This window comes from Bombina bombina, chromosome 2 (genome assembly GCF_027579735.1).
Source record: "Bombina bombina isolate aBomBom1 chromosome 2, aBomBom1.pri, whole genome shotgun sequence".
In the NCBI taxonomy this organism is placed as follows: Eukaryota; Metazoa; Chordata; class Amphibia; order Anura; family Bombinatoridae; genus Bombina; species Bombina bombina.
In genome coordinates this window covers 1,380,009,585-1,380,081,673 of record NC_069500.1, presented here as the reverse complement: position 1 = coordinate 1,380,081,673, position 72,089 = coordinate 1,380,009,585, and the positions used below count along the sequence as shown (strand labels likewise).

The window sequence follows — 72,089 nt, the reverse complement described above, 5'->3', positions numbered from 1 at the left end:
AAATTGAACTGCTACTGAGAGGCATTTGTCATGACAACCAGTAGGCAGACACAAGACCGCTGCTTTAAAATAAGGGGTCACAAGTTTATGCATTGTGGGGGCAACATAGGGCATACCCCACCCTTGCTCCATATACTTATGATGCTTTCATTCTTGAAAAAGCCCCAAGCGAGGGGCAAAACATGTCGAACTGAATTGCTGAAGTCTTTTATTTATTACTTACTACAAGTGAATTTCGGTGTGCAAACGAGCTGCTGTGAATCAAATACAGTGAACTCTACAAAGTTGCAAGACCGCCAACACGGATAAACTGAATCACTTAAGTCTTTTTATTACTCGCTACAAAGTGAATTTCGGTGTGCGAACGAGCTGCTGTGAATCAAATACAGCGAACTATACAAAGTTGCAAGACCGCTAATACGGATTAATTATACATAAAGACAAAGCCAATAAAGATCAGCTCCCCCTGGAGTCAGACACAACTCCGTTAATACCTGCTAAGCTGAGACGCAACCAGTAACCAGGCAACAAGGGCCGACTTGCACCGCCCACCAAAGTACCTGACGTCAAGACTTACGTCAACCGGATCAGACGGATCAAAGCTGTAACGCCGTAATCCACCGAAGGCGCAGCTGTTTTCAAGATCCAGACCGCACCAAAGAGTTAAGCATCTGCCGGAACAACTACTCACATCTCCAGAGTCATAAAGACCCATATGCCAGAAGACGACCTGGGCCCAGGAACAGCTTCTGAGACATTGCATCTGCAGATCTCCATTGCAACAACAGCGTGATATTCGAATCATTATTTAATGAGAACCGGATCCATTCGGACCTAAACTGTGGCATTAACCATCCTCTCTCTAGATGTAGAGAGAGGTGCAATTAACTATTAAGGTACCGCTACAACACTTTTTAATTGCGCAATATATAACTAATACTGCTTTCTTGCAGATATATGTATGTGACTTCTCACATCCTGGAAAGTTTCACTAATTGTTTTTTATAATTGGACGTCCAATTTTATGTTGCATTATATGTATTTTTAGAACCAGATTTATATCATTTAAAATTGTTTTTCATTGTTACCTTGCAAAATAAATATCATTTATATATCAGATTCTTTCTGTTTGTACATTTTTAGTAGATTGGTATACCTTAGGATAATCTTAATCCCTACACTTTTGCAACCTGCTTTATTTCGAGCTAGTCATAAGTAACAGGGAACCATATACTATTTAGGGCAATTGACTTATATTTTTATTATTGTATTTTATTAATTACATTTGAATTTTTAGTGTTTTTAATACATATTATATTTATCTCTGGATTATCAGCACTTTTATTTTAGACTATTTTACAACTGACTACTACAAGGGCTAAAATAGCCACTACCTATATAAGATTATTTGTTCTGTAAAATATTAATTTTTTTAGATCCTATACTCACATACCCTTAGGCTTCCTAGCGCCAGTACCACCTTGCCTATTTTTGTCCCCACTATCCTCTGGATCCATGTATGAGGGATCCATCTCATACTTTTTCTCCTACCTTTCCATATGCTTATGATGCTGACAGGTGGGGCCTCTCCTCTTGGGTCACTTATTGTGTATATTTTGGGGTGCTAATATTACTTTTTATATCACAGAGGGTTGTAAAAGGCACTTAGTATATAAGTGACTGCTATTTAACCTGTTATTTCAAGGGGACCCCTTCATTTGATTATGTGTATTGTATGCTGTCTTTTTGTATATGAGCTCCTTTGGGCTGCTACTCTCATACAGTAAATTAGGTAGGTGTTTAACAATTACCTTACTAATGATGAGTATGCGAGCCCTCACTGGAAAATGGAGATTATCTTACTCCTAGGGGTTTCATGTGGGGGTATGGCTCTAAAAGTGTCCCCACCCCATCCTCAAACACTGTACGGGTGTATACGTACCATGGTGATCACCTGAAAATTAGAGGGGGTTGTGAACCCTCATTTAAAAAAAGGGTAATTCCCACTTTCACATGAGGGCTCTCATATAATTCTAATTAAATCTAAGGGGATATAGGGGCTCTGTAGTATTTTAATGGTGACCCCTGCATTCTATGAGGGGGGAGGGTCTGCCCTTTCAAATAAGGTGTCACATGTTCCTCTTGTCTAAACTGAGGGAAATTGGGGCTTAATTAGAGCCTTTGCCCCTTCAGACTAAACAGCATTTTAAATGCTGCCACAGGTAATTGCTGTTTTTACGAATATCACCTGTGTCTTACAGGAACATATGACTCCTTGTTTGAAAGGGCAGATTTACCCCTTTAAATGAAAGGTCCCTGTAAGTGGTCTGAGGGCTGAAATACGGGATTGCAAACCTCCCCCCCCCCTTCAGCCCCCAAGCTTGTTGTGTCTGATCAGCAGTGAGTTCTGCCCCCTAGCGACATCATCAAGTGTGTCATGGTTTATGGACATTGTGATCGTGTTCCTGACATACCAAGAAGAAGAAAGCACAGATACAAGACTAAATTTTTTATTAATTTTAAATGAATTATAGCTATGGCTTTCAATCTGTGCTTTGTGGAAGCAGAGCTACTTTCTGTTCCAGGTCATTATTGTTTTTAATATTTTTTATAATAATAATGAAATGGTTATCACCCAGAGATGCACATTTGTACTGTTATACCCATTCCATAGTTCGGTTTGTGGAGATGTTGGTGAGGAATTTATGAACATAATAAACTACAAACTAGACATGGACATGTGGCAGCTTTGTACGCTGCCGAATGAAGTAAGCGTCCACTTGTGGGCTTCGGCTATTTTCGGTGCTGGGTTGATTCTTGTGAAAGATCACCACACTAAGATCTAGTTTTGCACAGATCTTAGTGTAGTGATCTTTTGCAAGAATCAATCCTGCACTGAAAATAGCCGAAGTTAACGAGCGGTCTCCTATTTCTGCATTCGGCACCTAACGAAGATGCTGTATGCCCATGCCTACTACAAACCTCAGTTGTTATTGTTTGATCTTTAGTGTTGCTCCTTGAGCCCAAGATATCGCTTAGGATACACTCCATCTAATTTCAATACTTCCATATATGGAATCAATCCTTCAAAGCCATACCACAGGGGGTTGTTTGGGGCATCATGCTCAACATTTAGAGACTGTTTCTTTGTTTATGTGGTAATAATTTTTATTTCAATGTGACATGGACAGTTATGCAAACCGTATACAAAACATAACATGTACGTAAATTGCAGGTACCATCTAACTCTTCTGGTGAAGAAATGGAAAAGTCAGAAGAATATGACGTTTTTACTGATAATCATAAAATTGGTGATCTTCACAAGAATAGATTAGTAGCAAGTTGTTAGGATTCTGTCCAATTTACTTCATGTACAACATACAAGAGTTTGTTGTGCTCAGGATTATAGAACAAACGTGGTTCTGTCAGATCTTATTGATTATTTGTGTAGAGTACAGGGAGTGCAGAATTATTAGGCAAGTTGTATTTTTGAGGATTAATTTTATTATTGAACAACAACCATGTTCTCAATGAACCCAAAAAACTCATTAATATAAAAGCTGAATAGTTTTGGAAGTAGTTTTTAGTTTGTTTTTAGTTATAGCTATTTTAGGGGGATATCTGTGTGTGCAGGTTACTATTACTGTGCATAATTATTAGGCAACTTAACAAAAAAACAAATATATACCCATTTCAATTATTTATTTTTACCAGTGAAACCAATATAACATCTCAACATTCACAAATATACATTTCTGACATTCAAAAACAAAACAAAAACAAATCAGTGACCAATATAGCCACCTTTCTTTGCAAGGACACTCAAAAGCCTGCCATCCATGGATTCTGTCAGTGTTTTGATCTGTTCACCATCAACATTGCGTGCAGCAGCAACCACAGCCTCCTAGACACTGTTCAGAGAGGTGTACTGTTTTCCCTCCTTGTAAATCTCACATTTGATGATGGACCACAGGTTCTCAATGGGGTTCAGATCAGGTGAACAAGGAGGCCATGTCATTAGATTTTCTTCTTTTATACCCTTTCTTGCCAGCCACGCTGTGGAGTACTTGGACGCGTGTGATGGAGCATTGTCCTGCATGAAAATCATGTTTTTCTTGAAGGATGCAGACTTCTTCCTGTACCACTGCTTGAAGAAGGTGTCTTCCAGAAACTGGCAGTAGGACTGGGAGTTGAGCTTGACTCCATCCTCAACCCGAAAAGGCCCCACAAGCTCATCTTTGATGATACCAGCCCAAACCAGTACTCCACCTCCAACTTGCTGGCGTCTGAGTCGGACTGGAGCTCTCTGCCCTTTACCAATCCAGCCACGGGCCCATCCATCTGGACCATCAAGACTCACTCTCATTTCATCAGTCCATAAAAACTTAGAAAAATCAGTCTTGAGATATTTCTTGGCCCAGTCTTGACGTTTCAGCTTGTGTGTCTTGTTCAGTGGTGGTCGTCTTTCAGCCTTTCTTACCTTGGCCATGTCTCTGAGCATTGCACACCTTGTGCTTTTGGGCACTCCAGTGATGTTGCAGCTCTGAAATATGGCCAAACTGGTGGCAAGTGGCATCTTGGCAGCTGCACGCTTGACTTTTCTCAGTTCATGGGCAGTTATTTTGCGCCTTGGTTTTTCCACACGCTTCTTGCGACCCTGTTGACTATTTTGAATGAAACGCTTGATTGTTCGATGATCACGCTTCAGAAGCTTTGCAATTCTAAGAGTGCTGCATCCCTCTGCAAGATATCTCACTATTTTTGACTTTTCTGAGCCTGTCAAGTCCTTCTTTTGACCCATTTTGCCAAAGGAAAGGAAGTTGCTTAATAATTATGCACACCTGATATAGGGTGTTGATGTCATTAGACCACACCCCTTCTAATTACAGAGATGCACATAACCTAATATGCTTAATTGGTAGTAGGCTTTCGAGCCTATACAGCTTGGAGTAAGACAACATGCATAAAGAGGATGATGTGGTCAAAATACTCATTTGCCTAATAATTCTGCACTCCCTGTATAACATTGTCACAAATAACATGTATTCAAGAGGAATGTTTCTTTGTTTAAAGAGACATTAAACACTAACTACATTTCTTTCCAATGGCAAGGAGAGTCCACAAATGCATTCATTACTGTTGGGAATACAACACCTGGCCACTAGGAGGAGGCGAAGACGCCCCAGCCAAAACTATAAGTATCCCTCCCACTTCCCCTAATCCCCCAGTCATTCCTTGCCTCTGTAACTTGGAGTACGGTTCATTCTACCCGTGCAGTGTCCTCTTCTTGGGATTTTAGGAATTAAGCTTCTATGGAGCAGATTTGTAGGACGGCTACCTGGTCCTCCTTACATACCTTTTCTAAATGTTTCTGGTTTGATGTTTCTTTCATGTAATTGGCAAGAGTCCATGAGCTAGTGACGTATGGGATATACAATCTTACCTACTAGGAGGGGCAAAGATTCCCAAACTTTAAAATGCCTATAAATACACCCCTCACCACACCCACAATTCAGTTTTACAAACTTTGCCTCCTATGGAGGTGGTGAAGTATGTTTGTGCTTGATTTTTATGATTTCTTCTGTGATAAGCGCTTCTAAGCATTCTGAAGCCCAATTCCTCTCAGAGTACAGTGTTTGTTAGAGGGATGTGAAGAGTATCGCCTGTTTGATTTTTTGGTTTTCCTTGCAGGAAATCTTTTCAAGAGTTCTCTGTTATCGGTCGTAGGGATTCATCTCCTACCTCCCTTTTCAGATCGACTATATACTCTCATATACCATTACCTGGTGAACTGCTGGTGCAATACCGCCCCCTGCAGATTTGTGGCCAATTGGCCGCTGCTTCAGTCGGAAGCAGAGAGGGTCGGAAGCAGCAACCTCTGCTTCATAAATAGACCCCGTGGACTTGACATGCCATTGGAAAGAAAGTAAAATGTATGCTCACCTGATAAATTATTCTTTCCTGGCAGGGAGAGTCCACAAACTCACCCTATTCAATTTATGTCTGGCGGCAGTTTTCCTTATTTTCTGGCACCTCTATTCCCCTAGTGTTTCTCCTGCTCTTCCTTATTTCCTCGGCTGAATGATTGCGGGGAGTAGGGGAAGTAGGAGGGATACTTATAGCTTTGGCTTGGGTGTCTTTGCCTCCTCCTGGTGGCCTCTTGTTGTATTCCCATCAGTAATGAATAAATTAGTACAATACATTATTATTATTTTTTTAATTCAATTTTCATAAGGATACAATTAAAAGAACATTCACAATTCAAAGATAACAGCTATATCCTCAAACAAATTAACCAAAACAAAATGGGGTATGGGGGGGGGAAGGAAGGCCCCTACCAAGAGTTTCTAACTCCATTCTCCAACTCGCCATACAGTGAGTATAATATATTAAGGGGATAGGAAGGAAGGGTTGTGATACATAGGTGCCATATATTATATATATATAAAAAAAATCCACAGATAATTAGGCAGAAGTGGATTTCAATTGTTCTCAATAAAATTCTATAGAGTGGAAAAAATCCAATTTCTGCTTTTTCTAAAACCCATATCCTTCTAAAGTAAATAACTCATCCGTTATGGATAACCACATCTGTCTTGTGGGGATACTAAAAACATTTCATAAGCATAGCGTTGAGGTTATTCCCCTGCCTCCCTCTATTCAAGGTTGCCACTATATAGCTTGCAGTGCATTCCAGTGCTGATTTGTATGTGTTCAGCAATGCTCCTTCAGATACCTGCAGTGTAACCTAAGTTCCAAAATGGCGGCACCAATGATTAGAGGCCAGTGCATGAATTGTATACTGCCTTTAAGTTTACATCCTCTGCATTTAGCATTCCTCGATTTCTTATTCATTGCATTTCAGATGTCAGAATGGCTGGATCTAATGTCCTTATAAAAGTTTGAAAATCTTCTTTATACTTGGGGTTCTGGACTCGAGTGCATATAGAAAGAGAAGCGCTCTATCAGGAACGAACAGCATTTCAGTAGCTTGTTCTATGGCAAGTTACCACCTAGGAGCAGCCACTTTTAGCCCAGTTGTGCTTTCCACAGAGGAGAACTTTTTGCAAGATTAGTCCAGCCTTGAAATAGCAGAAAATTCTCCTTTGAGCAACCCCAGATGATCGTTTTGGTCTTTTGTGGTACTCAACAGTGAGGTGCAGCCATATCCCTTTAAAGTGACATTAAACTGTGGGGTACAACTATTGTGGCAATGTTTCTACTCGCCATGCAGTTGTTTTTCCTCCTGTGCCTGCAGCTGTCTTTAAAGCTATTCTCTTATTTTAACCCATGCTGGTCAGAGAAGTTCTGCATCTTCACACTGGACGTTGCAATCTTGGAATTGAATTATTCTAGAACCATGAGACAGAAATGGTGCACATTCACAGATCAGTGATATTGTGCACAATACAGAGTGGGAGCTGTATATTTTTGCAAGTACTGCTTTTCTCTATATTATTCCTGAGAGTTTTTTTTATATTTATGTAACTTAAAACTGTGTAAAAAAAAAACCTGCAATCGTAATTATTCTGTTTTCTATTGTGCAAGCTAATCCAAATGCAAGTGGCAGCTGTCAAATAGCAATACATGTGTACAAAGATGCCGCTGCCCAGTATAAATATACATGGCTTTCACAAATGGCTTCTGTAATGGGTTAAAATAAGAGAAATACTTGATTAGCATAGTGGATAGTAACCCTGCTACTGGAGTTGTACTCAGCACTTGAATGTCCCTTTTTAATTCTAATATTTTTTCTTCTATCTTTGTTTTCTATATCATACATTTTTTTCTTATAGTTATTTTAGCATTGAATCCTGGAAAGATGACTTGTCCTTTAGTAATGTCACTCCATCCTACATTTTGTCTTTCCATTGTTCCAGATAATCTACTCTTTCAATTTCAGTAACTTCCTTTTCAAATTCTAAAACGTAATTTCTCATATATCCTTTTAATAAAGCAAAGTCCTCTATAGTAGATTATTTATTAAGATCTTCTTTTTGTTGTATTAAGTTCTGAATTCCTCCTTCTAATGCGTATTGTCTGCTGCGGCATAGTAGTAGTATATTATTTAAATTTCTTTTTTCTTGTCGCATTGTATAAAAAAAAAACGTTAAAGTTTTAATAGCGTTATCAGTTTTAAATATCTTTCTTAAAGTCATATTTATTTTACATTTATTTATTTGAATAAGGCAGAATAATGTTCACTGCCAAACTGTGATAATGTTATCATCTAACGTCTGATATTAAATGCTACTAACGTTAAAAAGAAGCAACTCACAGGAAGGTGTGAGAGATTATAAGTGCTCTTTTTCCATAAGATATGTTCATACAATCTTTAGTGTCACCATTGAGTCAAGTTATATATATAACTTGGCTGTAGCAAAAAATAAAAGATACAAATTCTTACTTCGCAGCCCCCCCCCCCCATTCCTCTGATTGGTTAAACACTTCTGCAGGACTATAAGCCAGCATGTCCTGGACTGCGTGAGTTATTTCGCTTGACCTCCACCAATCTGCAAACTGCCCCCTTATTTTAGTTCTTTTGCCAGGCATCCATTTTAGCCAATCCGAGCTGGCTCACTGGAACTCCACGTGAGTGAGCACAGTGTTATCTATAAGACACACATGAACTAATATCCTCTAGTGGTAGAAAACTGTCAAAATGCTCTGAGACAAAAGGCAGCCTTCAAGGGCTTAGAAATTAGCATATGAACCTCCTAGGTTTAGCTTTCAACTAAGAATACCAAGAGAACAAAGCAAAATTGGTGGATTGTTTAAAATTACATTCTCTATCTGAATCATGAAAGTTTATTTTGGACTAGACTGTCCCTTTAACTATGTTTTTTCTTGTTTTGTTTTATAATTCTGGTCGGAGAGTATATTCTGTGTATTTAAATGTAAAAATGTATTGTTTAATGGTTAAAGAGAATTACAATAATTACAGTAAATGTAAAAATTGCCCAGAAAAATAATCTAATACTGTAGGAGATTTTGAAAAACTAAAAAGTGAAACGCTTCAAAAGAGGAAAGGGGCCTAACTTTAAAAATATGAAATAAACAATGTGTAATTTGTTTGCATATATATACATAAGAGTATACCTCTCCAAATCCACGATTTTTTTTTTAAATTTCATTTTTATTATATTTCAACATGTTTATACATTTTTAAGCAGTTTTCAGGAAACAGAGAAGGTTACATAAACAATGAAAAAAAACAACCAAACAACCGTGAGGATTCAATAATTCTAACAATCATTCATCTCTAGAGTTTCCTATTGAATTATATTATTTCTATAATTCCTTAAACAAAAAACAATAACAAAGGAGAGGGGAAGGGGAAAAAAGAAAAAAAAAAAATTTAACAGGGAAAAACAGCACTATTTCCCTTATATACTTTATGCGTACAGTCAACAAATCAAACCAATCTATTGTTTATGCTTTTTATAACCAATAATACTCCTAAATTACCTTCAAGTTAATTAAGAATTAGTATGCTCAAGCTAATTTTTCTTAGTTGATCAACCTCAGTTCAATTTTATATTATTATTATTATTGCAGTCCAGACTCATATCTGTTACTTCTCAATACTTCCACCAAGAGAGAGAGAGAGGGAGAAAAAAAAAAAAAAAAAAAGGGGGGAGAAAAAAAAAGAGGGGGAGAGGGGGGAAAGGGAATTTCCACATTCGCTCCCCGCACCCAAAACCTTTGATTCCTATCCATTTACCATAACCCCAGTTGTACTAGCTCTGTGTTTTGGAAGGGAAATACAATATAGTCTATCTCTGTGGCCGGGAGGGATTTAATAAATGGTGGCCATTTACTAAAAAATTTTCTGATGTCAGAATCATTATTAATATCCGTGTCACGTTGTTCTAATATGCATTGTTTTTTGAGGAAATTTTTTATTTCCACCACACTAGGGATTTCTCTCGTCTTCCATTTTTTAAATATTAAGTACCTAGCTGCCATTATAGAGACACTTATTATTTTTTCATTTGATTGTTGTTCTATCTGATTATCACAGCAAAATATAATTAAGCTTGCCGATATCTCCAGAGGGGAGATCCTGAGAGTAGTATTGATCTAGAATTCTAGTTTTCGCCAAAATTGCCTAATCAGGGGACAGTTAACTATCATATGTAAGAGATCTGCCGCAATTAAGGAGCACTTAGGACATTTAAAAAAATTCATGTTCTGGAGCTTATAGCCTTTTTCCGGAGTATAGTGAAATTTATGTAATAACTTAAGATGAGCTTCTCTCCATGTTGCTGAAAGAGTAGCCATTGCCACTTTATGAATAGATTTTTGCATAAATTTATGGTCAATATAATCCTGGGCCAAAATTAGTCTCTAATCTTGAGCAATTTTCTCTAAAGTATGACTTGCTCTGTTTGCTCCTAAGAGGTAGTAGCAATAAGAGATGGACATACGTCCCTTCTTAACTAAAGTGAGCCAATCCTCTAGATCTCCCAAATCCCATTGCCACTCTCCCTCCCTCGTTAGCTCTAATGCATAGTGCCTTACTTGCAAAAATGCAAAAGAACTCCTTATTAGAGAGGTTGAAGCTATTTTTAATTTCTTCAAAAGTTCTAACACATTTTTTTTCCTTATCAATGAATTGGATCATTGTGTTCAGTCCCACCATTTGCCATTTCTTAAAAATTGCAGAATCCAGTCCTGCTTGAAATAATGGGTTACCCAGAACAGGGAGATATTTTGAAACCTTGCAGTTGATAGAAAGAAGCTTCCCTATCTTCCACCAGGCCTTTAGAGGATTAAAAATCATTTTGTTCTCCTTCATTTTAGATGGCAAACCTTTTAAGTCACAATGCAGCAGTGCACATGGAAGGTATGGGTCACAAACACTATCCTCCAATGCATTGTTTAAAACATAGTTATTACAGAAAATCCAATCTGCAGCAATTCGTGCTAAGAAAGCAAAATTGTAAAGCCGTATATCAGGTAATGCAAAACCAGCAAATATTTTAGCATGTGTTAGTTTGCTCAGGGCTATCCTGGGTTTTCTCTTCTGCCAGATGAAGCTTCTGAGCCAGCTGTTTAGCCCTCGAATATCCCTATCATAAAGTATTAATGCTGTGTTCTGTAATACATATAATAGTTTGGGGAGAAGAACCATTTTAAACAAGGCTATCCGTCCTGAAATAGAAAGAGTCTAAGTTTATTTTTAATTGTGGTCATAATTGGAGAAATATTAAAATTATATAGATCCCGTGGATTAGTAGGTATTACTATGCCTAAATACTTAAATGACTCATTAACTATTCTAAAAGGACTATTCCCCAAGGAGTCTTTATTTTTTCTAAGCCAGTACAGCTCTGATTTCATCACGTTTATTTTATAACCAGAGAATAGTCCAAATTGGTTAGTGATTCCCAGCAGCTTAGGTATATTAACCCTAGTGTTTGACAGATAGACAAGGATGTCATCTGCGTATAGGGCTAGTTTAATCTCCTGTCTACCTATCGCCACCCCTTCCAGCTGTGACCTAATCCTGATGGCTAATGGTTCAATACATAGGTTAAAAAGGAGAGGAGAGAGGGGGCAACCCTGCCTAGTTCCTCTGTTAAGCACAATTTGTAAAGAGACAGTGTTATTCACAATTAAGCTTGTTAAAGGAGAGTTATACAGATTCATAATGAATTTGAGGAAGTTTCCTCCAAACCCAAACCGTCCCAATGAAGTAAAAAGATGGTCATGTTGTATCGAATCGAATGCCTTCTCAGCATCGATTGACACAATGGCAAGGTCAGGAGTTTGTTCCGCTAATATTCGGTAATATCTTTTGTAGCCTTTTAGCCAAGATTGACATGAAAACCTTATAGTCGACGTTTAATAAGGCTATTGGTCTGTAAGATTCCCTTTGAACTGGATCCTTTCCACTTTTAGGAATAAGTGTTGTGAAGGAGGCAGAAAAAGCTTTCGGCACCAATTCTCCTTTAATATACATAGCATTATATACATTACTAAGATGAGGCGCGATTTCTGAGGAAAGGATCTTATAGAATTCGCTTGGTAACCCATCCGGGCCTGCAGCTTTATTGATAGCGGATTCAGAGATCACCTTCTCTATTTCTTCTACTCTTATCGGGGCATTAAGAGTCTCTATTAATTCTACAGATATCTTGGGACAACTAATTTTACTCCAGAACTCCTCTGCCTGTGTTAAATCATATATTTTAGAGGCATATATATCTTGATAATATTTAACCAGTTCCTTATGTATCTCTGTGTTCTCCGTAAGGAGCTTCCCATCTACAAGAAGTTTTTCAATAAGTGATGGCTTTTTCTCATTTTTGACCAAATTAGCAAGTAATTTACCAGATTTGTTTCCATATCTGTATAGTTTAGATTGTAATTTTAACTCTGACTGAGTTTCTCTATAGATAGAAAAAGTGTCTTTATCGTTTTTCACCCGAAGATAACTTGCCCAGTTAACCGAATTTCTTGTCAAGAGGAGATGATTATATGAGTTAATTACTGCATTATTTAACTCTCTTTCTCTTGATCTTAATTTTTTATTTATCATTGCATTATAGGCAATGATTTCACCCCTCATAACTGCTTTGGCTGCCTCCCAAAAAATCAGGGAGCGGTCCCAATATTCTCTGTTGCACTGAATATAATCTTCAAATTTAATCTTCAGCTGAACTTTGAATTTTGTATCTGATGCTAGGAAGGAGGGAAAGTGGAAACGCGAAGAGCCTGTTCTAGGGCCTCTCAGTTGGAAATTCAGGGAGATTGGTCCATGATCAGAGAGAAAGATTGGTAATATCTTTGCTCTTATTTTGGCTGTGCACAGCCTTTCGTCAATAAGGAAAAGATCTATTCTTGACATAGTCTTATGTGCTTTGGAAAGGCACGTGAATTCCCTAACGTCAGGATTCTGAATCCTCCATATGTCTCTAATGTTCAAGTTTTGCCTGATTTTAGTCAGCAGTTTAGATTCTAGATTATCTTTCTTATTCTTTTTAAATTTCTCTTTCTCCCTTAACCTGTCCAAAGGACAATGGGGGGCCATATTAAAGTCCCCTCAGAGAATTAAATATCCTTCCCTGAAAGAGAGAATCTTGGCTTGTAGTTGATTCCAGAATTCTGAATCAATAGTATTAGGTGCATAAATATTACAGAGTGAAAAAATTGTCTTGTCAATTTTAATCTTTAAAAAGATATATCTCCCCTCTGGATCAGGTAAAATCTGGAGAGTGTCTGCTTTAAGCCTTTTCCCCATCAATATGGCCACCCCCCTTCTCTGACCTGTGCCTGATGAGGCATAGATTTCTTTTACCCATCCTTGTTTAAGTTTCAGAGTTTCCTCCAGGGTTAGATGTGTTTCCTGTAAGAAAACTATGTCAGACTCGAGCCGTCTTACATGGGTTAAAATCGTTTTCCTTTTAATGGGTGTTGATATCCCCCCCACATTCCAGGAAACTACCTTAAAGTTAGCCACTTGGTTAGTCATTCACCTGAGGAGTGGGGGGGGGGGGGAGAGCGAAAAAGGAGGGGGAAAAGGGGCACAGAAGGTAAAAATAAAATATCAAAAGGGGAGAAGAGAGAGGGAGAAAAAAAAAAAAAGTTGGAGGGAGAAGGGGAGAGAACAGACAAAAAGAAAATCTGTCCATTCTAGCCACATTTTTTGTCTGTATTTGCTACCTTATCCATGATAACTTTTACTACTCCTGACTATTCAGTTGCTGCAACAGTTTTTCTGCCTCGTGTGAATTATCAAATAAATAAGTTTTACCTTTTGCATAAATTTTTAGTTTGGAAGGATATATAATTAAGGCCTGATAGCCTTGATGGATAAATTTTGTACAAATTGGAGCCAAATTCCTTCTCTTAGTGGCCGTTTCAACTGAATAATCCTGGAATAGAAGAATTCTATTTTCCTTATAGGTTATGGGCTGGTTTTTCCGAAAATACTGAAGTATTGTGACCTTATCTTGAAAGTTAAGTAACTTCGCTATAATAGGTCTGGGCCTGCTATCTTCCTGCCTGTCCATTATTCGTCTCCCTATTCTATGTATCCTCTCAACTACTATTTGAGGATGATTGGGAGAAATTTTGATTAGCTGAGCTAACACCTCAGGAATAAATTTACTTAAATCTTCCGTTTGGCCCCCTTTAGGTACCCCAATGATACGAATATTATTTCGCCTAGAGCGATTTTCCAGGTCTTCAATTTTGTTCTGCATTTTAGCAATGATTATGTTGTTAGATTCAAGATTAGACCCTTGAACTGAAACAAGATCCTCCAGGTCAGATACTCTCTGTTCGACTTCGTCTAATCTATTTGAAAATAGTTGTATCTCCTGTCTAAGTAAATTTAAATCCTGTTTAATCTTAGACCTTAAAGCATCAAATTTAGGGGTTAGTGCCTCAGAGATACTAGCTACTAAAGCCTGTATATTAGTCAATTCATTTATAGGCAGGGTAGAAGCTGCAGAGATAGGTAATTCACAGGATACTTCAGCAGTGACCTTTGTCCTCCTGTCTCTCTGCTTGGTTGCCATGACTGGTGAAGGAGTCCGGGAGTGTGAGTGAAGGAATTTATCCATGTGCCGTAGAATCTTGTGATTAAATCAATAGGCCTTGTTAGGGAGAGTTCTCCAAGTGCATCAATAGGGGGAAGGGGAGTGAGGGCAAGGGGTGAGGGGACAATGTGCAAGGGTGTGAAGGGGAGGGTTGTATATCTCTCTTTTTTTTTTTTTTTTTTTACGAAAACCAAATAGTGGATTAGACTTGTTCACCAAATCATGTATAAAGATAGCACGAAGTGAATAACGGTGGGAGGGAGAGCCACTAAGTAAAGACAGTTGATTACTCTATAGTGTTGCCTGATAACGTTAATTCTATTGGTTATAACAGCAACCTCAGGCCTAAATATCCTTAATATAAGGTGGCAACGTCAAAAACTCACAACTTCTACCTCTATATTCAGTGAAGCTTATTAACTTATAGATAAATATATAGTATTTCTAGATGCTAGAGCAATAAGTGATTAGGATTATCACAAGGTCACTTCTGCAGGGGTTAATGTCACTCTCAAACTTGATAAGTCTTTTTATGTTTTTCAGTATAATACAATGCTTAAAACAACATGGTAATATGTTAATGCCAGTTATTACTTTCTGCTGGTGTTACCTTCTTAGCTCAATACCTTAGTAATAGTTAACAAGCACAAAAAGCTAAGGCCCATAGAACAGAGGAAGTAGATAATCAGACAGAACTTAATGTTTCCTTTTCCTTAGAAAGTTTAAAGTGGCTTGATTTATCAATTATAGGAACACCAGCACACCAAGCCAAATACAGAGCTTCTTTTACCTTTTCCCTCTCTTATTATTCTATCCTCTATAAACGTATGTAGAAAATTTAATATTAAACTTCACAATTTGATAATCCCTCTTCTCTGTTTACCACCCTATTTTGTCCAGGCTTAAGAAACAACAATACAGAAACAAAACAGCCCTAAAAAACTATATAGAAAAAAATCATAACAGATAATAATTACTGAAAATAATATCTCTATTAGTTTAGATACTGTGGGGAAGGCAGTTATTTTTCAGTAACTTTTTCAGTGACTTGAAAAAGATTTTTCTTTTTCTTCACCTTCCCCTATGCTAGGAAAGGGAAAAGGATCAGACCAATAATCATTACTAAGTCAATCACAAAGCAATTAGAAAAAAATAATTAGATCCAGTAGTTTTGTCCTTCTCAGGATGTAAGGGGGGATTTTAATATGCAGGTCCCTTCCAGTAGAGAAAAAACATTTATTCACAGCATGGTGCCCAGGACCAATTTTTCTCTTTATCCTTCTTTGTTTCCCTTTCTTTCCACACAAAGTTTCAGTTTAATCAGCAGCATGTACAGCTTAACTTCTTTATTTGCAGTCCAAACTTTTAATCTCCTCTCCTCCCCCACTCCCCTCACCAGGTTCAGACTTGAGTTTGTGACTCTGCTTTAGTGCTAAAGTGCCTATTTCTTTCATGTAATTAGCAAGAGTCCATGAGCTAGTGACGTATGGGATATACATTCCTACCAGGAGGGGCAAAGTTTCCCAAACCTCAAAATGCCTATAAATACACCCCTCACCACACCCACAATTCAGTTTTACAAACTTTGCCTCCGATGGAGGTGGTGAAGTAAGTTTGTGCTAGATTCTACGTTGATATGCGCTCCGCAGCAAGTTGGAGCCCGGTTTTCCTCTCAGCGTGCAGTGAATGTCAGAGGGATGTGAGGAGAGTATTGCCTATTTGAATGCAGTGATCTCCTTCTACGGGGTCTATTTCATAGGTTCTCTGTTATCGGTCGTAGAGATTCATCTCTTACCTCCCTTTTCAGATCGACGATATACTCTTATATATACCATTACCTCTGCTGATTCTCGTTTCAGTACTGGTTTGGCTTTCTACAAACATGTAGATGAGTGTCCGGGGGTAAGTAAATCTTATTTTCTGTGACACTCTAAGCTATGGTTGGGCACTTTGTTTATAAAGTTCTAAATATATGTATTCAAACATTTATTTGCCTTGACTCAGAATGTTCAACTTTCCTTTTTTTTTCAGACAGTCAGTTTCATATTTGGGATAATGCATTTGAATTAATCATTTTTTTCTTACCTTCAAAAATTTGACACTTTTTTCCCTGTGGGCTGTTAGGCTCGCGGGGGCTGAAAATGCTTCATTTTATTGCGTCATTCTTGGCGCGGACTTTTTGGCGCAAAAATTCTTTTCCGTTTCCGGCGTCATACGTGTCGCCGGAAGTTGCGTCATTTTTTTGACGTTATTTTGCGCCAAAGATGTCGGCGTTCCGGATGTGGCGTAATTTTGGCGCCAAAAGCATTTAGGCGCCAAATAATGTGGGCGTCTGATTTGGCGCTAAAAAATATGGGCGTCGCTTTTATCTCCACATTATTTAAGTCTCATTTTTTATTGCTTCTGGTTGCTAGAAGCTTGTTCTTGGCATTCTTTCCCATTCCTGAAACTGTCATTTAAGGAATTTGATCAATTTTGCTTTATATGTTGTTTTTTCTCTTACATATTGCAAGATGTCTCACGTTGCATCTGAGTCAGAAGATACTTCAGGAAAATCGCTGTCTGGTGCTGGAACTACCAAAGCTAAGTGTATCTGCTGTAAACTTTTGGTAGCTATTCCTCCGGCTGTTGTTTGTATTGATTGTCATGACAAACTTGTTAATGCAGATAATATTTCCTTTAGTAAAGTACCATTGCCTGTTGCAGTTCCTTCAACATCTAAGGTGCAGAATGTTCCTGATAACATAAGAGATTTTGTTTCTGAATCCATAAAGAAGGCTATGTCTGTTATTTCTCCCTCTAGTAAACGTAAAAAATCTTTTAAAACTTCTCTCCCTACAGATTAATTTTTAAATGAACATCATCATTCTGATTCTGATGACTCTTCTGGTTCAGAGGATTCTGTCTCAGAGGTTGATGCTGATAAATCTTCATATTTATTTAAAATGGAATTAATTCGTTCTTTACTTAAAGAAGTACTAATTGCTTTAGAAATAGAGGATTCTGGTCCTCTTGATACTAATTCTAAACGTTTGGATAAGGTATTTAAAGCTCCTGTGGTTATTCCAGAAGTTTTTCCTGTTCCTAATGCTATTTCTGCAGTAATTTCCAAAGAATGGGATAAATTGGGTAATTCATTTACTCCTTCTAAACGTTTTAAGCAATTATATCCTGTGCCGTCTGACAGATTAGAATTTTGGGACAAAATCCCTAAAGTTGATGGGGCTATTTCTACCCTTGCTAAACGTACTACTATTCCTACGTCAGATGGTACTTCGTTTAAGGATCCTTTAGATAGGAAAATTGAATCCTTTCTAAGAAAAGCTTATCTGTGTTCAGGTAATCTTCTTAGACCTGCTATATCTTTGGCTGATGTTGCTGCAGCTTCAACTTTTTGGTTGGAAACTTTAGAGCAACAAGTAACACATCATGATTCTCATGATATTATTATTCTTCTTCAGCATGCTAATAATTTTATCTGTGATGCCATTTTTGATATTATCAGAGTTGATGTCAGGTTTATGTCTCTAGCTATTTTAGCTAGAAGAGCTTTATGGCTTAAAACTTGGAATGCTGATATGGCTTCTAAATCAACTCTACTTTCTATTTCTTTCCAGGGTAACAAATTATTTGGTTCTCAGTTGGATTCTATTATTTCAACTGTTACTGGTGGGAAAGGAACTTTTTTACCACAGGATAAAAAATCTAAAGGTAAAAACAGGGCTAATAATCGTTTTCGTTCCTTTCGTTTCAACAAAGAACAAAAGCCTGATCCTTCATCCTCAGGAGCAGTTTCAGTTTGGAAACCATCTCCAGTCTGGAATAAATCCAAGCCAGCTAGAAAGGCAAAGCCTGCTTCTAAGTCCACATGAAGGTGCGGCCCTCATTCCAGCTCAGCTGGTAGGGGGCAGGTTACGTTTTTTCAAGGAAATTTGGATCAATTCTGTTCACAATCCTTGGATTCAGAACATTGTTTCAGAAGGGTACAGAATTGGTTTCAAGATGAGACCTCCTGCAAAGAGATTTTTTCTTTCCCGTGTCCCAGTAAATCCAGTAAAAGCTCAAGCATTTCTGAATTGTGTTTCAGATCTAGAGTTGACTGGAGTAATTATGCCAGTTCCAGTTCCGGAACAGGGGATGGGGTTTTATTCAAATCTCTTCATTGTACCAAAGAAGGAGAATTCCTTCAGACCAGTTCTGGATCTAAAAATATTGAATCGTTATGTAAGGATACCAACGTTCAAGATGGTAACTGTAAGGACTATCTTGCCTTTTGTTCAGCAAGGGAATTATATGTCCACAATAGATTTACAGGATGCATATCTGCATATTCCGATTCATCCAGATCATTATCAGTTCCTGAGATTCTCTTTTCTGGACAAGCATTACCAGTTTGTGGCTCTGCCGTTTGGCCTAGCTACAGCTCCAAGAATTTTTACAAAGGTTCTCGGTGCCCTTCTGTCTGTAATCAGAGAACAGGGTATTGTGGTATTTCCTTATTTGGACGATATCTTGGTACTTGCTCAGTCTTTACATTTAGCAGAATCTCATACGAATCGACTTGTGGTGTTTCTTCAAGATCATGGTTGGAGGATCAATTTACCAAAAAGTTCATTGATTCCTCAGACAAGGGTAACCTTTCTGGGTTTCCAGATGGATTCAGTGTCCATGACTCTGTCTTTAACAGACAAGAGACGTCTAAAATTAATTACAGCTTGTCGAAATCTTCAGTCACAATCATTCCCTTCGGTAGCCTTATGCATGGAAATTCTAGGTTTTTAAAACCGATTGTTCGACACTCTCTAACGTGGTGGACAGATCACCATCGTTTAATTCAGGGGGCTTCTTTTGTGCTTCCGACCTGGACTGTAATTTCAACAGATGCAAGTCTCACAGGTTGGGGAGCTGTGTGGGGATCTCTGACGGCACAAGGAGTTTGGGAATCTCAGGAGGTGAGATTACCGATCAATATTTTGGAACTCCGTGCAATTTTCAGAGCTCTTCAGTTTTGGCCTCTTCTGAAGAGAGAATCGTTCATTTGTTTTCAGACAGACAATGTCACAACTGTGGCATACATCAATCATCAAGGAGGGACTCACAGTCCTCTAGCTATGAAAGAAGTATCTCGAATTCTGGTTTGGGCGGAATCCAGCTCCTGTCTACTCTCTGCGGTTCATATCCCAGGTATAGACAATTGGGAAGCGGATTATCTCAGTCGCCAAACGTTGCATCCGGGCGAATGGTCTCTTCACCCAGAGGTATTTCTTCAGATTGTTCAAATGTGGGAACTTCCAGAAATAGATCTGATGGCGTCTCATCTAAACAAGAAACTTCCCAGGTATCTGTCCAGATCCCGGGATCCTCAGGCGGAGGCAGTGGATGCATTATCACTTCCTTGGAAGTATCATCCTGCCTATATTTTTCCGCCTCTAGTTCTTCTTCCAAGAGTAATCTCCAAGATTCTGAAGGAATGCTCGTTTGTTCTGCTGGTAGCTCCAGCATGGCCTCACAGGTTTTGGTATGCGGATCTTGTCCGGATGGCCTCTTGCCAACCGTGGACTCTTCCGTTAAGACCAGACCTTCTGTCTCAAGGTCCTTTTTTCCATCAGGATCTGAAATCATTAAATTTAAAGGTATGGAGATTGAACGCTTGATTCTTGGTCACAGAGGTTTCTCTGACTCTGTGATTAATACTATGTTACAGGCTCGTAAATCTGTATCTAGAGAGATATATTATAGAGTCTGGAAGACTTATATTTCTTGGTGTCTTTCTCATCATTTTTCTTGGCATTCTTTTAGAATACCGAGAGTATTACAGTTTCTTCAGGATGGTTTAGATAAGGGTTTGTCTGCAAGTTCCTTGAAAGGACAAATCTCTGCTCTTTCTGTTCTTTTTCACAGAAAGATTGCTATTCTTCCTGATATTCATTGTTTTGTACAAGCTTTGGTTCGTATAAAGCCTGTCATTAAGTCAATTTCTCCTCCTTGGAGTTTGAATTTGGTTCTGGGGGCGCTTCAAGCTCCTCCATTTGAACCTATGCATTCATTGGACATTAAATTACTTTCTTGGAAAGTTTTGTTCCTTTTGGCCATCTCTTCTGCCAGAAGAGTTTCTGAATTATCTGCTCTTTCTTGTGAGTCTCCTTTTCTGATTTTTCATCAGGATAAGGCGGTGTTGCGAACTTCTTTTGAATTTTTACCTAAAGTTGTGAATTCCAACAACATTAGTAGAGAAATTGTGGTTCCTTCATTATGTCCTAATCCTAAGAATTCTAAGGAGAAATCGTTGCATTCTTTGGATGTTGTTAGAGCTTTGAAATATTATGTTGAAGCTACTAAATCTTTCCGAAAGACTTCTAGTCTATTTGTTATCTTTTCCGGTTCTAGAAAAGGCCAGAAAGCTTCTGCCATTTCTTTGGCATCTTGGTTGAAATCTTTAATTCATCTTGCCTATGTTGAGTCGGGTAAAACTCCGCCTCAGAAAATTACAGCTCATTCAACTAGGTCAGTTTCTACTTCCTGGGCGTTTAGGAATGAAGCTTCGGTTGATCAGATTTGCAAAGCAGCAACTTGGTCCTCTTTGCATACTTTTACTAAATTCTACCATTTTGATGTATTTTCTTCTTCTGAAGCAGTTTTTGGTAGAAAAGTACTTCAGGCAGCGGTTTCAGTTTGAATCTTCTGCTTATGTTTTTCATTAAACTTTATTTTGGGTGTGGATTATTTTCAGCAGGAATTGGCTGTCTTAATTTTGTCCCTCCCTCTCTAGTGACTCTTGTGTGGAAAGATCCACATCTTGGGTAGTCATTATCCCATACGTCACTAGCTCATGGACTCTTGCTAATTACATGAAAGAAAACATAATTTATGTAAGAACTTACCTGATAAATTCATTTCTTTCATATTAGCAAGAGTCCATGAGGCCCGCCCTTTTTTTTGTGGTGGTTATGATTTTGTATAAAGCACAATTATTCCAATTCCTTATTTTATATGCTTTCGCACTTTTTTTATCACCCCACTTCTTGGCTATTCGTTAAACTGAATTGTGGGTGTGGTGAGGGGTGTATTTATAGGCATTTTGAGGTTTGGGAAACTTTGCCCCTCCTGGTAGGAATGTATATCCCATACGTCACTAGCTCATGGACTCTTGCTAATATGAAAGAAATGAATTTATCAGGTAAGTTCTTACATAAATTATGTTTTCAAGCCGCTCAGTAAAATTTACCAACCAAAAAAAAAGATTTTTATTTTTTCTTCTTTCTCCAATACTTATGTCCCTTTTTAAAGCTGTTTACATGCAGGCATTTTTTTTAAAAAACAAACAGTCAGAGGTGCTCCTCTGTGTCACTCACCCTCCTATAGCACGGCGTTATCCCAGAACTTCAGGAGCCCAACAACAGAAATCCTCAGTGAGTCTCCCTCCTTTCTCGCAGCACCGGTGGGGAAGGAGAACCCGGCTGTTGGCTACTCGCCAAGAACTCTTCTGGAGGTACGTCAGGGCTCGTTCGTCCGCACAGCAGGACCGGCCTCCCGCCACGCTCGCCTCCTCCCACGCAGCAACGGTGGGGGAGGAGGGATCCAGCCGCACGGGCCCGCTCAAGACCTTCAGAGAGCAAATGAAACAAGGGAACAGGTAATTCTTCCAGGTGCGCCGAGTAGCGCAGCTCCTTACACCGCCAGAGTGTCTTCAGTTAAAGGGTGAGTGAAATACTTGCCAAAATCCAGGACATAGTTGAAAGAGACAGGCTTGCTCAGCTTAATGCAGCAGATTTTTGCATCCTCCTGTTTTTGATTTCTTTTCGTTTTTGGTCACAGGTAGGGGAGAGGGAGAGTTAAAAGTCCTGTACCTATCTTAGATTAGATACCTGCTTATGGATAAGGTAGGATTCTTTAATCAAAGGGGATCTCAATACAGTGGGATGGAGTTCCACTGTTTTATGTTCCGTTAGCGTTGATTCTTGCTAACCAGGCAGCAAGCCCAAATTTCTCAGGGCTGGTGCATATTTTCACCACCAGCAGCTTGTAGGACTGCAGCACAGCACTCAGCCACCTGTGCTAAGCTCCTCCTCCGGAACAGGTGTCTAGAGCCCAAATCCACGATTTTTAAGCAACTTTCTAATTTACTCCTATTATCAAATTTTCTTTGTTCTCTTGCTATCTGTATTTGAAAAAGAAGGCATCTAAGCAAAGAATAGAAAATGGAAGGGGTGTCCCAATACTTATAGGATAGAAATTAATGTCCTATATGAATAAAGGCGTCCGTGCAGTGTTTATACGAGGGGAACAGGGGAACAAAATAACAGTAGATTCTTACAGGTGTTCTGATGTTATACCGTAAAACATTGATATCCCGATACAATCTCAGAGCCACTGAAACCAGGGTTTCCTTATTAGCCTTTAACTTGTGGTGGGGACTCCGTCTCTCTCACTCTCAGCATTCGGCTCACAGGGTTTGCCTGGCTATTCGGCTTGTCAGCATTCCTCGTGGCTTGCGATCTTCCGTACCCTTATGTCACATTCACGTGACCTACCCTCTGTCCACTCCAGACACTGCAATCTTGGCACACCTGCTCCTATCCATTTGAATAGCATATAGCGTCCGGATTAGTGGAACTTGAAAATATTTAGAAAGAAATTCATCCATCAGCTGTTCCATAAAATACTTGACTTTATTAGCGCAATTGTTAAAATATGACATGGGTCAGCAAATAAACGAACATGGTGCAGTCTGGGGCGTGTTTGTGCTATGCCCGAGACTACACCATGTCCGTTTATTTGCTGACCCATGTCATATTTTAATGATTGCACTAATAAAGTCAAGTATTTTATGGAACAGCTGACGGATGAATTTCTTTCTAAATATATCTAAGCAAAGAAGTCAGACAATTTTTGGTTTAGAATACTGGACAGCACTTTTTTATTGATGGGTGAATTTATCCACCATTCAGCAAGAACAACCCAGGTTGTTCACCAAAAATGGGCCAGCTTCTAAACTTACATTCTTGCTTTTCAAATAAAGATACCAAGAGAATGAAGAAAAATTGATAATAGGAGAAAATTATAAAGTTGCTTAAAATTGCTGCTCTATCTGAATCACGAAAGAAAAAAATTGAGTTCAGTGTCCCTTTAAACATTACAAGCGGCAGCTAATTTTTTTTACGCTTAAGCGCTAACTGCATTTGAGTTAAAAAAAAAATTGCAGCCAGATTAATGCTGGTATTACAAGTTGAAAGAAAAAAGAGTGCGATTTTAGGAATTCATATATTATGACATCGCTAACTTCTATGGGGCGCGCAAAAGAAAGTCTTTGATTGCTTGCACGCTAACCTGAACAATAGATCAATTGCACTAAAGCTGAAGGTACATTAGGAATACTTAAAATTCTTATTTTTGACTCTTTCCGGCTGCTGTACCTCTGTTCTCTACTTACATTTCTCAAGTATAGGTGTTGCTTTTCGTGCTCCTGGGTGCTGTGCACTTAGTTACTGGACTGTTATTTTGTTGTTGACCTCTGCTTGTTTGACCACTCTGCCTGTTAACCCCTAAACTGCTGGATTGAAATACTGCTGCTGAACTCTGCTTGTCTGACCACTCTGCCTGTCTTACCCCTATACTGTTGGATTTCCCTTTGAAGCTGACTCCTGCCTGTTCCTGGTCCTTCTATTGGTCTACCCCTGAACTAGTATTCTGCCGGATTTTCTTTCTATTGCCACTAGGACTGCCCTGCCTACTGTGAGTACTGCTTACCTCATTTTATAAACTTTCTCTGCTCTGGGATATTTTCTATCACTCCACTTGACACCGGGGTAAGAAGACTACTGGCCAAGTTTGGTGTGATAGAGGAATATCCCACGAGCATTGCATTATACTTGGGCCATAGATCCAAATGAGGTTGCAAGAGCAGTCCATCTTCAGGGACAGATGCTGGGAACCCATACCGTACCCTTGCAGAATGTGGACTCTAACCTAGAGGCTATATACGTTATGCTCTCCTCATTGGTTGCAGAAAAGAATACTACTCCTGTTGTTGCTCAGCCAGTCCTAGCTGCCAGTGCTAAGTCCCCTTCCCCTGCTTCTGGAAACATACCCCGGATACCTTTGCCTGACAAGTACCATGGTACTACTGACTGTAGGGGTTTTCTTAAACAGTGCAGGCTGCACTTTCACAATAATCCTCACACCTTCCAGTCTCATCATTCAAAGGTCATCTTTATCATTTCTTTATTGAAAGGCAAGTCCCTGGCCTGGGTCTCTCCCCTTTTGGAACAGAGCGCTCAACTCCTGAACGATGCTGATGCTTTTATTACTGCATTATCTTCTGTGTTTGGGACTTCTGGCCGTACTACTGCTGCAGAATACTCTCTCTTGGATCTCTGCCAGAGCAATAGGACTGTGGCACAATATGCCATCGAGTTTCGCACCCTCAAGGCGGCCTTTAGGAGAGGTTTGCATGAATGCCTCAAGGACAAACTTACTTATTGTGATGTTCCTTCTTTCCTTGATGAATTTATATCACTTAGTATCAGTCTAGATTCTTGCTTCCAGGAGAGACAAGCTGAGAGAGACAGAACTTGTAGAAGCCTTCCCTTTCGTCATCTTACTCGTCCGGTTTCTAGACTATCCTCTACCCCTTCAGCACCTCCAGTTGCCTCTGTAGAGGAACCCATGGATCTATCCTCCCTCAAGCCCTCTGAATTCGAAAGACAGATAAGAAGGAGATTGAGACTGTGTTTCTTTTGTGGTTCTAACTCACACCAGCTTAAGAACTGTGATATTCTGCCGGGAAAAGTCAATGCTTAGAGGATAACATTGGGGTACCTCTAAGTGTGGTCAATACTAAATCCCCTCAGTCCTCTCGGATCCTGGTACCTGTTACCCTGACCTTCCTTCAGAATTCTGTCCACGCTCAAGCTCTTATTGATTCAGGGTCAGCTGGAAAGTTTCTTGATCACCGTTTTATGATTCAGGCAGGCTTTCCTCTTCTGCAGAAGAAACAATGTTTCAAGATAACTACTCTGGATGGCACTCCCCTTGGATCAGGTTTAATCCATTTTGAATCAGCACCCCTAACCCTGACTGTGGGAGTCCTTCATACCGAACAGTTGCAGTTCGATGTCATTCATTCTCCAGCACAACCTGTCATCCTTGGTCTTCCTTGGCTTCGTATTAACAATCCATAATTCGACTGGGTCAAGGGAAAGTTGGCCTCCTAGGGTACATCCTGCTTCCACTCCTGTGTTGCTAAGGTTACTCCTCTGCTCCGCATTCCCGTAGCCAGTTTACAGACCCCTTAAAGCCTTCCCTCAGTATATGCAGATGTCACAGACGTCTTTAAAAAGAAAGCACCTGATGTGCTGCCACGCCACCGTCCTTATGACTGCAAAATCGACCTCTTTCCTGGAGTCCCACTTCCTAAAGGGAGGACTTATCCACACTCCAAAGCTGAAACCAAGTTAATAGAGTAATATATTCAAGAAAACCTAGCTAAAGGCTTTATTCGCCCTTCCTCTTCTCCTGCCGGGGCTGGCTTCTTTTTTGTCAGTAAGAAGGACGGTGGGCTTAGACCCTGTATTGACTACAGAGCCCTAAACAACATCCCTATCAAGAATCACTATACCATTACTTTGATCACTGAACTTTACGATTCACTTCTGAATGCTTGGTACTTCACCAAGTTGGACTTACGTGGTGCGTACAATTTTATCCGTATCTTCTGCCTTCAATACGAGATCACGGCATTACGAATACCTTGTAATGCCCTTTGGGCTGTGTAATGCCCCTGCAGTCTTTCAAGCATTTATCAACAATGTCTTCCGTGACCTCAATCGCACTATCATCGTCTACCTGGATGTAATCCTTATATTCTCTTCCACCCTTGAGGAGCATCATGAACATGTGAGACAGGTACTTCTCCACCTCAGAGACAATTCTCTGGTAGCCACTGGAGAAATGTGAGTTTGATCAAGTCCAGATCCAGTTCCTCGGCTATGTCATCTTGAAGGAGGGTTTTGCCATGAATCCTTCTAAGCTCACAGCAGTTCTGGAATGGCCTCAACCAACTTCTTTAAAGGAACTACAGAGATTCTTGGGGTTCTCCAATTATTACCGCAAGTTTATAAAGAATTTTTCCCAGATAGTTGCTCCACTCACTGAGTTCACTAAACAGAACAAAAACTGCAACAATTGGCCTCCTGAAGCCATAAATGCCTTCTCTCTTCTGAAAAAAGCCTTTTGTTCTGCTCCTGTGCTCCTCCATCCTGATCCTGACCTGCAGTTCACTTCAGTGGTTGATGCCTCCGAGATTGGGGCTGGGGCAGTCTTAACCCAAAAGGATCCTTTAACTTCCAAGTTACACCTTGTAGCCTTTTTCTCTAAACGCTTTACTCCTGCATAGAGGAATTATGATGTGGGCAATCATGAACTCTTAGCCATTAAGATGGCTCTGACTGAATGGCGTCATTGGCTAGAGGGTACCTGCAACCCCATTCAAATTCTCACTGATCACAAGAATCTGACTTACCTAGAGACTGCTCATCGACTCAATCCTCTACAGGCCAGGTGGGCCTTGTTCTTTTCTCGTTTTAACTTTGTGGTATCTTAACTTCCTGGGACCAAAAATAAAAAGGCTGACGCCCTTTCCCATCAGTTTCCTCAGTCTAGTGATTCTTCTGAAGCTCCTATTGAACACATCATACCCCTCTCCTGTGTGGTTGCTCAACTTAACACCTCTCTTCTTCAAAGACTGTAAAGTGCCCAGTCTAGAAAGCCTCCTGAAGCCCCCATGGCTTCTGTCTTCTTTGTACCTCTAAACCTACGCATCCCTGTGCTATCCTGGGCTGATGATAGTAAACTGTCAGGACATCCTGGTTTGACAAGAACTTTCAAGCTTCTTTCCCAACATGTATGGTGGCCTACCATGAAGTCTGACGCTCAAAATTATGTGAAAGCCTGCATGACGTGTGCTGCCAATAAGACTCCCCGATCCTTGCTTTCTAGGTTCTTCCAACCATTGTCCATTCCCAAACAACCTTGGACACACATAACAATGGATTTCATTGTGGATCTCTCCCCTTCTGACCATCATACAGTTGTCTGGGTTGTAGTGGATCGATTTTCCAGATTGGCTCATTTAGTACCCTTAAAGAAACTGCCATCTGCCCAAGAATTATCATCTCTTTTTCTCTTACATGTGGTACGACTACATGGCATTCCCATGAATATTGTTTCCGACAGAGGCCCACAATTTGTCTCTACTTTTTGGAAAGCCTACAAGTTGATTGGAACCACTGTTTCCTTGTCCTCTGGTTACCATCCTCAGACCAATGGGCTGACTGAGAGAGTGAATCAAGATTTTGAAGCCTATCTTAGAGCTTATGTTGCCGAACTGGCAAAGAACACTCATTGGCACTCTTCTCTATGATGTTCTCCATTTCAAGCCGCAGCAGGCTACCAACATCATGTCTTTCCTCTTTCCGTTCAGTCAACAGGGGTGCGTTCAGCTGTCTCCAGATACAAGAGGTTTGCTGATCATCATTGAGCTACTGTTCGTGCCTTTCGGTAGGAGAACATGTCTGGGGTCTCTACACGACATGTTCGTCTACATCAACCCAGTCATAAATTAGGGCCCAGATATATCGGCCCTTATAGAGTCCTTAAAAGACTGTCTTCTGTTGCCTACAAAGTGACCTTGCCCAGAACCCTGCGTATACACCCAGTCTTTCACATCTCACTTCTCAAGCCCAATATCAAGAACAGATATACTCGATTCAGACCTCTTCCTCCTCCGCTCTTAATTCATGGTGAACCTGAGTACGAGGTTGCTAAGATACTGGACTCCACATACAGGCACAGACAACTGCACTACCTCGTGCATTGGAAGGGTTACTCTGTGGCAGATCGTTCCTGGATTCCTGCCCGTGATGTGCATCCTCCTTCTTTGGTCTCCAAGTTTCACTCTGCTCACCCCTCCAAACTACATTAGGGTCCCGGAGGTACCCTTTGAGAAGGGAGCTCTGTCACGCCACTCTGCTTCCTTTCCTGTGGCCATTGCCATGGACACAGTCGGCTCTTTCCGGTTGCTTGGGTGGTTGCTAGGGACACGGCGGTGATCTGGGTGCACTTGCTGCAATGTCATCCCTCTGAGCCTCCTGGAACTGTTCCTTGGCGCGAACCTGGGGCTATGTAAGTACCTCTGTTCGGTTAGATGAAGAAGATAAAACATCCATTTATTATAATGCGTATATAAAAACATAAATAACAACTTCACTAATTCAATAGTGTTCACAACAGAGTATACCATGCAATATGATTGAATCGTTAAAGTACTCAAAAAACACATGCATTTACTGATGAGATTCTAAAACCAATTGTTAAAAATTGTAAATTTGTTTCTAAAAAAACAAGAACCCTAGCACAGTCTTTATCATCTAGCATGATTAAAAATAACATATTATACACAGAATCCATATGGCTAAAACATAAAGGAAATTTTAGATGTGGCAGCAAAAACTGTAACACTTTCATCCCCATTTTAAAAGGTGATTCTTTCAAATCTAGCAGTACTAATCAAAAATTTGAGATCCAGTTTTACGCAAATTGTGGCACTCAATGAGTGATTTATATGCTGAGTCATTACATAGGACAAACCTCTAGAGAGCTCAGAAAAAGAGTAGAACACATCAGGGATGTGAAAAATTATGTAAAGGAATCAGCTGTGGCTATGGCTAGCCATTTCAAAGGTACACATTTTACAAATAAGGCTAATATATCTGTTCAAGTTATAGATTTAGCTAGAGTCCCCATAAGAGGGGGCAACAAAAATAAAATCCTTGATAAGAAAGAACTATTTTGGATCTTAAAATTAAAAAACAGAATTCCACTAGGAATGAATAGAGAGTTTGATATTAGTTATTTCATAGACAACTGAAGTTGTTAGGAATTGCAACTGACACCACTGTATCTTAAATTTTATATTTTGCATTTGGCTGTTTGTGCCCCTACATTTGGTTAGACAGAAAAAAAGACGACAGATCCGGACAGGTAGCCAGTGCCAAGAGTTTATTCATACAGGTGATAGACAAGAGGTTCAGCTCTGACTATCTGACATGTTTCGCGCATGCACAGATGCGCTTCCTTGGTTAGCAGCAATGCAAAATGGCAGAAAACTATATACTTTTGGTTGGTTTAAACAATCTGCTTTATTATAACAGGATTAGGTATTCACCTCTGTCGTCTCAATAATGTAATCCCTTAATCAGGCACATGTCTCCTGTATCTTGTAGAATTGTCCATGATGTTATCTAACTAATACAATAAGTAGTTTAGCATAAAAATAGTCTAAATATTCACAATTTTAAAATGTGAATTTGAATTCAAAATTATTCAGTTTGGTAACAATGAATATTTGCATAGAGAATGTATTGTGTCACCTCAACTCTGTTATTATAATAATGCTTTTTTGTTGTTTTTAATATTCACTTGGTTTTGTGTTTTAACCTCATCCGGTGTGGCAAGAGTTAACTGGTTTGTACCTTGGGTATAAATCATCTTACTCTGCCACACCTGACTAGTCTATGAATAAGCGCCACTAGGGGGCGTGAAACGCGTAAGACTGGCCTTGTATGCATGCCTGCCCTCTGTTTGGGAGCACATTATGTTTTTATATAAGTGTTATAATAAACGGATGTTTTATCTTCCTCATCTAACTGAGTAGTGCCTGCTTCCTTTTGACTTCTTGTACTTTTTGCGGCCTGATCTGCCGTCTGCTACGGCACTCCAGGTAACTTTGGTGGCAGAGTACTCTTTGATTGAGGAGTTCTTTTTCCTCGGTTGCACAGACCAGTGGTTGGACCGTGTTCCCGATACCCTTCTTACTTGTAAGTACCTCTGTTCTCTACTTAGATTGCCCAAGTATAGGTGTTGCTTTTCGTGCTCCTGGGTGCTGTGCACTTAGTTACTGGACTGTTATTTTGTTGTTGACCTCTGCTTGTTTGACCACTCTGCCTGTTAACCCCTAAACTGCTGGATTGATATACTGCTGCTGAACTCTGCTTGTTTGACCACTCTACCTGTTAACCCCTAAACTTCTGGATTTATATACTGCTGCTGAACTCTGCTTGTCTGACCACTCTGCCTGCTAACTCCTAAAGTGCTGGATTGATATACTGTTGCCAAACTCTGCTTGTCTGACCACTCTGCCTGTCTTACCCCTATACTGTTGGATTTCTCTTTGTTGCTGACTCTTGCCTGTTCCTGGTCCTTCTATTGGTCTACCCCTGAGCTGCTATTCTGACGGATTTCCTTTAAATTGCCGCTAGGACTGCCCTGCCAACTGTGAGTTCTGCTTACCTCATTTTACAAACTTTCTCTACTCTGGGATATTCCCTATCACTCCACTTGATGCCAGGATAAGAAGACTACTGGCCAAGTTTAGTGTGATAGAGGAATATCCAACGAGGATTACATATATTGTGTGTATATATATATATATATATATATATATCTCAATCACAACTCAGGAATCAATCATTGAAGTATATATCCATTTATTAGAGATTTCATATTTTCCAACATTTCGGCCCTCACATGGGCCTTTCTCAAGGTAACCCTTACAACACTCAAAGCCCCTTATTTATACACCCACATATGCAAACAAGTATAGGGAATGTTACCAGAGTTTCTCTCGCCCAAATGATTCCTGACCCTTTGCAGTACTATGTGAAGAGCTATCCCCATCTAGTGGACATGTTCAAATATGCTTTTTTGCTTCAATTCTTGCAATTTTACTGCTTCTATTCTTCACTTTCCTTTTTTGCTAAAGGGAGAAGAAAAAAATGGTTACACTTTAGAATCAATCCCATACATTGTATTCAAAAACCTGTAGTCACAGCTTTAATGTAAAGGTTAATGTCACCATATGAATTTTGGATATCAAATTTAGAATATTATAAGTAACATGATAGGGATAGATGTGTATTTACACCCCTTGGATATACAGTATCTAACCTAAATATCCACTGTGCTTCCCTTTGTAATAGCAATTTCTTCCTATCGCCCCCTCTCTTTCTATTGGGCAACATCTCAGACTAGACACTGGGTGCTCTGTTCTAAAAAATGTTTGGCTACTGGCTGGTCTGCTTTTCCACTATCAAGTGCTTGGCTTATGAACATTCTATGCATTGCCATGCATTCCTTTTTTCCAATATACATTTCTCCACACTGGCTTTTAATAATATATACAACGTATTCAGATTCACAATTCATTGCTTGTCTATAACTTGGAAAGTGCGCTCTCTTGTATCAGGGAATATATATATATATATATATATATATATATATATATATATATATATATAAATATATATATATATATATATATATATATATATATAGTCATGCAGGTTTCAGAAAAAGCACTCCTCCGGATTTAAACAAACATAAACATTTATTGGTATAAACGTTTTTGGGGTGATTTATTCCCCTTCATCAGCATGACAAACACAAGTGTAAAGCTCTCTTATGTAGTGATCAAAATACACCCAACACAGTGCATACCTCATTCCCATACAAGTGGCGCCAAACTGTATTGGAATGCTCGCCTGCGTTCCACTGTCTCGTAAAACTGGAAGTGTACATCCGTCACTTCTGGTGCTGTGTCACTAAACAATGTTCTATACATCTTACTTATATAAACTAAAAAGTAATATATCAACAAGCTTGTGCATGACAAATAAATGTGAAGTATCTTATTGGTAATAAGAGCAGGTACTGGCGCACCTCAAGACACATGAGACCACAAATTATTTCACATATTTTAACTTTTTTCATTTTTTCATTAATGTTGCAAAAATTGCCTTCTTAATATTTCATAATTTTTTTAAAAAAAAATGTAAATTAAGATGGGATCTTAGTCACACAATATGGCCATATTCTGCTTAAGCCAGTCACCACTTTCAAGGTGTCCCAAAAGACTGGTCCTAACTCTAAAATTTTAGCCAAACTAAGTTCAAGAATACAATTCTAATATATCAAAAGCGTTCAGCTTCTTAACTCCTAATTCCTTTAAGCAGCTTGATTGCTTGATAAATCGTCCCCTTACACTTCAGTCACGCTAATTATTCTAGTGCAATGTTGGTTTGTACTCAAGCGCAACCTATAACTTTCAGCTATTTAGTGAGGTTGCAATCTCCATTGAAAGCATAGGTTGCGCTAGAGTGATGTTGGCCACGTTAACCCTACATCTAATTTGCCATGGACTTGTATTATCAAGTTGTATGCTAATGTTAGTGTGATACTGCTTATTGCTTCCCGTTCTATCATTAGCGCACCACTTGTAATCTAGCCCTTAAAGAGATACTTAACCCAAATGTTTTCTTTCATGATTCAGATAGATCATGCAGTTTTAAGCAACTTTCTAATTTACTTCTATAATAATTTTTTCTTCATTCTCTGTCAACGCCCAGGGCAAGGCAAGTATTGCGCCCCCTAACCCATTAGCACTGACTGAGTCTCTTCCACCAGTACAGTAGGAATTGCAAAATTTGCTTTGAATCTAGGAGCCAGCTAAACAACTTAGGAGACAGTTTTTTTTTTAAACAAAAAAAGCTTTATTTTTAACTACAAAAATAACAAATCTTAAATTTACAAATAAAGAAGACTAGAACCAAACGTCATGAGCATTTAACTTATGCACTGTCTGCTATGTGCGCATTGGCGGAATCGCCGGCAGAAGGGAGAGCGCTCCCTTCTAAAACTACATAAGACAAGCGCTGACCAGCAGAGCCGGTCTTATTTAGTAGTTCTGCGAGCCAGGAACGGGCTGACAAACCCCCAGGCGCCAAGGCAAAATTCCTACAGAAGTAATTAAGTAAAATGCATTGAATGCTAGTAGTATACACAGATTTTTTTAAATCACCTGGTTTCCATTTTTGCTAATTTTTCAACAACAGAATTGAAATCTCTCTCAATAGACAGTATTGCTAGGTTACTCAGTCTTTCTTGGCTCATTGTAGATCTCTGATACGTTTTGATTAATTTACATTTTTAGAAACTTCTTTCACAACTGTATGTATGTATGTATTGGGTACTTGTAAAGCGCAGCTAATCACCCATAAGGGTCTCAAGGTGCTGCTCATTTTATCGACCTCGAAAGGATGAAAGGCTGAGTGGACCTCGCTGGGGATCGAACCTGCAACCCTTGGGTTGCTACAGAGCTCAGCCACAGTGCCTTAGCATGCTGAGCTATCTGTCCGGCTAACTGGCAATTGAAACAGTGATAGTTAGAAAGATTCTTAATATCACAACAGAGTTAGACAAACTCTCTTGCACCTTCCACTTGTGCACCCACCGAAGCAAATCTAAAGCTGTTCAGTTAGCAATATGCTCATCGGGATTGACTTCCTTATACAAGACAATGTGATGCCGAAGGCGATTTATTTTTTTTATCATGACTGCAGCCTTCAACTCTGTGTACTTGGCACATGTGTGCGGAATTTGTTCATTGATAAAATCATCTTTTTCAGTATCCAACAATGTCTGGATTTGCAGGAAAGCAAATTGCTGGTGAAGCAAATTCATCTGAATTGTACATTTTGTAATTGCTGTCATAAGCTTATCAATTGCTTCCAGTTGTTCTCTGCGTGTTTCTTGAACTAAGGTCGAGCCAGTATCACAACTCTGCTCACCAGGCATCTTCTTACGTCTTCCAAATCTCTCTGTCGAAATGTTGAACGTTTTGCACACCTGCAGAGCTTTCTCAGTTGCCTTTGACACTACCCAGTCACTTCGGGCAGTACTGGGCTCCAAAAATGCAGGAATGAGAAAAAAGGATAGGTCATGATGCAAACTAATAGACTTCCTGCATCCCCCTTGGTTTCAAGAGGTTTCTCCTGCCCCATCTCTCAACACTTCCACAGCATCTATTATTTCCTCCGTGTGCTCAGCAAATATACATACGGCTTCATGCTTTGAACTCCATCTTGTGTCACAAGATCGCTTTATGCGAATTGGTACATGTTCCTTAAGAACATCCCACCTTTGGGTAGAGCTTGAGAAGAATGTGTACACCTTTTCCACAGTGCCAAAGAAAGTCACAGACTGTGTCCCAACACTAACTGCATGCACACCAGCAAGATTGAGCGAATGATTGTTACATGGCACAAACACTGCTTTGAGATTCATATCCAAAATATGTTTTTGTACACCACTAATGTGTCCAGCCATAGTTGTGGCATTGTCGTATCCTTGGCCGTAGCAGTGCTCCAGTATAAGGTCATCTGCTTGCAACTTGTCACAAATCTGTTTTGTAATGACATCAGCTGATTTCCCATGTTTCTGAATAAAGTCAATGAAAGACTCTACCACGTTAAAGGACCAGTCAACACAGTAGATTTGCATAATCAATAAATGCAAGATAACAAGTCAATGCAATAGCACTTAGTCTGAACTTCAAAGGAGTAGTAGTTTTTTTTCTGACAAGTTTAAAAGGTATGTCTATTTCCACTGCCCCTGTACCATGTGACTGCCATCAACCAATCACAAATGCATACACATTTTATTCTGTGAATTTTTGCACATGCTCAGTAGGAGCTGGTGACTCAAAAAGTTAAAATATAAAAAGACTGTGCACATTTTGTTAATGGAAGTAAATTGGAAAGTTGTTTAAAATTGCATGCGCTATCTGAATAATGAAAGTTTAATGTTGACTTTAGTGTCCCTTTAATTTCTCTATCTTCAATGTGCACGTATTGAATCACTTGGAACATTTGGTCAGTGTGAGAAATATCCGGAGTGCTATTAAACATGATAGCAAAATACTTGACCTTGGTTATGTTTTGAAAGATGGCTGTTCTGATATGATCGCCAAGCAGGCTGATGAACTCATTCTGGCTCTGCGGAGAGAGATAGGACACAACATAGCCTTCTGTCTTTTAAACTTTGTCAAGGTGCTGTTCGCAACTGGCTCATATTTGGCAAGTAACTTGAAAGTTTCTAAGAAATTTCCACAGTTACAATCTGTGCTTAGATCTTCTAAGTGACCACATAAGGGTAAGGTTTGCCTGGCTAGATACAGCACACAATTGAGTATTCTGGCTAATTCTGGCCAATTGAGTATTCTTGCCTTCCATATCTCAAATGACCTCTGTTGTGCAAGCTGGGCAGCGGCATTAATAGTCTCTTGTTTCTGTAGCCGCATTTCAAATTCTTTCCACATTGTAAATGCACTTAGGTGATATAAACTGCGCTCATGCTCTAGTAATCTGAGGTTTAGATTTCTCCATGCTTTAAATCCACTTGGCTTTCCATAAAAAACTTTTCCCTTTGGCCTTCTGAAAAAGCAAACAAGAAAATCAATATGCAGCACTGTTTACAGGAGAAAACACCAACAAAGTCCTTAACATAGTCTCATCATTGTCCAAATTCATGTAGAACCAGTACTTGGAAAATGACCTGCCATCACTGTCTTTTGAAAACAATGCATCCTTAGTTCAGTTTTTAAAGTTTCATCCACAGTTTCAAGCCAATAGCCAATATCATTGAAAACTTTTAGGTCATGGCATGTTTAGTATTCTGCGAAAAATCTAAAAAAACCCCATTTAACTACTTTTATGCCTTGCTCCATTTTTACTTTTGACCTCTCAGCCCCTTCTTTGTATAACCATTTCTTCACTTTCCCTGTAATGTTTATTCCCTTTTATGCCTTGCTCCATATTACTTTTTACCACTCAGCCCCTTCATTGTATAACCATTTCTTCAACATTACATTTTCAACTAACTATTTTTATTATTACTTATCACAATCCTACTAGAAAATAACGTGTTCTACTAGTTACTAGTAAAAATGGTCTTGAATACATAGATAACCTTTAAGTAATGAATGTAAATAAATGACCTGGGTCACCAGAGGGCGCTCACTATGCACAACATATGAAATATAATAAAAAATTAGCAACATATACTCATAACAATAGTGTTTTGTATAAACGCTGCTATAAGACCAAACAATTGTACAGTAACAATTATTAATAATGGAAAGGGGAACCTCATTAAATGGCGTTAGATTCAATGTCCATATGTGGTTGGCAAGATGTTAAATGTAGATTCCTTGAGGTCCTGTGAATCCAAATCGGTCCCAAGGCTAGGAAAACTTTCCCACGGCTGCACTCTCCACGCCGATCCCAGAAAGGGAAACGTGTTTGCTGAGAAGATGAGAAAAAGAAGAGAGGCGCACAAATGTGTGTATCAATCGGTATAACTCGGCATACACTCCAAATATTGTGTGCACAGGGTACTCACAATTTAGCACAGCACACCAGTGTGCTTGTGGAAGCGGGCTGGCACTCAGGGCTGACCAGCTGGCTCTCTCCGGCTCTCTCCTGGAAATGACGGCTTTCCTGTATGATAGACTGTCTGGTAGTGGTATGCTTGTATTCAAACTCCAGGCTCAAGTTGTATTAAAACAAATTTAAAAACTTTTATTGCACAGGGTTGACAAGCACATAATAAAATTGGTACATAAAATATTGCTACGCGTTTCTCGGCCCTCCTGGCCGTTTCATCAGGCATATAAAATGAATTAAAAAAACGGCTTTTTATTACCGCCACTACCAAACAGTTTCAAACAGACCCACCCCTTTCTTATTGGGTGTGTGCAGGTAAGCCTATCACCGTTAGTACATTTTTAGTAGCAAGTACTTAACAAACAAGTGTATCAAATTGTTATAATCCATATCTCTTTCTAGCTGCATATTAATCCTTAGTTGCAAGTTGTAACAAAGATCGTTATACAGTGATAGTAGCTTGAAATTACATATACAGGGAGTGCAGAATTATTAGGCAAGTTGTATTTTTGAGGATTAATTTTATTATTGAACAACAACCATGTTCTCAATGAACCCAAAAAACTCATTAATATCAAAGCTGAATATTTTTGGAAGTAGTTTTTAGTTTGTTTTTAGTTTTAGCTATTTTAGGGGGATATCTGTGTGTGCAGGTGACTATTACTGTGCATAATTATTAGGCAACTTAACAAAAAACAAATATATACCCATTTCAATTATTTATTTTTACCAGTGAAACCAATATAACATCTCAAAATTCACAAATATACATTTCTGACATTCAAAAACAAAACAAAAACAAATCAGTGACCAATATAGCCACCTTTCTTTGCAAGGACACTCAAAAGCCTGCCATCCATGGATTCTGTCAGTGTTTTGATCTGTTCACCATCAACATTGCGTGCAGCAGCAACCACAGCCTCCCAGACACTGTTCAGAGAGGTGTACTGTTTTCCCTCCTTGTAAATCTCACATTTGATGATGGACCACAGGTTCTCAATGGGGTTCAGATCAGGTGAACAAGGAGGCCATGTCATTAGATTTTCTTCTTTTATACCCTTTCTTGCCAGCCACGCTGTGGAGTACTTGGACGCGTGTGATGGAACATTGTCCTGCATGAAAATCATGTTTTTCTTGAAGGATGCAGACTTCTTCCTGTACCACTGCTTGAAGAAGGTGTCTTCCAGAAACTGGCAGTAGGACTGGGAGTTGAGCTTGACTCCATCCGCAACCCGAAAAGGCCCCATAAGTTCATCTTTGATGATACCAGCCCAAACCAGTACTCCACCTCCACCTTGCTGGCGTCTGAGTCGAACTGGAGCTCTCTGCCCTTTACCAATCCAGCCACGGGCCCATCCATCTGGCCCATCAAGACTCACTCTCATTTCATCAGTCCATAAAACCTTAGAAAAATCAGTCTTGAGATATTTCTTGGCCCAGTCTTGACGTTTCAGCTTGTGTGTCTTGTTCAGTGGTGGTCGTCTTTCAGCCTTTCTTACCTTGGCCATGTCTCTGAGTATTGCACACCTTGTGCTTTTGGGCACTCCAGTGATGTTGCAGCTCTGAAATATGGCCAAACTGGTGGCAAGTGGCATCTTGGCAGCTGCACGCATGACTTTTCTCAGTTCATGGGCATTTATTTTGCGCCTTGGTTTTTCCACATGCTTCTTGCGACCCTGTTGACTATTTTGAATGAAACGCTTGATTGTTCGATGATCACGCTTCAGAAGCTTTGCAATTTTAAGAGTGCTGCATCCCTCTGCAAGATATCTCACTATTTTTTACTTTTCTGAGCCTGTCAAGTCCTTCTTTTGACCCATTTTGCCAAAGGAAAGGAAGTTGCCTAATAATTATGCACACCTGATATAGGGTGTTGATGTCATTAGACCACACCCCTTCTCATTACAGAGATGCACATCACCTAATATGCTTAATTGGTTGTAGGCTTTCGAGCCTATACAGCTTGGAGTAAGACAACATGCATAAAGAGGATGATGTGGTCAAAATACTCATTTGCCTAATAATTCTGCACTCCCTGTATACATATATATCGGAGACACATAATTTTAAAAAACGAAAATGGTCCCTTCGATGGGTGGGAAAGCGGACCAATCGTGAGGCTCTGTTCTAAAGAAATATTTACACACCCCTATTTGTTGTTTTGCATTGTGGCAATGCTAATCTTCATTCTGTTTAACCAACAATAATCATCGTGATCTCAGCTTTACACCTCTACAGAATTTAGAAAAATAATTATTACTTGTTACGCTATATGTAATTAGCTAATCTCGGGGTGGGATACAACCCCCAGAAATAAGGATATTAAACCCCATATCATACGACCTAATGGTGGGTGAATACCAGAGCACATACTAATAATAATGAACTAGATGAAAACGTGATTTTGATATATATGTAGGCAATAAATTGGTAATTCTACTTGATGTTTTGATATCTTCAAATTGCTAAATTAATCTCTAAAGTGAATAAGTGTCATATGCCTTTATATTCCTAGTGAGTGTATATGGTGATGTGAATATTCATTATATTTGAAACAAAAATAATGAAATTTTAATAAATGTGTGACTATGTGAATATAAATGTGACTATGTGATGTACGTAAAATGGTAACTAACATTCGGGGTCGATTTTAATCTATATAGTGATGATATTATTAAATTATGCACGAGTGTGTGCGACTATGACTAGGTCATATAAAAATAATATAAATACATGGTTATTGGGTGTGTGGTCTCTGATAACCTAGTGTCCCCTCTATTATCTGAACACGAATAATATAAAGTGGGGGAGGGGTTGCCTAATAACAGTGATCGGTGGGTGCTTAAAGAGGCCATGTTTTACTAGTAATTAACAATGGCTGGTGGGTGGTGTATACAGATATAATAAAAGAGTGGATTAATGCCATATAATAAAGTGGTCCTATTTAGCGGATAATCAATGGTGAAACTCTATGTATCTAAAATTATGCACATACTATTAGGATATAATATAAGTGATGATGATAATAAGGAGTGTGTATGTGAAGGGGTGATGTATATCCTGAACTAAATATGTGCCCCCTCGTTAAGATCGAAATCTCCCTAACTGGTTCTGGGGTGATGAACCTTTGGATAACTAAAATGCAGCAGAATCTATTACCTCATTGAGGCCATTGGGGAAAAGGGAGCCGAATCTGAAAATCCAATAGGTCTCCCTTTGGCAAAGTTTAGTGAACCTGTTATATCTGTGAGAACTGGGGATGCTTTCAAGAGGTGTTATGGTGAAAGGACATACTTCTCCATTGTGTTCATGGACATAGTGCCTTGATACACTATGTTTCATGGATTTTTTCTTTATGTTTCGACTATGTTCACTCCATCTTGTGCGAACATTTCGAATAGTGCGCCCCAAATACTGTTGTCCACATTTGCATGACAGAACGTAAACTACATATGAGGAGCTGCATGTCAAATAATCTATAATGGGAAAAATTTCTCCTGTGACGTGCGATTTAATTGTTTTAATTTTGTGTGTAATGTGTTTACACATGTGGCACCTGATTTTACCACATTTAAATACTCCCGTTCTTTTGTGGTTATTTTGTGTAAATTTTCCTCTAACTTTCTTAGAGATGACTACCTTACTGGGAGCTAAGGTTTGTTTAATGGTAGGTGCTCTTTTGTAAATTAAATTTGGTGTATTTTGTAGATCTTTTTTCAGAATGGGGTCTTTTAATAAAATAGGCCAGTGTTTTTGTAACACTTTTTTTATGTGTTTAGCATTGGAGTTATATTGTGTCACAAAACAAGGTTGTTGAAGTATCTCTATGGCATCATTATTTGGCTTTATTGCTTTCTTAGTTCGAAGAATGCTAGATCTATCCATGTGGTATGCTTTCTCATATCCACTCATAATGATATCCCTAGGGTAACCTTTTTCCTCAAATCTCTGAATGAGGATCTTGGACTGTGCACAAAATTTTTCCAATGAGCTACAATTTCTTCTAATTCTGCAGAATTGGCTATATGGTATACTTTTTTTCCATTGATGATAATGATTGCTATTGTAATGGAGGAAATTATTACAATCAACAGTTTTAAAATATGTGGATGTGGCTATGTTTTGTTCGGTGTCCCATGTCAGATTTAAGTCAAGGAATTCGATAGATTCTCGCTGAATCTTGGAGGTGAATTGGATGCCCATAGAGTTATTATTAAGATATGTAAAGAATAAGTTTGCCTCCTCCACTGTGCCTTTAAAAATAAAAATCAAATCATCTATCATTACCATCTAATTACAATCCCCCCAAGGATGATGTCACATATATAGATCTTTTTCAACAAATGGTAATGGAAGATTTTAATAAACTGCCCAGTAAATTAAATAAACACACAAGATTGTGGCCTAACGAAGAAAGAGCCCTCAAATCCCTGGCTAGTGACCCTAATCTGGTAATCAGGCAGGCGGATAAGGGGGGGGGGATCGTGCTACAAGATTACAATGATTATGTTAGTGAGGCCCATAATATCCTCCTCAATAATGAATATTACAGGAAACTAGACACAGACCCTACATCTATATTCCTGGAGAAATTGATGGGTCTTTTGGAGGATGGTAGTAGCAAGGGGATTCTTAATACTAAAGAGCGGAGATTTCTCACCCCCGTACATCCATCAACCACTTACTACTACCACCTTCCAAAGATCCACAAGAATCGCTTTAAACCGCCGGGTCGTCCCATCATTGCGGGTATTAATAGCCTTACAGTTAAGTTATCTCAATATATTGACAACTTTTTACAAAACTATGTTCACAATTTGCCTTCATTCATTCGTGACACTACTGATTTACTATTCAAAATCAAAGATTTTAAATACGAGGTGGGCGCTATCTGGATAACAGCTGACGTTAGCGCCCTCTCCTCTAATATTTCTCATGAATTGGGTATTCATACCACTAAACATTACTTAGATACTGATATTTATATGCCCATTATCCAAAAAGAATATATTTTGACACTTATTAATTTTATACTCAAACATAATTATTTTCAATTTTTAGATGAATTTTATTTGAAGATTAAGGGGACGGCCATGGGCACCAGGTTTGCCCCCAGTTTTGCTAATCTCTTTATGGGATATTTTGAGGAGAAATATATCTACAATTCCAACTGGGGAGCAAACCTGGTGTTCTATGGCCGTTACATAGATGATTTGATTTTTATTTTTAAAGGCACAGTGGAGGAGGCAAACTTATTCTGTACATATCTTAATAATAACTCTATGGGCATCCAATTCACCTCCAAGATTCAGCGAGAATCTATCGAATTCCTTGACTTAAATCTGACATGGGACACCGAACAAAACATAGCCACATCCACATATTTTAAAACTGTTGATTGTAATAATTTCCTCCATTACAATAGCAATCATTATCATCAATGAAAAAAAGTATACCATATAGCCAATTCTGCAGAATTAGAAGAAATTGTAGCTCATTGGAAAAATTTTGTGCACAGTCCAAGATCCTCATTCAGAGATTTGAGGAAAAGGGTTACCCTAGGGATATCATTATGAGTGGATATGAGAAAGCCTACCACTTGGATAGATCTAGCATTCTTCGAACTAAGAAAGCAATAAAGCCAAATAATGATGCCATAGAGATACTTCAACAACCTTGTTTTGTGACACAATATAACTCCAATGCTAAACACATAAAAAAAGTGTTACAAAAACACTGGCCTATTTTATTAAAAGACCCCATTCTGAAAAAAGATCTACAAAATACACCAAATGTAATTTACAAAAGAGCACCTACCATTAAACAAACCTTAGCTCCCAGTAAGGTAGTCATCTCTAAGAAAGTTAGAGGAAAATTTACACAAAATAACCACAAAAGAAAGGGAGTATTTAAATGTGGTAAAATCAGGTGCCACATGTGTAAACACATTACACACAAAAATAAAACAATTAAATCGCACGTCACAGGAGAAATTTTTCCCATTACAGATTATTTGACATGCAGCTCCTCATATGTAGTTTACGTTCTGTCATGCAAATGTGGACAACAGTATTTGGGGCGCACTATTCGAAATGTTCGCACAAGATGGAGTGAACATAGTCGAAACATAAAGAAAAAATCCATGAAACATAGTGTATCAAGGCACTATGTCCATGAACACAATGGAGAAGTATGTCCTTTCACCATAACACCTCTTGAAAGCATCCCCAGTTCTCACAGATATAACAGGTTCACTAAACTTTGCCAAAGGGAGACCTATTGGATTTTCAGATTCGGCTCCCTTTTCCCCAATGGCCTCAATGAGGTAATAGATTCTGCTGCATTTTAGTTATCCAAAGGTTCATCACCCCAGAACCAGTTAGGGAGATTTCGATCTTAACGAGGGGGCACATATTTAGTTCAGGATATACATCACCCCTTCACATACACACTCCTTATTATCATCATCACTTATATTATATCCTAATAGTATGTGCATAATTTTAGATACATAGAGTTTCACCATTGATTATCCGCTAAATAGGACCACTTTATTATATGGCATTAATCCACTCTTTTATTATATCTGTATACACCACCCACTGGCCATTGTTAATTACTAGTAAAACATGGCCTCTTTAAGCACCCACCGATCACTGTTATTAGGCAACCCCTCCCCCACTTTATATTATTCGTGTTCAGATAATAGAGGGGACACTAGGTTATCAGAGACCACACACCCAATAACCATGTATTTATATTATTTTTATATGACCTAGTCATAGTCGCACACACTCGTGCATAATTTAATAATATCATCACTATATAGATTAAAATCGACCCCGAATGTTAGTTACCATTTTACGTACATCACATAGTCACATTTATATTCACATAGTCACACATTTATTAAAATTTCACTATTTTTGTTTCAAATATAATGAATATTCACATCACCATATACACTCACTAGGAATATAAAGGCATATGACACTTTAGAGATTAATTTAGCAATTTGAAGATATCAAAACATCAAGTAGAATTACCAATTTATTGCATACATATATATCAAAATCACGTTTTCATCTAGTTCATTATTAGTAGTATGTGCTCTGGTATTCACCCACCATTAGGTCGTATGATATTGGGTTTAATATCCTTATTTCTGGGGGTTGTATCCCACCCCGAGATTAGCTAATTACATATAGCGTAACAAGTAATAATTATTTTTCTAAATTCTGTAGAGGTGTAAAGCTGAGATCACGATGATTATTGTTGGTTAAACAGAATGAAGATTAGCATTGCCACAATGCAAAACAACAAATAGGGGTGTGTAAATATTTCTTTAGAACAGAGCCTCACGATTGGTCCGCTTTTCCACCTATCGAAGGGACCATTTTCGTTTTTAAAATTATGTGTCTCCGATATAAATGTATATATGTAATTTCAAGCTACTATCACTGTATAACGATCTTTGTTACAACTTGCAACTAAGGATTAATATGTAGCTAGAAAGAGATATGGATTATAACAATTTGATACACTTGTTTGTTAAGTACTTGCTACTAAAAATGTACTAACGGTGATAGGCTTACCTGCACACACCCAATAAGAAAGGGGTGGGTCTGTTTGAAACTGTTTGGTAGTGGCGGTAATAAAAAGCTGGTTTTTTAATTCATTTTATATGCCTGATGAAACGGCCAGGAGGGCCGAGAAACGCGTAGCAATATTTTATGTACCAATTTTATTATGTGCTTGTCAACCCTGTGCAATAAAAGTTTTTAAATTTGTTTTAATACAACTTGAGCCTGGAGTTTGAATACAAGCATACCACTACCAGACAGTCTATCATACAGGAAAGCCGTCATTTCCAGGAGAGAGCCGGAGAGAGCCAGCTGGTCAGCTCTGAGTGCCAGCCCGCTTCCACAAGCACACTGGTGTGCTGTGCTAAATTGTGAGTACCCTGTGCACACAATATTTAGAGTGTATGCCGAGTTATACCGATTGATACACACATTTGTGCGCCTCTCTTCTTTTTCTCATCTTCTAAGTAATGAATGTATGCAGGTAAGGAAATTAGGTTTTATGGTAAGAAAAACTCAGAAACAGACCTGCAATTTATATAGACGAGTTTTACTTATGAAAAATAAAGCCCAACAAAGAATAAGAGCTGCAGAAGTAAAACAAGGCAGTCTAAGATAATGGAACTGATATAAATACGAAAATAGGAGGCAAATAATTTGAATTAAGTCCCGGCAAAGGTACAGGTATATGCAGGACAAACTGATGGAGTGTAAGTCCAGGGTAGCAGAAAAAATAAAAAAATGAAATAATGTCCACAAAGTTTACAGTTAGATCAATCAGGAAATTGAACTTTAAACAGGCAGGATATTCTAAATAAGCAGGATGGCAAAGGATTACCTTAGAGAGAGTGAGGAAGAAAACACTGAAGGTAGATCAATCCGCTGGAGTAGAAAGTAGATCCGGCTGTTTGAAATAAAAAAAAAAAACTGCAAATAAACTTTAAATGTACTCACTGAGAAAGTAGTTTCCAACAGGACTTTAGGCAGATAGAATTATGCATGCATGGAAATGGAATAAACTGCAAGAATGGTTTCTCCTGAAATACTGCAGAGGAAAAAAGATACAGTTTAAACACAGGTAGTAAGGTTCTCTGAGTAAAGAAACAGGCAAAGCTAGGTAGCAGTAATGATATCCAAGCACTTCCTGTATGGAGGAGGTGCTATTTATGAGGAACTGCAGCCAGGTAAGGAAAGAAATTTAAAGGAACAGCAGAAATGTGACATTACTAATATTAATAAAGCACCAACATATTATTATTATTGCAGTGCTGTACAAGAGGGAAAGAAACATAGAAATAATTACCAGACAAATATGACATACATGGAAATGAGGAAATGAGGACCCTGCTCAGCTGAGTTTACAATCTAAAGGATTTGGGGTAATAACACACAAGCTGTGTGCACAATGGAGAGCTTGGTCAGTGACCTGCCACTGGGAACATAATAGAAATTGCGAGATGCCCCTCCCTGCCAGATGATGGTCAGTGATCTGCTGCTGGGAATATGGCAGTCAGTGAGGAACATTACTGTCACATAACGGTCAGTGACCTACCGCTGTAAATATAGCAGGTAATAGCGTATATTGCTGTCACATGATGGTCAGTAACCTACTGCTGTAAATATAGCAGGTAATAGCGGATATTGCTGTCACATGATGGTCAGTGACCTACCGCTGTAAATATAGCAGGTATAGCATATATTGCTGTCACATAATGGTTAGTGACCTACCGCTGTAAATATAGCAGGTAGTATCGGATATTGCTGTCACATGATGGTCAGTGACCTGCTGCTGTAAATATGGCAATCAATGGCGATAGGGACAAAGAGGGGACATAAATACAGAGCAGGTGACATGGGTCGATAGGTACAGAGCAAAGGGAGCAAATAGGATTAACGGGACAGATGAAACAGTGGTATATCCACTGAGAAACGCGTTGTTTTTAAATAAACCCCTTTTAACTGGAACTATCATTTTATTGTATATTTTATATACAATCTCAGCAGCACTTTTTATCACCTTTTATTGCCTAATTGGCAACCTAGTGCTCTTTTGCTCTGCCTTCCAGCCTGTCTGGCTAAACTATTTGCACATTCAGCTAATTGAGCTGACACCCTGCAGGGATCCTTTCTAAAGAATGTGTTGATGCTGTGTTGGGGATCTGTTTCCACTTAAGCTTCCTGAAATAACCAGGGTTTGTCTCGCTGGGGGGACCGGTGTGCCCCAGCTCGCCTCTCACGCACCACTGGTGGTGCCTGCAAACACGTGAGTTGCCATTTGTCTGTTTCTTGCAGCATTTCACTTGTCCTAACATACTCACCCTATGAAGCGCCTCCATTTCTCCTTTCTCATATATCTCTAGTATCGTTTGGGACTCAGGATCCCTACCATTAGAGAGCCGAATCGCTGGGTCACTTATCCACTCTGAAGCCTGTAAATCCAATGGGTTTTGGTTTGTGGATCACCATCTGATTAAAGGAACAATGCATTGCACATTTCATTCATATAAGGACATATTTTGTGTTATTCCCTGATCATACACTTGTGGACTCTCTAACTGTGCCCAATTGTGTTTTTTTTTTTTACACTTTCTAATGTAGTGATTAATTATACACTACCTTACTGCTATTATTTTTCTTTTTGATATTTTATTTGTTATTGATTTTGTCACATTTTATCTAATCTTTATTACCTAGATTGGATATTGTTACAATTACATAATATTCACTTGTATTACAATAAGGGGTGGGGGGAAGATAAATCTTAATATATATATATATATATATATATATAAGTATAGATTTCCTGCCACAGATTCAGAGCAAGGAACAGGAAACAACTAACAAAGTCATTGTAATAGGGTATACAATTGTGTATGGATAGCTCTAATCTGTGTGAGGAGTAGTAACTCTGCTAAATTAGAATGGTCAAGCTAACAGTATAAATAATAGGTAAATTCATTCACATTAGAGTCTTTATTAGAAAATGTAAAAGAAAAGAAAAAAATGCACGCATACAACTAGCTTGAACGCAGGTTAAAAACACTTAAACCAAGGTGAATTGTAAACCTCCCATATTGGTTATTTAAATCTCAGTAGATAAAGTTAAAGTATAGGAGCCAGCAGAAGAAAAAATCAATGTCGGCTAAGCCCTTACAATCCGAGGGGCTATTATTAAATTATCTTTACAATTTTAAGCTAACTGCTGGCTGAAATGTATAAGTAAATTAGTAGTGAATAATTTTTACAACATTGGTAAGCTTATTAAAATAAGGAGAGACAAAGCATCTCCACAAAAACGCTTCCTCAGAGGGGGTGCAGGCCGTCGCTGTTATGAAATATTTATCAGTCCATTTTACCCCCCTCACAATGTAATTGGAACAACATGCCTTAAAGTTGCTATATTGGGGGGCGGAGCTAACCGCCAAAGTGAATGGCCGCACTCTTACAGACCTCCTGACTCTGGAACAACTAAAAGGGATATGTTTATTATATGTGTCAGCCTAAAATCATAAAAAAACTTGGTCCCAGCTATATGTGATACTATTTGATCGAGTGTGGGAACATACAAACGTTTTTGCTACAGGAGCAGATACAGAGTCAGGTCAATCCATGCAGTGATCAGGACACCAGAGAACATCAAGATGGCGGTTTACTAAGGAGAGGCAGTAGTCCCAGAATATCATATCTAACTACCCCAGCTGCCCGGTTAAGAACAAGAACCCTCAGCGGCAGATAATAAAACCAACTTTTCAATTTGGAACGGCACCCTTCAACAGTCATGGAAGCAGTAGATGCTTGGGAAAAGAGGGTCCAATCTGCGTTGACCCAGCACTTCAGGGACTTGCAACGGAGCTTATTTCAGCTGCTTGTGCAGGTTGAGATCAAGCAGACAGCAGGCTATGACCTACAGCGAAATCGGAGCTTTGAGACTGTGCTCAAGAAACTGAGTAAAGCTATCGCAGTTCCACAGAACAGGGTACAGATCATCCCACGTGGTGTGGGTCACCGGATAACTCCCGCGAGCCTATCTGCTGGTAAGAAGGGAGACGGCACTAAGAGACCCCCTCAACCGGGTCTTTTGACTCTATATCAGCCAAGTTTGGGGTCACAGGCTCATGGAGATTGGGGCACTACAAACAGGCGGCATCAATTTGAAAAGACCGCAAAAGGGCTTCAATATTTTGCAATAGGATCGAAGGGTAAAAAAAAAGCAGCAACCCACAAATACAGAGAAGCTGTATACTCACAGATGGGACTTAAGTAGTTCGTTTACCCAGTACTACCACTCCCAATCAGAATGGTCTATGGACCTATTTGATAACCATGCCGATAAAAGTCTTATCACAAGAGAGGGCATAGGACTTCGAGCACTGCCATGGATGAGGCTGTGGCTATGGGATCCTGGTGGTTAAATTTTACAGTCAGCCGCAGCTACTTCAATACTGCCTTCGCAGTGAGCTAGTGTCATAGACATTTGTAACATGGATTTTGATGTGACATGATCTGTTTGGCCAAAGTCGCACTCCTGATATCACTGACCTACCTTCCTACTTACTGAAAGCCTAGTCCCTATTTTGTTCAGCACATATTTTAACGTTTAACCCATATGAGCTTGTGTCATATTTATAGTTCTTACTTCACATTATTTGAAAGTGCATTGTATATATATATATATCCTGGGGGTCTGCCTTTTATTAGGTTGGTTTGATGATATCCTACATAATAAACTTTGGCACAGAGTCTTTGTTAGTTAAGATAGGTGAGAGATAACAATTTTGCCATAGCAGTTACTTTGAATTATGCTGTAATTGTTGTGCACTATATAATCGAATTACTGTTTTGCTTGGAATCCCTTCTCACCCTGACTTAATTCTTTATTTTCTATAAGACATTTGGTTATGGATACTCGGGTCTCTAGGATATATTTGTTGTTTAATGCTCTGTATTCTGATGTGTCTATGACATATGGTTTGTATATTTGTTGTAGCTCTATATTAAGATAGCTTCTCAGACTTACTACTGCCATTACTATATTGGCTGCGCTGTCAACTTGTTTATAGGTATGACTTCAGGTTTGTTTGTCACTGAAAAACCCAATTGGCCTATAATTTTACGTTTAAAGTAATATTCTTCTATACTCAAGATTGCTACGAGAATAACTCACAGGTGTCAGACAGGACAGATAGTGCACAACGTTATTTAGCAGAAACATGCAAATAGTTGGTACTGTACTCATGTAGACTGATGTTTTCAGCTTATTTTTTTTATGTATAGAAGGTTCTCAATAATCCTGATAGTTAGTCAATCTATACGCTCAAACATATAGAAATATCCCACTACATATTTAAATCCCCATAAGAGTAGTGGACTGATGCTGTCTGTTAAGCTGGTGAACATATCCCATTATAGTGTGGATTTCTATTCCCACCTTCTAAGGAAAAATTGTTAACTAATAGCTCTGGCTCACTCATGGATGACTTAGTGTGTTCAACATGTGAAACAATATGCTCAGTATGCCATACTCTTTGTACCCTCTATATGACATTTTTGTTACGCCATTAGCTATTTATAGAGTATTTATTTTGGCAGTTTAGTCTTGTATTACGCTAAGATCTAAATCTCATATTGTCTACAACATAACCTTTCTTTATTAGAATGTTGTGCTTGCAAGTTAAAGGCGTTATATAAGTCTGTTAACATCATGCTCTTTATGGCCTGGCTGTAGCAATGTGGGTGGCCTATCAACTGTGGTATTATCATCCCTATTTGTGCCATTCATGTGTTATACTATTTAATTCTATGACATAGACCTGTTCCATGCCAGAGTGCTCTGCCCCCCCTCTCTCTCCCCCTCCCTTCTCCTATTGAGAAATTCTTTAACAAGCCACATATAAACTTCTGTTATGATCGAATTTCATCTTACCCACAATTTACCCTTTTTATAATGGCTGATGACAATTTATATATGATCTTATAATCTATATGTACCAACAGTGTTTAGTGGACTTGGGTTCCCTTCCCTTTCCTCAGCCGGCGAGGGTGGGAGGGATTCTGAGTAACAATTTGAAGCAACAATATCCAGAATTACACACATCATTTATCCCATAACATATAATCCATTTTAAAGGGACGCTACTGGTACCATCAGCCTACCTTAGCCAATATGGGTATGTTTGTTCTATTTAAGTGGCATCTATTACCTTGGGGAGGTAAGCACACAACACGCTATATTGGTTGGAGGCCTATTAAATCATATCCACTTTGTTCATATTTATTATAGGTTTGGCTCTGATTTTCCTTCCTCCAACCCCCCCTTTATTTCAACTTTAAGCGGCATGTACTCACTGTTAAATATATAGTTCTAAGTTCTTTTTACACCTATTTAGTTATTGAATAACTATACATTTATTTTGTGCAGGGGGTGACTATAATAGATATTATATTTTCTATTGTGTTTTCCTTTTTATTTTTAGAAGGATACCTCTCTTATTGTTGGTTATTGTTCAAAGTATGCCAGTTTAAAGTATCACACTATCAGACAGAATATTTTAACAAAGAGGTACTGCAGACATTGCAACAAGTTAAAATAAAATTCTAAGGTATCAAATCAGATTAACATACTTGCATTAAGAATGGCTGTTATAATGTTTTTCTTCTAATATGTTTTCTTATATAAGTTTAAATAACCAATTATTGGATAATTCACTGTGATGTTGTCCTTATGTTTCACTATGCGATCTCAGAAGTTGCTTATGTATCTCTTATATCTCATTATGTATGGATAGCTATTTCTATGCAGCAGAAATGGTTTTGTTGATGGCATAGCAAGAATGTTGTATTACTAAATACCTTAAATAAAAAAACTTTGATTTAAAAAAAAAAAAAGTTGCTATGTTATTGGCCGCTCATCTATGTCATTCAATGTGAACGGCCAATTGTAAGTATCTACAATTCATGATGTTTAACGTCAGCATCAGTGTCATGAAGAGGCGTATTAATTTTGAGTGACGTGTCACAGATTCACCCCATTGGATGATCGTGTTTACATTCTGGGACTAACTCCTTAAACGATAATGAATAAATACTTTGTTGCATTAATAAATTCAGATGTGAATTGTAAATCAAACGTATAGAATGTGATAATCAATACATGTAACAACTCAATGTTATCAACATGTTTGATATAAATGGCCAATTCTAAGTATCTACAAATCATGATGCTTAACGTTCGCATCAGTGTCATAAAGAGGCGTATCAATTTCAAGTGACGTGTCACAGACTAACACCATTGGATGATCGTGTATACATACTGTCACTAACTCCGGAGACATATAATAAATGAATACTATGTTGCATTAATGAATTCAAAAGTAAGTTATCAATATGACATATAAAATATAATGGACGTTACATGTAAAAACTCAGTATTATCCACATGTTAAAATAAAAGCATACATGTATCCTTACAAATGCAAATGGTAGTTAATTCATGTGATAATTTCACATTATTAATACATTTGAACAAGGGCTGCAAGGATATACTAAAAAGATAGAGCCATGTATCCTGCACCATAGTAATGAATATAGTTATGAATGTAGTGAAAAAGGCATATAAATACTTATTAGCGTTTCAGAATATAAGGATGATCAGCTCCCTTTGTATGTTCATAACTTAAATAACGGTGGTATACTCTATAATATTACAAAATGTATGCATTGTTTATAAATTTACGCATTAAATTTACAATGCTATGAGGGATACCATATTTAAGAGATGGAATATGAGCATGAACGTAGAGTATTAGACCCTCATAATCAGATGTCTTAAAAAAACAGATGCAACTATACTCAATGATCAATATGTTTTTGATCCATACCAGATAAGCAATATAACATGTGACTTCATCAGATTAAATCTTGAGTCTTCTTGCATATACTAAAGATCAATATTACCTTTAGTATTTTGGCAGCTAGAGAATTGTAATACATCTATGTCATACCTTATTATTATTATTATTATCGGTTATTTGTAGAGCGCCAACAGATTCCGCAGCGCTATAATACCTAATTATAAATTCAATAATAATGATGTACCAGTTGGAGTGAACTAAAAGGACATGTGTATACTGTGTGTTATCATCAATGACACTATCAATGTAGATTAAGACATGAGATCCTGTGCAAATGGTAAAGATTCCACTTGCAAATTAAAAATACACACTTTACTTACTAATGAACATGCAAGGTTGAACCGACATTACAACAGCGGTTATGTAATCTTGATTGCATATTACGGTTGAGAGGTATAGTAATAGTTGGTAAGGCTGAGTATAAACTCAATGGGTTATCTGTAGATGATATCTATGATATCCAAATGGCAATATGAAAAACGTGTGTAAGGGACAAAGTTTTGGGTACTGAATAGAGTAAAAAATGTGTTAGTTATTTAATTTTGAAAGCAACAAAAAACAAAATTTATGCTTACCTTACCTGTGGTGTATCCAGTCCACGGGTTCATACATTACTTGTGGGATGTTCTCCTTCCCAACAGGAAGCTACAAGAGGACACCCACAGCAGAGCTGTCTATATAGCTCCTCCCCTAACTGCCACCCCCAGTCATTCGAGGAAGACAAGCAAGAAAAAAAGGAGAAACTATAGGGTGCAGTGGTGACTGTAGTTTAAAAATAAAAAAAAAACACCTGCCTTAAAATGACAGGGCGGGCCGTGGACTGGATACACCACAAGAGAAATAAATTTATCAGGTAAGCATAAATTTTGTTTTCTCTTGTAAAGGTGTATCCAGTCCACGGGTTCATCCATTACTTGTGGGATACCAATACCAAATCTTTAGGACACGGATGAAGGGATGGACAAGGCAGGAACTTAAACGGAAGGCACCACTGCCTGTAAGACCTTTCTCCCAAAAATAGCCTCCGAAGAAGAAGCAAAAGTATCAAATTTATAGAATTTAGAAAAGGTATGAAGCGAAGACCAAGTCGCCACCTTACAAATCTGTTCAACAGAGGCCTCATGTTTAAAAGCCCATGTGGAAGCTTCTGCTCTAGTAGAATGAGCTGTAATTCTTTCAGGAGGCTGCTGGCCAGCAGTCTCATAAGCTAAGCGTATTATACTTCTTAGCCAAAAAGAAAGAGAAGTTGCCGAAGCCTTTTGGCCTCTCCTCTGTCCAGAGTAGACAACAAACAAAGCAGATGTTTGATGAAAATCCTTTGTAGCTTGTAAATAAAACTTTAAAGCACGAACCACATCAAGATTGTGTAATAGACGTTCCTTCTTTGAAGAAGGATTAGGACATAGTGAAGGAACAACAATCTCCTGATTGATATTCTTATTAGATACCACCTTAGGAAGAAAACCAGGTTTGGTACGTAACACTACCTTATCTGCATGGAAAATCAGATAAGGGGAATCACATTGTAAAGCAGATAACTCCAAAACTCTTCGAGCCGAGGAGATAGCTACTAAAAACAGAACTTTCCAAGATAAAAGCTTAATATCTATGGAATGCAAAGGTTCAAACGGAACCCCTTGAAGAACTTTAAGAACTAAATTTAAACTCCATGGCGGAGCAACAGGTTTAAACACAGGCTTGATTCTAACTAAAGCCTGACAAAACGCCTGAACATCTGGAACCTCAGCCAGACGTTTGTGCAAAAGAATAGACAGAGCAGAAATCTGTCCCTTTAAGGAACTAGCTGACAAACCCTTCTCCAATCCTTCTTGGAGAAAAGATAATATCCTATGAATCCTGACCTTACTCCATGAATAACCCTTGGTTTCACACCAATGAAGATATTTACACCATATCTTATGATAGATTTTCCTGGTGACAGGCTTTCGAGCCTGAATTAAGGTATCAATGACCGATTCGGAAAAATCACGCTTTGATAGAATCAAGCGTTCAATCTCCAAGCAGTCAGACGTAGAGAAATTAGATTTGGATGTTTGAAGGGACCTTGAAGTAGAAGGTCCTGCCTAAGCGGCAGAGTCCATAGTGGAAAGGATGACATGTCCACCAGATCTGCATACCAAGTCCTGCGTGGCCATGCAGGGGCTATCAAGATCACCGAAGCTCTCTCCTGCTTGATCTTGGCAATCAGATGAGGGAGCAGAGGAAACGGTGGAAACACATAAGCCAGACTGAAGGCCCAGGGCGCTGCTAGAGCATCTATCAGCGCTGCCTTGGGAACCCTGGACCTGGACTCGTAACAATTAAGCTTGGCGTTCTGACGAGACGCCATGAGATCCAGTTCTGGTTTGCCCCAAAGTTGGATCAACTGGGCAAATACCTCCGGATGGTGCTCCCACTCCCCCGGATGAAAAGTCTGCCGACTTAGAAAATCCGCCTCCCAGTTCTCTACTCCTGGGATATGGATAGCTGAGAGATGGCAAGAGTGAACCTCTGCCTATAGAATTATCTTTGAAACCTCCAACATTGCCAGGGGGTTCCTTGTTCCCCCCTGATGCTTGATATAGGCTACAGTCGTGATGTTGTCCGACTGAAATCTGATGAACCTGAGCGCAGCTAGCTGAGGCCAAGCCTGAAGAGCATTGAATATCGCTCTTAGTTCCAGAATGTTTATCGGAAGGAGGGCCTCCTCCTGAGTCCACGAACCCTGAGCCTTCAGGGAGTTCCAGACTGCACCCCAGCCCAGAAGGCTGGCATCTGTCGTTACTATAGTCCATTCTGGCCTGCGGAAACTCATTCCCTTGGACAGATGGACCAGAGATAGCCACCAGAGAAGAGAATCCCTGGTCTCTTGATCCAGATTTAGTAGAGGGGACAAATCTGTGTAATCCCCATTCCACTGATTGAGCATGCAAAGTTGCAGTGGTCTGAGATGTAGGCGGGCAAACGGAACTATGTCCATTGCCGCTACCATTAATCTGATTACCTCCATACACTGAGCCACTGACGGACGAGAAATGGAATAAAGAGCACGGCAGGAAGTTAGAAGTTTTGACAACCTGACCTCTGTCAGATAAATATTAATTTCTACTGAATCTATGAGTTCCTAGGAAGGAAACTCTTGTGAGAGGTGAGAGAGAACTCTTCCTTCATTCACCTTCCACCTGAGAGACCTTGGGAATGCCAGAACAATGTCCGTATGGGACCTGGCGATTTGAAAAGTTGACGCCTGTATCAGGATGTCGTCTAGGTAAGGGGCTACTGCTATACCCTGCGGTCTTAGAACCGCCAGAAGGCACCCTAGAACCTTCATAAAGATTCTTGGTGCCGTGGCTAACCCAAAGGGAAGAGCCACAAACTGGTAATGCCTGTCTAGGAAAGCGAACCTGAGAAACTGTTGATGATCCCTGTGTATCGGAATATGTAGCTAAGCATCCTTTAAATCCATGGTAGTCATATATTGACCCTCCTGGATCATAGGTAGGATGGTTCGAATAGTCTCCATCTTGAAGGATGGGACCCTGAGAAATTTGTTTAGGATCTTGAGATCCAAGATTGGTCTGAAAGTTCCCTCTTTCTTGGGAACTATAAACAGATTTGAATAGAAGCCCTGCCCCTGTTCCTCCTTTGGAACTGGGTGGATCACTCCCATAACTAGTAGGTCTTGAACGCAATGTAAGAATGCCTCTCTCTTTATCTGGTTTGCAGATAATTGTGAGAGATGAAATCTCCCCTTTGGAGATGAAGCTTTGAAATCCCAAAGATATCCCTGGGAAACAATCTCCAGAGCCCAGGGATCCTGGACGTCTCTTGCCCAAGCCTGGGTGAAGAGAGAAAGTCTGCCCCCCACTAGATCCGGTCCCGGATCGGGGGCTACTCCTTCATGCTGTCTTAGAGGCAGCAGCAGGCTTTTTGGCCTGTTTCCCCTTGTTCCAAGCCTGGTTAGGTCTCCAGACTAGCTTGGACTGGGCAAAATTTCCCTCTTGTTTTGTAGAAGAGGAAGATGAAGCTGCGCCACTCTTGAAGTTTCGAAAGGAACGAAAATTAGTCTGTTTGGTCCTTAACTTGTTGGACCTATCCTGGGGAAGGGCGTGGCCTTTTCCTCCAGTAATATCAGAAATGATCTCCTTCAGTCCAGGCCCAAATAGGGTCTGCCCTTTGAAGGGGATATTGAGAAGTTTAGACTTTGAAGTGACATCAGCTGACCAGGATTTAAGCCATAGCGCCCTACGTGCCTGAATGGCAAAACCTGAATTTTTAGCCGTTAGCTTGGTTAAATGAAAAACGGCGTCAGAAATAAATGAATTGGCTAACTTAAGAGCTTTAAGCCTGTCAAGGATATCATCCAAAGGGGTCTCTACCTGTAAAGCCTCCTCCAGAGACTCGAACCAGAAAGCTGCTGCAGCAGTGACTGGGGCAATGCATGCAAGAGGCTGGAGAATAAAACCTTGTTGTATAAAGATTTTCTTAAGGAAACCCTCTAATTTCTTATCCATAGGATCTAGGAAAGCACAACTGTCCTCGACAGGAATAGTTGTACGCTTAGCTAGGGTAGAGACTGCTCCCTCCACCTTAGGGACCGTCTGCCACAAGTCCCGTGTAGCGGCATCTATAGGAAACATTTTCTTAAAAGCAGGAGGGGGAGAGAACGGCACACCTGGTCTATCCCATTCCTTAGTAATAATTTCTGAAAACCTCTTAGGGATTGGAAAAACATCAGTGTAAACAGGCACTGCAAAGTATTTGTCCATTTTACACAATTTCTCTGGGACTACAATGGTGTCACAGTCATCCAGAGTCGCTAAAACCTCCCTGAGCAACACGCGGAGGTGTTCAAGCTTAAATTTAAATGCTGTCATTTCAGAGTCAGACTGAAGTAATGCCTTCCCTGAATCAGAGAAGTCACCCACAGATAGAAGCTCTCCTGCTTCAACTTCTGCACATGGTGAGGGTATATCAGACATAGCTACTAAAGCATCAGAGAGCTCTGTATTTGTTCTAGCCCCAGAGCTGTCTCGCTTTCCTTGTAACCCTGGCAGTTTGGACAATACCTCAGTGAGGGTATGATTCATAACTACCACCATGTGTTGTAAAGTAAACGCATTGGACGCGCTAGATGTACTTGGCGTCCCTTGAGCGGGAGTTATAGGTTCTGACACGTGGGGAGAGCTAGATGGCATAACCTCCCTTTTGTCAGTCTCAGAAACCTCAGGTGATAAATCTTTAAAAGCCATAATATGGTCTTTATAACTTATAGAAAGGTCAGTGCATTTGGTACACATTCTAAGAGGGGGTTCCACAATGGCTTCTAAACATAATGAACAAGGAGTTTCCTCTATGTCAGACATGTTTAACAGACTAGTAATGAGACCAGCAAGCTTGGAAAACACTTTAATAAATGTGAAAAAAGCAATAATAAAAAACGGTACTGTGCCTTTAAGAGAAAAAAACTACCACATAAACTGCAAAACAGTGAAAAAAAGTAGTAAACTCTACGAAATTTTTACTGTGTGTATAAGGGACTAAAGCAGCATTGCACCCACTTGCAAATGGATGATTAACCCCTCAGGCCCAAAAACGAATTAGAAAAACTTAAAACCTGTCAAACACACTGCCACAGCCCTGCTGTGGCTCCTACCTGCCCTTAAAAACGATTTTTGCAGGAACAAAACCCTCTATAGAGGTCCTATAAGCCAGAGGACTCCTTCAGGGAAGCTGGATGTCTCAGACTGAAAACGAAAATAGGCCCCTCCCACCATGCACTCAAAGTCAGAGGGCCTTAAAAAAGTACTCCTATGAGTAATCTAACAAGCCATGTGGAAATTAGGCCCCAAATAAAGATTTATCACCCTCAGAGAAAAAACGTTTTTATTTATAAATCATGCAAACGTTTTTACACTAAGTAATATAGGTTTTAACATGAATATTATCCCTTTTTGCAAGCATGATCCCAGTTGTTGTTAAATCACTGTATCAGGCTTACCTTAAATATACCAGGCATTGTCAGCATTTTCTAGACCTTATCATCTCTCTAGAAAAAAATATACTGAACATACCTCAAAGCAGGCAATCTGCAGACCGTCCCCCCAACTGAAGTTTTTTTTCCATACTCTTCAGTTATGTGTGAGAACAGCAATGGACCTTAGTTACAAACTGCTAAGATCATCAAACCTCCAGGCAGAAGTCTTCTTCCAATTTCTGCCTGAGAGTAAAAACAGTACAACGCCGGTACCGTTTAAAAATAACAAACTTTTGATTGAAGGTAAAAACTACACTAAGTCACCACATCTCTCTTGATACTTACATTCTTGTTGAGAGAGGCAAGAGAATGACTGGGGATGGCAGTTAGGGGAGGAGCTATATAGACAGCTCTGCTGTGGGTGTCCTCTTGCAGCTTCCTGTTGGAAGGAGAATATCCCACAATTAATGGATGAACCCGTGGACTGGATACACCTTTACAAGAGAAATAAAAAATAATAAATATAATAAATATAAAGTGCTGAATTAATATAGTGCAATATAATTTGGTGTGAACTACACAATAAATCAAGGGATAATATAGTTTCATAGTCTGAATAAGTATCCGATTAGTGAAAAATAAGTGTAATTAGGCCATAGAAATATAAGTGAAGAAAGTAACCCATATTGTATACTGTGTATATAAATTATATAAATATACATAAAAATTGTTAAAGTCATTCATGCCATTGGGTATCACTCAATTTAATAAATAAATCCACCTCTTATCCCAAGGGATACATTTTGGATGACTATATATTGTAAACCTAAGGATACGCACCCTCACTTTGCGTGTGGTCATCCCAACATAAGTCATTTTGCATGAGCAAAAAAGTGCATATACAACTCCTATAGTTTTACATGAAAAGTGTGATGTCAGAGTGTACTTTTTACCTGTTCTTTCAGTAACAGTTTTGATTTTCAAAACATACTTACATGCAGAACATGCACCACAGGGATACATCCCTGGATCAATATCCTTTTTCTTGACAGACCTTACGAAATGGCTAGATACTAGTCTATCTCTTAGACTGGTAGGTGTCCTATATCCTATAGAGATTTTATTACCTATTGCAAAGTTTAAGATTGGATCATTCTGCAATATTCCCCAATGATCATTAATGATTTTAGTCACTTGTGACATTTGTGGATTATAAGTAGTTATTAATCTTGGATATGATTCATTTGAAGCTATATCCTTAGGAACAAGTAATAGGTCTCTTTTGACAGATTTCCTACTGTACCCTCTTGCAATTAATCTGTGTATTAGTGCATTGCTTTCTGCCAGATATATTGCAACACTCGAGCAATTGCGTCGCAGGCGTAGGAATTCCCCATATGGGATGGCCTTCAGGGTACATGGTGGATGTGCACTGGATTTGTGTAAAAGTGTATTAGTAGCCGTTTCTTTGCGGTAGATGGTTGTATTGATAAATCCCTTATCATTCTTAAATATGGTTAAGTCCAAGAAACATATTTCATTTTAATCAGCTGAAGAAGTTAATTTGATGTTCTTATTATTATCATTTCATTTCATCATGAAATAATCAAGTTCATTAGATGTTCCTTCCCAGATAAATAGGACGTCATCGATATACCTTAACCACAATGGGATGTGGTCAGTATACTGTTTCATCTCCTCTGAGAATACACAAAAGAGTTCCCAGTGCCCCAAGAATAAATTGGCATACATTGATGCGCATGCCGTATCCATTGTGGTACCTTGGATTTGTAAATAGTATCTGTCATTAAAAGTAAAGAAGTTGTGTGTCAAGGTAAAGTGTAATAATTTGATGACAATTTATTAATGCAACAAAGTATTTATTCATTATCATTTAAGGAGTTAGTGCCAGAATGTAAACACGATCATCCAATGGGGTGAATCTGTGACATGTCATTCAAAATTAATACGCCTCTTCATGACACTGATGCTGACCTTAAACATCATGAATTGTAGATACTTACAATTGGCCGTTCATTCTGAATGACATAGATGAGCAGCCAATAATATAGAAACTTTAAGGCATGTTGTTCCAATTACATTGTGAGGGGTGTCAAATGGACTCACGCACATCAGGGGTCCTTTGGAGATGCTTTGTCTCTCCTTATTTTAATCAGCTTACCAATGTTGTAAAAATTATTCCCTACTAATTTACTTATAAATTTTAGCCAGCAGTTAGCTTAAAATTGTAAAGATAATTTAATAATAGCCCTCGGATTGTAAGGGATTAGCCGATATTGATTTTTTCTTCTGCTGGCTCCTATACTTTAACTTTATCTACTAAGATTTAAATAACCAATATGGGAGGTTTACAATTCACCTTGGTTTAAGTGTTTTTAACCTTGGCTCAAGCTAGTTACATGCCTGAATTTTTTTCTTTTCTTTGACATTTTCTAATAAAGACTCTAATGTGAATGAATTTGACCTATTATTTATACCGTTACCTTGACCATTCTAATTTAGCAGAGTTACTACTCCTCACACAGATTAGAGCTATCTATACACAATTGTACATCATATTCACTACCTGTTGCACCTTTTATTGTTGCATCTTACATTGTAGCACTTTATATTAACACTTCTTGTAGTGTTATATAATCGTTTTTTCACACCATTTTAGCCACATATATTCACATATGCGCATATCTTTTTTGGTATGTACATGTGTTATAAATTATTATTATTTTATCGTGTAAACTACACCCAGCAGGTGGCGCTGCTGGACAAATAAACACTAATATTTTGTGTAATTAGAAAGGGGAGACGATAGCACAATCCTTTAATAAATAAAATAATAATAATTTAACCCCAAAGAATCAGATTAAGTTTCCAGTGAGTCCAGCAAGGAGCACAGTCAGGCTACGTTAGTCATTGATATCTCTGGCACTCATCTCACAGATGATCAGTGTAAGGTATTGGATCTTTACAAGTTTAATAGAAGCCTGAAATTAAAATCATTCTTTTCCAATACTGACTGTGATATGGGTATGCAAAGGAAACCTGAGGCTGATAGGATAAATGAACTCGCTATTAAGAACTTGGGTTTAAGAAATAAAAGTGCATTTGTTCCAGTTTCCTATGATTCTAGCATTGATATTTTTATGAGGTTGGTGAGATATGATATAGATGTTTTAAAGAAACAGCAATGTAAAAAGAAGAAACAGTTTATATCTAATATGTCTAAGAAAGACAACCAAGCCCTAAAAGCTTTATGCGAGAATAAAGAGTTAATTTACAAACAGGCCAACAAGGGCAGAGCTACAGTGATTTTAGATAGGGGATAGATAGGGGATATTATATCAATGAAATTCAAGGTCAATTATCTAAAACTGATGTATATATGCCTTTAACAATTGATCCCTCTTCTAGAATTTTGAGTGACATAAAAAAATGTGTACAGAGAGCTTTCCAGAATGGGATTATTGATAGTGAGACTAGGAATTTCCTTATTAAGGAGGAGTTTATTATTCCAGTGTATTATACACTCCCGAAAGTCCACAAAAATTTGGGGGCCCCACCAGGACGCCCTATAGTGGCGGGTACTGACTCTATTTTTACGAATATATCAATATACCTAGACAAACTCTTGAGACCATTTGTAGCTCAAGCTATGTCATTTATTAAAGATACTAATGATTTTTTGACAAAGATTGAGGGTTTGTCTGGTAATATGGATAAATGCATTTTGTATACTTTGGATATCGTGAGCCTTTACACTTCTCTACCCCACACTAGTGGACTAGATGCTATTAAATACGTTATAGCAAGGAGCAATAGATTTACAATTTTTCAACAACAATTTATAGTTGAGTTGATGGAAATTATACTGTATTGTAACTATTTTCTTTTTAAAGATTCCTATTCTGTACAAAAACAGGGTACAGCTATGGGGTCCAACATCGCCCCTACCTATGCCAATATTGTTATGAGTATATTCGAAGAAAAATTTGTTTATGAAAATAAGCTTTTTCTTCTGTGTGGCGCCACCTGGTGGCGTTACATAGACAATATATTTGGCATTTGGTGGGGCGACGTTGGCTCCCTTCAGCAGTTTGTGTTGGATTTGAATTCAGCATCAAGGTGTATTAAATTTACAATATCTTGGAGTGAGGAATCCATTAATTTCCTTGACACTAAATTATATAAAGATGGTCCTTTGTTAAAAACAGATCTATATAGGAAGGATACGGACAGGAATAGTCTTCTACATTTCACTAGTGCTCATGCACCTGCTCTTGTGAGATCATTACCCTATAGTCAGATGCTTAGAGTTAAGCGTATTGTTAAGGATGAAACTCTGGCATTAAAGAGGTTAAAAGAAATGGGGGTCTAGGTTTGTGGAGCGAGGTTATCCTTACAATATGATTCAAGAGGCCATTGATAAAGTGTTACAATCACCAAAGGGAAAAGTCAATAATGAGAATCCCCAAAAGAGAAAGGACCCTGACAGGATGGTGTTTGTTACAGAGTTCAGTACCTGCAGTACAGAAATACAAATAATTGTGAGGAAGCACTGGCATGTCCTAAGGAAATGCAACCCAGAGGTCTTGGCATTCCGGCAACCCCCTATGCCAGCCTATACAAGACTCCCTAGTTTAAAGGATAAAATCATTAAAGCAGATGTTGGTACTAAAAAGAAATCTAGACTAGGATTCATTACTTCAGAAAATAATGGTTGTTTCCCCTGTCTGAATTGTTCTAGTTGCAACAATATGATAAAAGGAGATTTTTTTTTTTTATCCATCCCCTTACAGGACAGACATTCAGGATTAAGGGATATTATAATTGCAATGCAAACTTTGTGATTTATCTGATTAAGTGCCCGTGTGGGTTAATTTATATTGGAGAGACTACACAGAGGGCCAGGGATAGAATTGTTCAGCACAAATCCAACATTAGAACAAAGGATATGAATGCCCCAGTTGCACATCCCTTTTTGAGTAAAGGCCATACTATTATGCAATTGAGATTCCAGATAATAGATCATATACAAAGTCCTAGGCGAGGTGGCAACAGAGAATTGCTTCTTAAAAAATGTGAGGCCTTTTGGATAAATAAATTAGATGCATTAGCCCCCAATGGAATGAATAGGGAATTGGACTTAAGTGTATTTTTATAAAAACTAGTAAGTTGTATAAAGTTTATTTAAGTTTTTCCTTAACACTATCTTTTGTATTCTGTGAATAATATTCTTGCTTACAACATCTGTGTTGATGTTTTTTTTTAAAAACTAACTAATAAAAATTAAAAAATGTTGTATTGATATAGGTTTAGACCACTAGAGGTCAGTAGAATTAAGAAGTTATGTATAAGTAGAATGTTAAGTAAATAGGTGTGGTTTTACCTGTCTGTAGGTATTAGGTGATTAGGTTAGGCAAACATTGTATGAACATGACTAAGGGTGTATAACCTGAAACATTGTTCTTGTTGAAGCTGCTCCCATGATGTGGAAATAAAGAGATTCTTTGAAAGAGGAAAAGTGGTGCTGCTGCAATTTTTGTGCTTCATTACTTGTGGGATTTTTGCAGTAATCCCTTAGCAGTATGCTCACATCCAAGGGTTGAAGTGCTGGATTTTGAACTGTTTTTCTGAAGCTAAACTGTGCCATTGGTTGCAAGCTAAACTGTACAGCACAGCCAGCTGATTGGGTGCATGGAAAGGGGGGCGTGTTTCCAATTTGGCTTAACGCTGCATGGAAACATCTTACACAGGGCCGTCTTTAATATTGACTGTACCCTGGGCAAAATTTTTCTTGCCCCCCCCCCCACCCCATGCAATTTCGCTCTCCACCACAACATCCCAAAAAACAACTAAATCAATTATGTTTTTTATTTTTTAATTATTAGCCCAGCCGTGGATCATCCACTGCTGGGCTAATCATTTTAAAAAAATGAAATAAATTGCAATATGTGAATCTGGACCTAAGCAGTACTAATAAGTAAATAAATATATAAATTCCTCCACTGTGGATTCATTTAATATTCTTTTCAATGTGATTCTGGTGTGAGGTTAGCTGGTTAAAGAGATTTAGGGCAGCCAACAGGAGCAAAGCAAGGTAAAGACTGAGGAGGAAGCATGGAGGTGCAGACAAATATAAGTTTACTGACTAGAACAGCAGAACTACTATGGGAAGCTGTAAAATCTGAGACAGAGAGAAATTAAAAACTATAAAAAATAAACCTTACATTAATGTGTGAAGTATCAGCATGACACTATACATCAGCCACAGCAGCACATGTCACTTCTTTGCTAGGAACAAGTTCCCTCTCACCCTGCACTAGACAATGCTGCATGGGGAGGGGCGTGTGTGCACTCACTTATTCTTCCCACTGACACCTTTCTACAAAGCACTGTTCCCCTAACAAACTTCAGTTAGTTGATCTTAGGGCCATAGAAGAAAAAGCAGGGCTAAGGGGACCAGCAGAATGGATGCTGTCTGTCCAAGGCTGCATGGATACAGTGTGAGATGAGTCACACAGCCTCAAGACTGAAGAGAGCAGTGTATGCAACTGCACAGATGCTCAAATCCTCACGTGCCTGCCGCTCCAGCTTTCTGCTGCATGCGCCTACAGTCAGCCCTACCCAGAAACAATCGCCACCACCAGAGCAGTTACCTGGTAACAGTGGTAACCCCAGTAGGACCTTTTCTGATGCAGTGGGAATGGCTGGATGCCGATTTAGGGCTTTGCATTCAGTGCTGCACAGTGCACATCTAAAACAGCACATGGCAATAGCTTGGCATGTCACATGACACTGGCACGGTCTGGCACAGTTTTTTTTAAACAAAATATATATATATATATATATATATAAGCAGAGTACTTTTGACTGACAGTATTAGGACTGAATGTGTGTGTTCCCCATGTCACATCAACAGTCGGGTATGAACCATAAAAAAAAAAAAAAAAATTTTTTTTTTTTTAAGGACTCTTGGGCCCCTTTAACAGAGACTGGGCCCTGGGCAGCTGCCCCTTTTGCCCTGTGTTAAAGACGGTCCTGATCTTACATGCAGCGTTAATAGCCATCAATCATCACAGAGTGGAGGTTTCCAGCCCGCAATTGGCTGTCAGCTGATGCTTGCTAGAAGCAATGAGCTGATGCTGATCACCGGCCCCTGGCGCTGCATGTGAGACAGTGAGAGCGGTGGTGGAACGCACTTAATGATAAGGAGATGGCTCTTTCAGCTTACCAGCCTGCACAGATCCCCCCATACCCCGTGATACATTTGGTAGCGCACCTTATGAATTGGCAGGTGACTACCTCACAAGCAACCCCCACCTGCGATTTTTATAATAAAATTCTTTAGGGGCACAAATTTCTTTTGAAATTTTGCGCCCCTAAGGATTATGCGCCTGGGGCAACCGCCCCTGTGGCCCCCCACACTACGCTACTGGTACTGCATGCTACCTACCTAGGTATCTCAACAAAGAATAACATGAGAATGCAGAAAATTTGATCATAGAAGTAAATTAGAAACTTTTTAAAATTGTATTCTCTATTTGAATAATAAAAGAATAATTGTGGGTTTCATGCCCATTTAATGAGCTTACAAAAGTCCAGATAAAATAATATTTCAATCAATGGAAAATAAGACATCGACCCTCATATTGTATAGAAGGCTGAGAAATGTGTAATTAGAGGTGAACTAATTAACCCTTTAAGTGCTGAGCTATTTCCACCCATGTGCTCACTGTTGGTACTTTTTTAGTGAGAAACCCACAACAAAGGACAAGATTATAAGTGGTGTGCTAATATTTTTTTCCGCTTAACCCCTTGAGTGCTAATGACGGCTTAGAGCCGTCACTAGCACTCTCCCAACTTGAGGGAGATCTGGGGGCTCCCACCCGCTCCTACCCCTGCGATCAGTGCTGCATAATAAAAGGCAAACGTGATGACGTCACTGTGCAACTTTATTTAACATTGTATCTCATGTATCTCAGGCATCTAAGCAGCTACAGACACCCAAGACCCACCGTTGGAAAGGTAATCGCCTAACCTTTCCAACGGTGTAAGTCTTGGGGATTTGAAATAACTAAAAAAAAAGTAAAAAAAAAAATATTTGTAAAAATATTAAATAAAAAACCCTTTAAGAAAACCTTAGCACCCAGGTGGGAAAGTAAAGTACTTAGCACTCAGGGTTAAGCGCTAACTGCACAGAAAGTAAAAAATGTTCTTGACCAGATTAGCGCCAGTTGAAAGTAAAAAGGTAGCACATTAGCCTGACAGTGCGCTAGAGCAAATGCGCTAAAGCCAAAGGTGTGTTGGGAATACTTTACATTCCTATGTTCTTCACAAATGTATATAAATGTATGTTTAAAATAAAAAGAACATTTTCTTCTATCTGATTTTTTTTTAATTATATGCTTCTAACTATATAAAAATAATAATTTCAAGTATTTATAAAAAAAATAAAAACATGTTAAAAATTATTTAAAATATTGCATGTTTCAAGGTATTGGACTAGGAAGGGCTCAATAGTGTGTGTGTGTGTGTATACTGTATATATGTGTGTGTGTGTGTGTATACTGTATATATGTGTGTGTGTGTGTGTGTGTATACTGTATATATGTGTGTGTGTGTGTGTATATATATATATATGAGTGTGTGTGTGTGTGTGTGTATACTGTATATATGTGTGTGTGTGTATACTGTATATATGTGTGTGTGTGTGTGTATATACTGTATATATGTGTGTGTGTGTATACTGTATATATGTGTGTGTGTGTGTGTGTGTGTATACTGTATATATGTGTGTGTGTGTGTATACTGTATATATGTGTGTGTGTGTGTGTGTGTATACTGTATATATGTGTGTGTGTGTGTGTGTGTATACTGTATATATGTGTGTGTGTGTGTGTATACTGTATATATGTGTGTGTGTGTGTATACTGTATATATGTGTGTGTGTGTATACTGTATATATGTGTGTGTGTGTATACTGTATATATGTGTGTGTGTGTGTGTGTGTATACTGTATATATGTGTGTGTGTGTGTGTATATATATATATGTGTGTGTGTGTGTGTATACTGTATATATGTGTGTGTGTGTGTGTATACTGTATATATGTGTGTGTGTGTGTGTGTGTATACTGTATATATGTGTGTGTGTGTGTGTATATATATATATATATATATCCAAAGATTGGTGTAAGTGCACTCTCACCAACTCTTGCAGCTTGTCAGGGTGCTATGAGGATAATAGTAAAATGTAGCAAAGAAGCACTCACTGAACTTGTTCCAACTGTGACAAAAATTTAATGCAAAATAGTGACGTTTCGGGACAGCAACAGTCCCTTCCTCTGACCAATTAACAATGTGAAAATACAGGCCTTAAATAGGCTCCAAATTACCCTCCCCTAGTGTTTGACCAATCACGGCCAAAGATACAAAACACACCCTTCATAGTGACCAATGGCAATCAATAATAGAAAGCTATCAATACATACAGTGAATCAAGTGTATAACAATATAACAAAAATAAATAATACAATTTAGGCATGGAACCCTGTATAGTCAATAGAGAGGGGCAATCTCACTCCAATCTGGCATGAAAATCAGCAAAAGAATTAACATAAAAGTGCAAACAAAACCGCAAATAAACAGCAAATATGAGGATCGTAATTCCACCAATCAGCAACGGCCTAGCTCCCATGACGTATACAAATTCCAATTGTAGTTCTCTTCATTTCTTAGTTAAAGTATAAAACTATAACAATGAATAATCTCATATAAGTGGTATTTTTGTCACTAATTCCTTAAAAATGAAATTACACAATACTGAGCCTTCCAGTGTGAACTCAATCTGATTCTTTGGGGTTATAAATTATTATTTTATTGTGTAAACTACACCCAGCAGGTGGCGCTGCTGGACAAATAAACACTAATATTTTGTGTAATTAGAAAGGGGAGATGATAGCACAATCCTTTAATAAAATAATAATAATTTAACCCCAAAGAATCAGATTAAGTTTCCAGTGAGTCCAGAAAGGAGCACACTGATAGCTACTATGTTGACCACTTTAAAATGGAATCTCTATTTTTCTAATATATACAACTCTAATGAAATGGAGCCACTTATGAGCTAAAACAATTGTTAATGGGTTACTGCTCAATTATGATGGTAGGAGTACTCTAATGATATGGAACCTGACCAGTTTAGGATAAAAAATAGAAAGTTGAGATGGAGGAGGAGTTCTGTGTCTATGAGAAGGGAATATTGAGGGACTAGCCTCTTTATATGAATGAAGTTTGGGCTCAGAATGCAAAAGTATCCTGTGGGATGGCAAACGAGGATCTATATTTTGAGTCATTAGTAAAGGAGTAAGTAGAAGTATGTGTGTTTAGATAACTAGCTTACATTAAGATAAATATGGATATTGATAGAGGAGGGGTGGAGCCGGCCGCAGCTAAGATGGCTGCTTAAGCCCTGAGCTCTGTTACAGGGAACGGAGAAAACGAGACCTGAGCGGTCTAAATGAGGCATCAACTACGCTAACCACCTAAAACACAATCCGGATACCTTCGAGACTCCAATGTTACCACCTGAGCTGCACTAGTCCCGTAACAAACCGCATTGCGAATCAGACTTGATCGGAGGATAGCGGCTGCCATATTGCAGGGCCACGATGATGCAACAACACAGAAACTGCTGGAGTAACCGTAAACTACAGATCGCAAGTGTAAAGAAATCCGGAGCCAGCACCATCAGGGTAAACACACAACTACGACTGACATCACACACCACTGACCTCCAAAAAGGAGCAGATGAAAAATCACACAAATGCTGCGTTGCTTAGTCCAACCTGATATGACAAGGACAACACACCTATGCAGTGAGTAAACACTAATCCCTGATTAGGCCTCTTGTATTTCCCTCATTAGAGGATAAGCTATGCTGTAGCGCTGCTCCTATGACACAAATACCTGTACCTAAAAGCAGCAGATACTACAACTCTTACATATATCTTTACTATAAAGAGTCCAAATTTCCTATTGCCGGAGGAACGGTAAACTTGACTAATCAAAGATGGATACATAAAAGGGCATCAAACCTGTAAAAAACACATGCACTCCCTCTACCAAAGGGCAATTGGTAAGCTCTATTTTTCAATGCTGCAGAACAGAAAATACAGAAAAATGCAGGCACAACGAGTATCCCACCATCATCAACTGATTCCCCTCAGAGCCCTAATGAAACAGTTGTGGCAGACCAGACTCAGATCCCTATGCATATTTTGTCTTCATTGGCGTCTACACAAGACCTTGCTAAAATTGCCATAACCTGTATGAGAGAAGAACTGCAGGAACTCAAGCAAGATATACACACCTTGGGATTCAGGGTAGAAGCCCTAGAAGATCAAGGCGATATAATACGCAAAGACTTAACAACTATCCTTGTAATCCACAATGACAGAAGGATCTTTTGTTCTGGCCCTACTGAAGTGGAGCAATTCTGCAAGATGCTAGGCCTGGATCCACCGAGTATACCCATACTACACCCTACATTTGAACAAAGTGGAAAAAAGCACCAAAGAGGGAAACAAGAAGGACCTTGGGAAATAGCCTCCGTGCAGAAAAAGGGAAAATTAGCACCCAACCCTGCTGCTGCACTAAAAGCAAGGAGAAAAATTACAACCACAAACCAAGTTGACTCTGAGGAGGACTCAGCTTCAGACTCAGAGAACTCCGGAATATAAGTATCCTTTAATATTTACAAGACTTAAAGTTATGATAGAATTTAAGATTAAAATACAACTTAGGGGGCGGAGCAAGCCCAGAACGGAGCAGTCGCAAATAACTAAAGCTCTGCATAATTACAGGGTACAAGGTATTAACATAAGCCATAATATGACTTAGATTTGACCACAGTCATCAGACAAGATGTAGAGAACAAAAGGGGGACAGTAAATGAGATAAATTTTGCTGACAACTAGTGGAAAATTGCTTTTTAGACCACTGCTATCGGGCTGGAGGAGAGACGGGCGCCATCTTAGAAGCGGCGTTAGAAGGCCCAGAGGAAATTTTTACAAGAAGCGCAAGAGAGAGATCAGAGTGGATGGTAGACTCTGCAACTCCCTGTTCACTAGCACATCTTCTGACTGCCTGAACAGAGCAACCGTTTTAGAACTATCCCACTACCTGCCTACTTAGCCCGCTATGGAGGAATCCCACGCTTCTTTGCGGTCGCTGCTAGAAGAGCTTGGACGCAAGATGGATGCTGGATTTGTGGAGCTAACGGCTATATGTAAGGATGCTGTATATTATGACCTCAATCCAGTTACCAGCGAGCTACCGGGAGTGCCACCGAGTCAGATAAGTCTTCATACTACCTCCCTGGAACATTGTCTAACAAATAGAGCCCATGTCTGTCCGGAAATCGCCATAGATTACGACCGCTGCAGCTTGGGAATAGCGGTAAGCCCAGGGAACTGAGGAGCCTGTTTATTATTTCGAGCATTGAGGGTGAGGACCGGAAAGATATATGGCTAGGGAGAGAGTGGAGTCAATGAGGGTGACTGCCGCTTCTCTAATAGCCCATACTGTCAGCTCTGAACACATGCCTGAAGGTATTACATCCCTGTCTCCTGAGCTAGCTGACACTTTGGCTAGCTTACATTATGCTGTGCTCTGCTTGCTGGACAATCTCACATCGCAACTGCACAATTCCAGCCAAGCAAAGAAAGTCACTGGACTTGACTGGAGAAGATGGCTCTGTTTAAGGCTCATTGAAAGATTACTGTTGTGGGACCCTGGGGGATGAATTTTGATTCCACGCAATACCGGCCCAGAAATGGAATAGACTGCCTGCTAGTTTGTACTTGTTTAGCCACCCCAGTACATAAAGATAATCTCTAGCGGAGATTAATGTGAGATTCAGACTATACTATACTAATACTAGGACATTAATGTAATGTTTAGTTTCTTGTGTCTCAGGTATATGCAGCAGACCTGAAGGACTGTGATTTGCATGGTGTTACAGTGCCTAGGTGCTTCTTATGTTGCACTATACATTCAAAATGTTTATCTTTAGTTATGAGTTTTCTTATAGCACATGGCTTAAACCTGATGTACACCTACACCTGTTCAGACTAGTTTCTTTCACCAGATCTATTACAAGCCTGCGACAAGTTTTCTGCACTGATTATTGAAATGTTCTTGTGCACGCATTGCAGTCCACTTAAGCCTCATTTTATATTTAAATATATGTTTATCTGAATGAGCCAGAGTGAAAAGCAGATTGCTTCTCCTACTCAGAGATTTTATCTTATCCTCCCCAACAATAAATAGCGGTTAATATAACGGTAAGCCACAAAGAATCTAGTCACAATGGTTTTAGACCTGCTCATCCCAGTTATGTCTTTGCTTTAGCTCAATGTTAGCTCATGTATTCCTCCACTAATGAAAATCCCTGGAGATTATTAACTATACGCTAGATGGATATACCTACAATATTCACACTGTCTTTTAAGAATAGGAGCCTCACATTTTGATGATTTGCTCTAGCCTACAAATATATGGGACAATACCAACTGTGACTTTCTACCTGTTATTAGTAGATAACTACAAGGGTCATAGGCTTTGAAAGACTGATGTATATAGAGATAGATGTATATTTTCTCCTCACAGACCTTTACAATACATGAAATGCTATTTTAGACCTCTGTATTTG

General features: G+C 38.9%; 1 long non-coding RNA gene across 1 annotated transcript; it reads right to left on the bottom strand.

Annotated features, from left to right (window-relative positions):
• Positions 1 to 31,079: 31,079 nt before the first annotated feature.
• LOC128648311 (uncharacterized) lies at positions 31,080 to 45,552 on the bottom strand. Its single transcript, XR_008400570.1, has 2 exons — positions 45,311 to 45,552; positions 31,080 to 31,365 (listed from the first exon to the last, which is right to left on the bottom strand). It is a non-coding gene; the product is annotated as an uncharacterized LOC128648311 (long non-coding RNA).
• Positions 45,553 to 72,089: the final 26,537 nt, after the last annotated feature.